The sequence below is a fragment of the Ovis canadensis genome, chromosome 5 (assembly GCF_042477335.2).
Source record: "Ovis canadensis isolate MfBH-ARS-UI-01 breed Bighorn chromosome 5, ARS-UI_OviCan_v2, whole genome shotgun sequence".
NCBI lineage: Eukaryota > Metazoa > Chordata > Mammalia > Artiodactyla > Bovidae > Ovis > Ovis canadensis.
This window is the reverse complement of record NC_091249.1, coordinates 43836350-43908438: the sequence shown is the minus strand read 5'-3', so window position 1 is coordinate 43908438 and position 72089 is coordinate 43836350.

The following is a 72089-nucleotide window of genomic DNA, read 5'->3' as shown; positions in this document are numbered from 1 at the left end:
ATCCTACTCTTTGTGACCCTATAGGCCACAGCCTCCCGGGCTCCTCTGTCCACAGGATTCTCCAGGCAGGAATACTAGAGTAGGTTGCCATTCCCTTCTTCAGGGGATCTTCCCAGCCCAGGGAACCAACCCATGTCTCTTTTGTGTCCTGCACTGGCAAGTGGGCTTTTTACCACTAGAGCCACCTGGGAAGTCTAGGCACTGTACTAGGAGTATAAAATCAAATAAAACAGGTACTGCTCTCAGGAAGAAAGATGCAAGCTACACCTGGATGCCAAAGAGGGTGATGCAAGCTAGATCTAGATGCTCACCAAGGTACATGGATGGCTCTCACAGTTATACGGATGCTCCCCCACACAAAACACTCACAAAGTATCCTATTTCTGCTTAATAATATCTCATACTACCATAATTTTTACGGAGACCTCACATTTGAACCCCTTCAGCTAAACTCAGCTCTTTTGAGTAATATAATAGTTCGGTATGCTATAGGGTGTGCCTTGGAATAGGGTAGGAGGAAGAGAAGGAGAAAGGAGCCTTTTTTAGATCTATCATCTTCCTTCATTAAAGTAGGTTTCTAGCACTTGTGCAACATAGCACAGGAAAGCATAAGAATGGGAGAGAGTCTGAGAGGCCCTCAGAGTCTATAGAATTATCTGTTACTGAGGTATAAGCTAAGGGTGCTCAGTAAAAGATTTCTACCTCTTTCAGAGCAACAATTGTTGGGGAGAAGGTGATGGGAGACTAATGTTTCCTTCTTTCTTTTACTATTGTACTCTCCATTGCATCATGTCTTGTCTACTAGGCCTGGTTTCTAACAACAGCAAAGCTGTTATAGAACCACACAATGGTTCTAAGCTGATGGCTAAGCTAGAAAACAAAGAGGTTTGGGGAGTTTGGTCCGTCCAGTGAACCCAATGCTTTGACATCAAAGATTCAAACAAGGAGTGGGTATATCACTACATGTCTGGCTTCATGTCAATTCACCCACTAAGAGCATAACTCCAGTCCATTGTTTTAACCCATGGACACGGAAACTGGGAGCAGCTGGGATGGAGAGTATGGGCTGTGTAGGAAAGCTGGCCCTTGTGAGTTTTACTGTTGAGTGACTCCTGAGGCCCTCCTGGGCAGCTGGAAGCCAGGCTCTTGGAGCCACTGCACCCCACCTCAAGATGGCAAAGGAAAAACCAGCAAAGCTACCTGTGCGTGACTATTCAGAGTTCTGTCCCTGGTTAAAATCTCATTCCAAGAAGCCGTTCCTTGCAAAATTCTACAATTTCTAAGCACAATTCTCAAGGGCTCACAATGCTGTGATTAGGATGTTTGCCTAGTGACCCAGTCATGTAGCTTCTAGCTCGGGTTTCCTGCCATCCTGATGTTCAGCCTACAGCCTGCAGCAACAGTTGTGGCATGACTTGGCTGTGGGCCAGACCACGAGACCGGATGGCAGACAGAGAGAAACCCCAGGCCTGTTCTGGAAGCTTCACCAAGAGGGTCAACTCGGAGGTCTTTCAGTTTGTTTTTATCTTGACTCAGTAACTGGGTAAAAAGTACTTAACATCACAGTCCAGTACACACAAACATACATAGAGTCATGAAACGGAAACAAAAATTTCACACACACACACAAATTATACCTACAACATGCACTGTATACCACTTTTAATTTTTATTTTATTCTTTGTAACTTTTTATTTTGTATTGGAGTATAGCTGATTAACAATGTTGTGATAGTTTAAGGTGAACAGCAAAGGGCCTCAGCTATACATATACATGTATCCATTTTCCCCCAAACCCTCTCCCATCCAGGCGGCTGCATAACACTGAACAGAGTTCTATGTGCTATACAGTAGAGCCGTGTTGGTTATCCATTTTAAACACAGCAGTGTATACATGTCCATCCCAAACGCCAACCTCCTCCCCTCTGGCAACCATAAGTTTGTCCTCTAAGTCTGTGAGTCTCTTAGGCCATGGAAGCAACCTAAATGTCCATTGACAGGGGAATGGACAAAGAAGATGTGGTACATATATGCAGTGAAAGATTACTCAGCCATTAAGAGCAATGAAATAATACCACTTGCAGTAACATGGATGGACCTAGAGAGTGTCATACTGAGTGAAGTAAGTCAGACAGAGAAGGAGAAATATTGCATGACATCCCTTATACATGGAATCTAAAAAGAAATGATGCAAATGAACTTACTTTATATTTTATTTTTTAGCTATTGGTTTTGACTCTCTAAGTTGATTTTAAGACTCCATGGTAGTAAAAAAAAAAAAAAAACTTCATGGTTTACCACTTGTGGTTTAAAAGTAATCCTGATCTAATTACCCATCCACTGCCTCCTAACACATACACCTTGCTTGTTCAGCAGTTTTGAGACTGTTAGTTGTAGTAGTGTTAGTAAGTCAGTCATGTGACTGACTCTTTGTGACTTCGTGGCCCACCAGGTTCTTCTGTCCATGGGATTCTCCAGGTAAGAATACTGGAGTGGGTGGCCATTCCCTTCTCCAGGGGATTTTCCCATCCCGAGGATTGAACCTGGGTCTCCTGTTGATGGATACTAAATCCATGGAATAAGTAAAAATGTGCGGTATGAACAATAAAATGCCTATTGTGAGAGACTTTATATGCATGCTTAGCAGTAGACCAGGACACTGAATAGGGTTTAAGACCCTTCTAATGGGAGCTCCCTACAGTCATGTAAAGGGAAGAGGCTATCACTCTCTAGCCCTACCATCTACCCAAAATTTGAAAGGAAGAGAACAAATCTGAAATACTTATTCTTTGTCTAGCTCTGGTTTTGCCCCACTCTTTTCAAATAGTGTGCGCCTGTATGTATATACATGTGACTTAACCATATTTCCCCTTTACCAAAAAGCTCACATCCAAAGTCAAACCTTCTTCCATCACGTGTGGTACCACTATTTAATGGCCCTGTTGAGGTGTGTGTTGCATTAAACTTCAACACTACCAATACTTACAGAGTCTGGCACTGAGTAGGCCTGCTTACTCTGAGCTCCCATAATAACTAATGTGTTCCTTTTACACTGCCTTCATCATACTGGTGGTGGTTGTAGCAAAACTAGGTACTCAAGAGTAGGAATCATGTGTCATTCCTCTCCTGACTGTAACTGAGAGACGGAGCTGTAACAGTTTCTCATTAATTACTTATTGAGTAAATAGAAGAACGGATCAAAGAGTGAATGGATGGATGCATGGATAATGTGCAAAAGCTTTCTCAATGTTCCTTACCTCAACCAAGCCAAGGATCTTATGACAGCTTCTCACTGGGAACACATCTACCCTTTAGAGAAACTGTTTTGTTTAATTTTAATTTTCTTGGACTGTTTTACAACTACTCCCTACTTGGAGAGGAGCACAGGCCAGACTACAGATGTAGATTCATTTGTTCAACAAATACAACTGTATCCCCACCATATTCTTAGTCCTGTAATAGTAAAAAAATCTGCCCTGAGCCCTCTATATCTGCTTGAAATGAATCAAAGAATGAGTCATGTGTGATCCATATGTGAGAGCCACATCCGAGTGCATTTACAACTCACTGCTTAATGCACCCTGCATCTTGTTCATCACCCAAATTCACCACAAAAGTTTTCTCACGGATCCTCTCTGTAAGCAAGGCAGTGTTTGTTTGAAGAAATCACTGTCGATGGGAATCAAGGTTAAGGACAGATCTTCCCCCTCATCTCCCACAACCCTTTCGACATGTCCCAACCTCAGACAATTATAACGTTTAAACTGTAAGTAAGGATTTATAGTTTATAAAAGACAGGCACGTAGATAATCTCAGGTAATCCTCCTAACAGTTCTATGAGGTTACAGGGATCCGGCAGATTTAGAGTGACACTGTCCTGCTTTTCTCTTCCTGGTCCTTCATTTTGGTGAAGTGTAGTTTTGCTCCCTGAACTGTGCCAGGGTTGGTTGGTATTAGCAGATTGCTGGGGAGCCTCAACATTGACCAGCATCTGACATCAGCCAGAACTTATTCCTGACAGTATTCTATAAAAGCACGAGAGTTCATTTATATTCCCTTACCATCCATATGGCCCTGATCCTATTTTTGTCTCTAGCCAACTGATATTGATCATCTCTTCTGTGAAATGCTAAAATAGGATCCTTAGTGAATAAATAATATTTATAACAATGATACAATCCTTGCGGGGTTTTTATTCTTCTAGGAAAACATTAAAGAAAAGGAATATTCACACATATTTTATTGCATATTTATTTCATAAGAGAGAGCAAGAGATTAAGTGAGATGGGTGTAAAAAAGGCCCCTAAGAAAACGCCAAGGGGCAGGAAGTATGAGCGAGAGAACTAAAAACACAGAACTGTCAAATTCCACAGAGCCATCAAGGGAACCAGTTAAATGCTGGTGAATAGAACTCTTTCTTCCTATACGAAATGTCCTGGTACTGACCCCATCCTGGCTGAAGTTTAATATACTCTGTATCTGCCAGTTCTGAAGGCTATTTCTACCACTTTTGAACTATGAGTCAACTCTAGCTATAAACTTTAGACATAGCAAGTTTGAATTGATTAAGACAGTGTCTGAGAATGTCGGGCCTTATACAGACTTGTCATCACCCACTGGGAGACTAACGCCCTTGTGTGATGCTGGATTTTGGAGAGTCCTTGTGTGGAGATTTCATGGCCTTAGGAGTAATTTATAGATAGGATGTCAACCTGTAATGATCAGGTTTAACAATCTGCTTCAAACTCAGTTCACAGCCTTGCCCCTGTGAACCCCTAAAAGGAGGCATTGCCCTTTCAGATTGGAGAGGCTGGTTAGCACACTCTAGGACATGCTTGCACACAAAAGGATGATGGCATAGAAAGGGTCAAGTGTGCTCTCAGAACAATTTGTTTCTTTGACTTCACAGACAAACTGCAAAACTGCGTTTTACACAGACAGTATGGAAAGGAGTAGAAGTCTAGTCATCTATTCTTGCTTGGCCAGCTCTCTGTGCTACACTTAGTCACTCAGTTGTGTCCGACTCTTCGTGATTCTGTGGACTGTAGCCTGCCAGGCTCCTCTGTCCATGGGGATTCCACAGGCAAGAATATTGGAGTGGGTTGCCACGCCCTCCAGGGGATCTTCCCAACCCAGGGATCAATCCCAGGTCTCCCGCATTGTGGGCAGATTCTTTACCAGCTGAGCCACCAGGGAAGCCCAAGAATAGTGGAGTGGGTAGCCTATCCCTTCTCCAAGGGAACTTCCTGATCCAGGATTCGAATCAGGGTCTTCTGCTTTGCAGGCAGATTCTTTGCCAGCTGAGCTACCAGGGAAGCCTAGCTACTCTCTGTTTCCCTCCAATTTGACTCCACAGCCTTTAGATGTTACTCCTGTAGAGAAGTCTTACTGGCTCCCTGACACCCTAGGAATCGCAGACAGACATGCCCTGAAGAGCTATCCTTGCTGATTCTCCTCGATTGCAGATCAACCCTGATGTAGAAGCCATCTCGCGAAGAGTATAGCTAAAGAAATTAACAGGGAGGATAGGTATTTCTCACATTTTCGCGTGAGATCCCAAAAGATATGGTGATGGTTGCTCAGTCATGTCCAACTCTTTGCAACCCTGAGGACTGTATCCTGCCAGGCTCCTCCATTCATGGGATTTCCCTGGCAAGAATACTGGAGTGGGTTGCCATTCCCTTCTCCTGAGGATCCTCCCAACACAGTGATCGAACCCAAGTCTCTTGCGTTGAAAGCAGATTCTTTACCATCTGAGCCACCAGGGAAGCCCAAAAGATATACTTCTTCCATTAGCACCCTTTCCTTTGCCAATATCCTGGTAAGCACAAGATGAATACTCAAATTGGCTGCTAAGACTCTGTGGGCTTTAAGAAAGCTGACCTTTGGAGGAATGTCTTCAATGTCATTTAATGTACCTTCTTTTCTTTTAGTTGTGAAGTGCCCAAGTGTCAGGAAGCATTTAACGGGAGGCTTTCTGTGTGCTGTTTTGGATCTGTCAGGAATTCTCTGTTCCTTATTAATTCCTGAATATCCAGGCATTAAGAGGAGAGGCAAGCCTCTCCCGAGGCTGAGGAATCCAGGCATTTCCTTCATTAGTCTTTCTATACGGTGATAAGTACCCTCTTCCTTTTTATGAACCATACGGTAAAAGTGATTATTTACAACTCTCTCTCTCTTTAATATGGCTCGCCTATGTTTTTTAAGTCTGGAATTTTAATCTTTATCTTTGCTGAGAATAACTACAGTATATATGCCCATACCATGTTGATTAAAACACCTTTGCTCCATCAGAGCTCTGGTCCCCTTGTCTTTCTCTCTCTCTCAGGCTATTTCTTTGGAGTGCAGAGGCCCTCTGAGTTCACTTTCCTGTCCAGGCTTCTAAGACCCCATCGAGAGGGCATCTGAGGCCTCCGTGAACAGAGCAAGCCCCGTGCCAGGGGCTTTATTGGCTTTCTGCGTAAACCAAGGAGTATCAGCCTCTTTCTCTCCCCCTTACTTCCTTATAGGTCGACTCCGGACCACCAGGTTCTGGTCCATTAAAGGACCTCAGCACCCGAGTACCCAGTCTTCATTTCTCTTGGCTTTGTTTTTGTTTCTTAAGAGAAAATCAGTGATCACTAGTAGCCTATTTGACAACAGTCTAATCAGATTTTTTAAAAAACAATGTGGCTGTAAGTTTTTATCTCCCTTCAGATACATAAAATAGGCAAGTAGTGCTCCGATTTCCAAAGAAGAGGTGTTTGCTCTTAAAAGTCTATGAAATCCAAGGAGACGGTTCAAATCATTTTAAAGACCCCCTTGTGTGAAATTTGCAATCCACTTCTGAAATATGCCGCTGTCACAGCTGCCCTCTGATGAAGCTTGGGTTCCAATCTGCGCCTCTGCAGCAGTCTGCGCGCCCACTGCTGCCAGGTGGCATCGGCTCGCTCACAGCGTCCTCCTCCTGTCTGCCATGAGGGAATCAAGCCGCATCTCCCTGGGAAGCTTCCATCGGTGGCTTGGAAGAAATCTGTCTGCAGACAAGAGATGGCAGGCGTACTTGGAAATTTGAATTATTGCTGTCATCAGCACGTTGCTTTCCTTTCCTATTGAACCTTTGACATTGAAACATTTTTGCCTATGTGTAGTTACAGTAGTTCTCATTTGCCTTGGGCTTGCCAGAATGTAGAGATTCAGGGTTGTGGCTTTGTAGGAAGCAGAACATTGTTCTTTGTAAACTTAATGAAAAGAAAATTAGCAAACTGATGCTCAACTAAGTCGCCTCAAAATGTTTGCAATTATCAGTTTATTTTTTTATTTTTAGAAAGTACCATCAGAGAGAATTACTCTAACAGGCTGAAATGTGAATATCTATATCTATCTATCTATCTATATATATATATATATTTTATATATATATATATATAAAATCTCAAACATATATATAAATATATACAAATATACAAATATATATACATATACAAATATACAAATATATATATTATATATAATATATATATATATATATATATATATATATATATATATAAAATCTCAAACATCTTTGCTGCTCCAGAGAAAAGTAGGCAATCCTTGGATTAAGACAAAGCATATCCCCCAAGAAAAAAAAGAATGACAAAGGAAAGAAAAATGCTGAGACCATCTGTGAACTTGGGTCTGCATCTTTGTGCTTCAGGAACAGTTGTGGCAATTGTGCTGATGAAAGGGAATTTGTGGATGTAAATCATTTGTGCCGATGTAGCTCTAGTGTATAGCTGTTGGTGCAGTTGGTAAATGCAAAATCAGCCATTTGCAAGGAAACAGTTTTTCACCTTCCAAAGATCCTCAAAGGTTTCCATTATGAAATAATCCATATCTGACTTATTCCTTCTTAGACTAGTGGGAACATGCTTGATCTTGAGGAGATCCTTAATCAATTTATACCCCAACATTGCAATATCTTAAGGGAAAATTTTTCAATCACTTCAAAAATTAGTTCTTAAGCAACTGACTTGCTTATACTGTTATGGTGAGAACTGATAAAGTAGGTTAAATAAGTAAGTGAAAAAAGTGTGATGGGAAACCACCGTGTTCTCTAACCACAATATGTGACCATTAGGAAAATGTTAGCAAAATAGTTATTTGGAAGAAAGTTTAAGTAGCCATGTTAGGCAGATGTTTTCCTATCATTGGTTCTACATCACTGCTCCCAAAGAGCGTTATTGTGTTTTTCTTATTAATTTAATTTATGTAACCTGAGCCTTTATTACATGATGGAGAGGGAAATTTAACATAAGTGCTGGGTAATAGAGAATAATTAACAACTGTTTTCAAGGCGATGCTTTGTTTGAACTGTAACTGTTCAGTCACTCAATCATGTTCAACTCCTTGTGATACCATGAACTGAAGCACGCCAGGCTTCCCTGTCCATCACCAACTCCTGAAGCTTGCTCAAACTCATGTCCATCTAGTTGGTGATGCTATCCAACCATCTCATCTCTGTCATCCCCTTCTCCTCCTGCCTTCAATCTTTCTCAGCATCAGGATCTTGTCCAATGAGTCAGTTCTTCGCATCAGGTGGCCAAAGTATTGGAGTTTCAGCTTCAGCATCAGTCCTTCTGATGAATATTCAGGACTGATCTCCTTTAGGATGGACTGGTTGAATCTTCTTGCAGTCCCTTGAGAGTCCAAAGGACTCTCAAGAGTCTTCTCCAACACCACAGTTCAAAAGCATCAATTCTTCAGCACTCAGCTTTCTTTATGGTCCAACTCTCACATCCAACATGACTATTGGAAGAACCATAGCTTTGACTAGATGGACATTTGTTGGCAAAGTAATGTCTCTGCCTTTTAATATGCTCTCTAGGTTGGTCATAGCTTTTCTTCCAAGGAGAGAGCATCTTTTAATTTCATGGCTGCAGTCACCATCTGCAGTGATTTCGGATGAACTCGTGGGACCAGATGCCATGATCTTAGTTTTTTGAATGTTGAGCTTTAAGCCAACTTTTCACTCTCCTCTTTCACTTTCATCAAGAGGCTCCTTAGTTCTCCTTCACTTTCTGCCATAAGGGTGGTGTCATCTGCATATCTGAGATTACTGATATTTCTCCCAGCAATCTTGATTCCAGTTTATGCTTCATCCAGCCTGGCATTTTGCATGATGTACTCTACATATAAGTTAAATAAACAGGGTGATCATATATATCCTTGATGTACTCCTTTCCCAGTTTGGAACCAGTCCATTGTTCCATGTCTGGTTCTAACTGTTGCTTCTTGACCTGCATATAGGTTTCTCAGGAGGCAGGTCAGGTGGTCTGGTATTCCCATCTCTTTCAGAATTTTCCACACTTTTTTTGATCCACACAGTCAAAGGCTTTGACATAGTCAATAAAGCAGAAGTAGATGTTTTTCTGGAACTCTCTTGCTTTTTCGATGATCTAACAGATGTTGGCCATTTGATCCCTGGTTCCTCTGCCTTTTCTGAATCCAGCTTGAACATCTGGAAGTTCTCAGTTCACGTACTGTTGAAGCCTGGCTTGGAGAATTTTGAGCATTACTTTGCTAGTGTGTGAGATGAGTGCAATCATACTTTGTTTTAGTTTTTGACATATTATTAATTTTCAACATACACAGTACATTTAACTACTACAACTGATCTTTCCAGGGTGAGTACTGAGATGCAAAACTTAAGGAGACAGGCTCTCTCAGAGTCAAGTGAATGCGCTTAACTTTGCCCCCTGGGTGCCTTATTCGCCTCACATTAGCCCAGGCCCTACTGGTCCTAGTCTGGTGGTATAAAAGCGAGTCTGCTAAATTCACATTCAAATAGCTGTTATTTTGTCCAGTCACAAGTGTCTGGTCATATTTGCTTCCTAACGCTCCATCTAAGTGAAAGATAATGATAACTAGCTTCAAAGTGTAATTGCCAGCTAACAATTATATGATTAATTTCTATTTTATATGATAAGAAAACTCATACCATTTTGCTCAGAAAACTTTTTTCTTCATTTTATGGTGAAAATATCTTCTTGTTTAGTCACTAAGCCGTATCCAACTCTTTTGTGACCCTATGAACTGTAGCCTGCCAGGTTCCTCTGTCCTTGGAATATATTCTTGGGTGCAAATTATTGCATGATCCTGTTTTCCTAGTGACTTAGGGAAATATATGATTTGTGTCAAAAACTGAAACTGATCACAGGATTAATGATTGGTTTTTTCCATCACTGATTGTGATTGAAGCAAATTACAACGCCATGTCTTCTTACATATTTTTTCATTGATCCACATTCATTCCTTGCTTTTAATGTTGAAACATACTTTTTAGATTTATCTCCAGCATTGAATTACCTCAGGCAAGTCACAGTTCTTCTGTGCTTTATTTGAGTTATCGAATAATGATGAATCTATGAAAATCTAGTAAAGTAACGCTTAAAATTCTCCAAGCCAGACTTCAGCAATACATGAACCATGAACTTCCAGATGTTCAAACCAGTTTTAGAAAAGGCAGAGGAACCAGAGATCAAATGGCCAACATCCACTGGATCATCGAAAAAGCAAGAGAGTTCCAAAAAAACATCTATTCCTGCTCTATTGACTATGCCAAAGCCTTTGACTGTGTGGATCACAATAAACTGTGGGAAATTCTGAGAGAGATGGGAATACCAGACCCCCTAACCTGCCTCTTGAGAAACCTGTATGCAGGTCAGGGAGCAACAGTTAGAACTGGACATGGAACAACAGACTGGATCCAAATAGGAAAAGGAGTACGTCAAGGCTGTATATTGTCATCCTGCTTATTTAACTCATATGCAGAGTACATCATGAGAAACACTGGGCTGGAAGAAGCACAAGCTGGAATCAAGATTGCCAGGAGAAATATCAATAACCTCAGATATGCAGATGATACCACCCTTATGGCAGAAAGCTAAGAAGAACTAAAGAGCCTCTTGATGAAAGTGAAAGAACAGAGTGAAAAAGTTGACTGAAAGCTCAACATTCAGAAAACGAAGATCATGGCATCCGGTCTCATCACTTCATGCCAAATAGATGGGAAAACATTGGACACAGTGTCAGACTTTATTTTTCTGGGCTCCAAAATCACTGCAGATGGTGATTGCAGCCATGAAATTAAAAGACGCTTATTCCTTGGAAGAAAAGTTATGACCAACCTAGATAGCATATTAAAAAGCAGAGACATTACTTTGTCAACAAAGGTCTGTGTAGTCAAAGCTATGGTTTTTCCAGTGGTCATGTATGGATGTGAGAGTTGGACTATAAAGAAGGCTGAGTGCCAAAGAATTGATGCTTTTGAACTGCGGTGTTGGAGAAGACTCTTGTGAGTCACTTGGACTGCAAGGAGATCCAACCAGTCCATTCTAAAAGACATCAGTCCTGGGTGTTCATTGGAGGGACTGATGTTGAAGCTGAAACCCCAATACTTCGGCCACCTGATGCAAAGAGCCGACTCATTTGAAAAGACCCTGATGCTGGGAAAGATTGAAGGCGGGAGGAGAAAGGGACGACAGAAGATGAGATGATTGGATGGAATCACCGACTCAGTGGATATGGGTTTTGGTGGACTCGGGAGTTGGTGATGGACAGGGAGGCCTGGCGTGCTGTGGTTCATGGGGTCGCAAAGAGTCAGACACGACTGAGTGACTGAACTGAACTGAACTGAACTGATGAAAATCTAAGCCCTTTTACTGTAACGAGATGAAAGGTAATGAGAGCATTTAGAAAATATGACTTAATCCTAAAATATTGTGTTTGATTTAAAAAATAAAGATTTTGGTGACATCATTGCAAAGTCCTAGATGGGACCTCGGGCAATTGCTTATATGGTAAGTCATTGATTTCCAATCAACGCATGAGGCCCAGTCAGTATCTTTATTAGTAAAGGATGTTGTGGAGAGAAATGTTTGGAAGTCTGTTTCTGAAGCATTTCAAAAAGACTTCCCTAAACACGGAAGCAGTGGCTCTTTTCCCGTGGGAAGAATTTAGAATTGCACTTCAAAGAATGGGCGTGACAGCAGGAAGCAAGGGTTTGTCCATATCTGGGCTTGAGAATATAACAAGTTGCAATCACTTGTCCTTATCCACAGAATCCTGGCTAACTCATCTTTTCATTGCGCTATAGTCTTCCTTATCATGTTGGGTGAACACTGCTAAGGCTGTAGCACGTAGCGTTCCTTGTACACCGTGTTTACGAGTGCATGTGTGCGTGCTCAGTGTGTTGGACTGTTGGCCACCCCATGGATTGCAGCCCACCAGGCTGCTCTGTCTGTGGGATTTTCAAGGCAAGAATACTGCAATGGGTTGCCATTTCCTCCTCTAGGGGATCTTCCCATCCCAGAGATCAAACCCAAGTCTCCTGCATCCCCTGCATTGGTAGGTGGATTCTTTACCACTTGAGCCTCTTGGGAAGCCTGCATTATGTTTATATAGGCTTAAAGAAACTGTCAGTTCCAGTTAAGCTCCCAGGCTAGAGGGTGGGAGAAAAAGGGCTTCCCCATGCTTCCCACACTCAGGGGTTGTCTTAATGCTCCTCACACCTCCAAGCCAACTGAAGCACCATCTCCATTTTTGACACTTAGCCCTTAAGGGTTAGGTAGAAGCTTCTAGAAATTCTCCCAGAAGAAGCCTAGGCTTTCTGGAGACTGTGATGGAGACCTAAGCTGTGGACAGTGCTATCAGTCAGAGACAGGAACAATTCCTGAGAGCAAATCCACTGGAAACTTCACCATTTTTTTTCCTCTAAAGACCTTTTCAAACCCTTCTCTAGTCAGAGAGTAGAAAGCAGTAAATTAGAGTAGCAAGCTCAGAATTTGGAAGGCTCTGGCAAGTGGGGAAGCCTGAGTGATTGTTTTCTGTAACCCTCCCCGCTGCCCAGGAGTCATACATAATGGAGAAGGAAGTAAATAAGAATTAAATATCTGCAGTCTCTTTTTTCTTCTGTCCTTTGATTACACCACTATTTTATTTATGATTCCCCAAAGAGAAGGAAACTCCCCTTATGTGCCATTGCTTTTGTAAATTGTTAAAGAATCACAAAAATGAAATACTTCACAGCAGGTTTTTCTCTATTGCCTCTTTCTGGCTGTACCGACCTCTTTAAAGTGATGGTCTATGTTCTACCTGTGTGTGCGCCCCTCCTCCACAGCCACCCTATCCCCACATCCTCTGTATAAAACCTCCTTAATTTCACTGTGTCTTATTTACTAAAGGAGATCAAATACATCTCAAGTCCACATTGAGCTTGGTGCCGTGCTCACTGACCCTGGCCAGCTTTTTCATCATATGATACTGTTCCGCATCTGAGGGGTAGTGTTTCAGGTAGACAGTCTACATTCTTTGTTTTGTATTTGTAAAAGAACTGAGTGAGCAACTGTACTCAATTCTGCGAACAGTAAATAGAGGAAATGCAAACAGTTCAGGTTTGGTTTGGTTTCGAATACTGTTATTCATTGCTTGAGTTGGGGGAGGCATATAAGAAAATGTTTATCTGAATTATCTGCACAGTCTCTCAAAGTTTCACATTTCTTTGCCCAAATAGATAGAATTTGTTATATGGGAGCTCTAATTCTGAACCTGTTTGGGAGTTTCTAGCATTTGGCTCTTTTCTTTAAATAGTATTTTGGGACTTTTTTTGTACTCCCACCACCAGGAAATTTAAGAAGTTGGGGATACAGATTCTTCTTTTGGGCTATCTTCCAGCTACAGGGAATTCCTTTTAATAGCAAGGATTTGGACTGTGAATAACAGGTCAGACAATGTCAAGGCACAGCCCAACATGACACCATAGTGATGAAGCCTTCATGTAATAATTCTTAGTGTATTTTAAGGGCCAGGAGGCAGAGGGATGGAATGCAATGGGAAATAAAGCCTGCTACACATCACTGCAGATGGTGACTGCAGCCATGAAATTAAAAGACGCTTACTCCTGGGAAGAAAAGTTATGACCAACCTAGATAGCATATTCAAAAGCAGAGACATTACTTTGCCAACAAAGGTCCATCTAGTCAAGGCTATGGTTTTTCCAGTGGTCATGTATGGATGTGAGAGTTGGACTGTGAAGAAAGCTGAATGCCAAAGAATTGATGCTTTTAACTGGTGTTGGAGAAGACTCTTGAGAGTCCCTTGGACTGCAAGGAGATCCAACCAGTCCATTCTGAAGGAGATCAGCCCTGGGATTTCTTTGGAAGGAATGATGCTAAAGCTGAAACTTCAGTACTTTGGCCACCTCATGCTAAGAGTTGATTCATTGGAAAAGACTCTGATGCTGGGAGGGATTGGGGGCAGGAGGAGAAGGGGATGACCCAGGATGAGATGGCTGGATGGCATTACTGACTCGATGGACGTGAGTCTGAGTGAACTCCAGGAGTTGGTGATGGACAGGGAGGCCTGGTGTGTTGTGGTTCATGGGGTCGCAAAGAGTCAGACACGACTGAGCGACTGAACTGAACTGAACTGAACTGAATGGGAAAAATAAAGAATAACATTAACTTATGAATTGGTATCAAGCTAGAGGGAGCTTTTTGTCATGTCCTTTACTACTCTGCACTGAGTTTCATCTTGTCCAATATTTATCTTTAACATCTTACATGAAAAGTGCTGAGCAACTATACCTTGTTTGTGAATTACAAAAAGCTAGACAGGAGAGAAAATTCAGATAATTAGTATAACCACCCCCCTCCTAAAACATTGAATTTGAAAAGAGCAAAGATTATGACTTCATTTAATTTGGACAAATGTAAAGCTGGTCACTAAGTGATAATCTTAACTTTATATGCACAGAATTAGGCATATCTGTCATGAACACAGATCTTCTGGAAAAAAAAAAATGGACTTCTTGTTGGTTGAAAAGTGTATTGTGAGCCAATCACATGATAGTTTGCCAGGAAAACAACTGCAGTCTTTGGTTACATTTTCAGTACCCAAGAAAGTGAGAGGTTATTGTCCCACGAACTCCATAGTTGTTGACCACATGTGGAGTATTGTATTGACTTCATGGGAACACGTCTTAAATCTAATCCATCTTAAACATGACAGCCCATCAAATATTTGAAGACAGCTTTTAAGCTGCCGCCGCTAAGCTAAATATCCCTCTTCTTAATAGCACAAGCTGTTGTGTCACCAGGACGATTCCCTGTTAGTAACACTGCCCTCTGCACATTTGTCAGCAGTTCTTTGTAAATGTGTCACACAGGATTGGATGTGATACTAGACGTAGAATGGCTAGCCTAGAAGAGTGTAGGAGCTTCACCTACCCTGTGAATATTATTTTTGTGTTTATCAAGTCTAAGGTTACAGTGAAGCTACATCACATATCCAGGTAATGTATGGTAATACTACTATACCTTTCAGCAAAAATAAATAAACAGGAATACTGCCCACCCAGTAAACAGATGCCTCTGAGTAAGCATGAGATGAGAAATGTGAATCTGGACACTTGTGAGTCATAAATTCAATGCTTCTTGTAGTCGGGGCTAAATATGACTTAAGAGTTTTAAAGTGAGTATTTTTCCTCACCCCTAAATACATTGCCATTGTTTATGGGAAATTTTAGATTTTCAGAGTACTTTTAATTAAGTGAAAATCTTGTCTTTTTAACTTTTGATAACTATGGAAGATGCAACTCTTCTGTATATCTTTTTTTTCTTGGCTGTAACCTCACATTTTTTTTACTTTTAGATACTTCTTTAACATCACCAAATGCTTGTTACAATAATTTTACTCTATATTATATTTTAAAAAATTTTTGCTCTATTTTGTTTGAACCTAAGTATAGAACTTTATGTTTATTCCTAGTATATTTCTTCTTCTTATATTTGATTCATCATTACAGACTATTGCTTTGGGGTATCAAATTGCTATTATACTCAGCCTTCTGTCATCCAGTTTCCATGATAAACCAAGGCCTGACCTTTCCTTTTTGGTTGCCATTGGAGATTCATTAAAGCTGAGCGCCAAAGAATTGATGCCTTTGAACTGTGGTGTTGGAGAAGACTCTTGAGAGTCCCTTGGACTGCAAGGAGATCCAACCAGTCCATTCTAAAGGAGATCAGTCCTGGGTGTTCTTTGGAAGGAATGATGCTGAAGCTGAAACTCCAGTACTTTGGCCACCTCATACGAAGAGTTGATTCATTGGAAAGACTCTGATACTGGGAGGGATTGTGGGCAGGAGGAGAAGGAGGCGACAGAGGATGAGATGGCTGGAATGGCATCACTGACTCGATGGATGTGAGCCTGAGTGAACTCTGGGAGTTGGTGATAGACAGGGAGGCCTGGCGTGCTGCGATTCATGGGGTTGCAAAGAGTCAGACACAACTGAGCGACTGAACTGAACTGAACTGAAGACCCTTGTGTGACCTTATTTCACTGATTCTAAAAACGTACATTTTCCCACACCTTTACATCATTAAAATTATGCCTTAAAATCAGTGAGATTGTCAAGAGACTAAAAAGACAAGCCATAGACTAAAATAAAATATTTGCAAAAGACATCTGATAAAGGACTATTGTCAAAAATATGCAAAGAACTCTTGAAACTCAACAATAAGAAGATGAATAATCCAATTAAAATGTGGGCCAAAACCTTAATAGATATCTCAACAAAGATTCAGATCACACGTAAGTATAAAAAATATGTTCAACATTATATGTAATCAGGAAATTGAAAATTAAGACAACAATGGAATACCACTACAGAACTATTAGAATGGCCAAAATCCAGAACGCTGACAATTTCAAATGCTGGAGAGGCTGTAGAGTACTGGGAACTCTTATTTATTGCTGATTGAATGCAAAATTATAAGCTACTTTTGGAAGATATTTTTGTGGTTTCTTACATAACTAAACATACTGTTACTGTATGATTTAGTAATCAAACTCTTTGAATTGAAAACATATATCCACACAAAAAGCTGTACACACACGTACAGTAACTTTATTCATAATTGCCAAAATGTAGAAACTGCCAAAAACCCTTCAGTAGGCAAGTTGATAAACTGTGGTACATTCAATCAATGAAATATTATTCAGCATTTGAAGGAAATGAGCTATCAAGCCATGAAAAGCATAGAGGTATCTTAAATAAATGTTACTAAGAAAAAGAAAGTGAAGTGAAAAATCGCTCAGTCACATCCGACTCTTTGCAACTGTGTAGTCCATGGAATTCTCCAGGCCAGAATACTGGAGTGGAGTGGGTAGCCTTTCCCTTCTCCAGGGGATCTTCCCAACCCAGGGACTGAACCCAGATCTCCTGCATTGCAGGCAGCTTCTTTACCAGCCGAGCCACCAGGAAAGCCCAGGAATACGGGAGTGGGTAGCCTATCCCTTCTCCAGCAGATCTTCCTGACCCAGGAAGCGAATCAGGCTCTCCTGCATTGCAGGCGGATTCTTTACCAACTGAAATATCAGAGAAGCCCTACCAGTCATTCTGAAAAGACTATGGAATAGATGATTCAGACCCTTGAATCTGGAAAAGGAAAAACTTTAGACGCAGTAAAAAAGATTAGTAGTTGCCAAGGCTGAGGATAAGAAAGGATGGAAATGTGGAGGACAGATTTTTTTTTTAATCTGAAATGACTCTGTAAGGTACTACAGTCATGGATACACGGCATCATACATTTGTCCAAACCCATAGAATGTACAGCACCATGCATGAACCAACTTTGGGTGATAATGATGTTTATCTGTTTTAACAAATGTACCACTCTGATGTAGGAGGTTAATAGTTGGGGAGGCTATGCATATGGGAGGACTAGGGGTATATGAGACTGTCCACTCAATTTTGCTATTAACCTAAACAGTTTCTAAAATATTCAGTCACTCAGTCATGTCCAACACTTTGCAACCCTATAGACTGCAGCACACTAGGCTCCCCTGTCCTTCACCATCTCCCAGAGCTTGCTCAAACTCATGTCCATCGAGTCAGTGATGCCATCAAACCATCTCATCTCTGTCATCCCCTTCTCCTGCCTTCGATCTTTACCAGCATCAAGGTCTTTTCTAATGAGTCAGTTCTTCGCATCTGGTGGCCAAAGTATTGGAGTTTCAGCTTCAGCATCAATCTTTCAATGAATATTCAGGACTGATTTCCTTTAGGATTGACTGGTTTGATCTCCTTGCAGCCCAAGGGACTCTCAAGAGTCTTCTCCAACATCACAGTTTGAAAGCATCAATTCTTCAGAGCTCAGCTTTCTTTATGGTCCAACTCTCACATCCAACATGACTACTGGAAGAACCATAGCTTTGACTAGATGGACTTTTGTTGGCAAAGTAATGTGTCTGCTTTTTAATATGCTCTCTAGGTTGGTCATAGCTTTGCTTCCAAGGAGCAAGCGTCTTTCAATTTCATAGTTAAATTTCATTCTAAATATAGGTTTATTAATTTAAAAAATGAAAAATCAATAGGATCTTAAAGTCCCTGTTGGTCAGGTGACAACAGTTGACATAGTGATTGTTACTGGGGCATGCACACAGTTGGTGCTGCTCGTATTATCAGCACTTCAAATGAGTTATGTGCAGTGTTGGGATTTTTCTTAATTAACTTTAAAACACCTTCAAAAAGATTATACTATGATTCAAATTGGCAACAAAAAAAGTTACTATAGATGTGAATAGCTCAGAAACAGACTGGTGGGGAGGGCAGAAGGGGGCTGTATATTGTGTAGCAAAGGATTGCTGTTGGAGCAGATGACCAAAACTAAATTTTTTTTTGAGAATACAGGACCTAGGTAAGGATAGTCACCACACATCAAGAAGTCATGCTATATTTTATTTTTGAGATAGGCATGAAAAGACTAGCATATGGCGCCAATGTATTTAAGAGGAATTTTTTTAATCCCTAAAACTAGAGCAAAAAAATGTTAAGCAGTGAGAAAAAGCTGGTGTGACAATGTCATGTAACTTAAGTGATAAAAATATAACACCAAGTCAAGTCAAATAGGAAATGCTGACAAAGAGTGAAGCTTCTTTAATGTGCCTCAGGATTAAACTGTCAGTGCTAGAGGAACTGCTAAAGGAACCTAGGAGCATAAATAAGTCTAAAAGCCCTTTCAATAAGTGTAAAATAAAAAATTCTAAGTGACTAAAAAGCAGCATAATAGTTTAAAAGGCAGCCCTTTTTCCTTAGTAGTATACAAAATAATGGCAAATCTTATAATCAGTAGCACCTCAAGTCAAAGAAATACGCACCAGCTTACAGACTTAATCCATACATTCACAGATGATAAAACTCCCATCTTCCTTTAGAACAATTGACAAGCGAACTGGCTAGTAGGCATTTTCCCTTGATACATGTGATGGTCAGTGTAAAACAGTGCACATGTGAGGTCCACACCGGACAATAAAAAAAGACTTGTACATGGTTGTTAAAGGGCGAATACAATCAACAGAGCCAAATTAATTAAATTAAGTAAATCAATGACAGAAACTTGATGTACTTGGGTCAAAGAAGAACCGGCATAACTCCTCTTAAACATATTGTTTTGGTGAAATTTGTGTACCTGTGTCTGCACACTTTGAAACATTTGATCAGTTAAAAGCATAAAATACCCTGATCTGGGAGGCATGAATATTTTCAAAAAACAAGTTGACAGTGACAAGACTCCCTAGTCTAAAGTTGAAAGTAACTAACCTAAGCACCTTCACTAGTAGAATTGCCTCTTAGTTATTGTATCTATACCCTCTTTTTCTCCCATCAATGTATTCTCCATGGTATTTTAACTGCAAATGCACAAATACTAACCTGTTTTAACATCTGAGTCATTTCCTATTATTCTTAAGAAAAATTCAAAATGCCTTCCCCTGGCTTGAACCAGATTACCTTTCTAGCCACATCACACTACATGATTGTGTTCTTGGCTCTAGATATTTTTTAAAAAATTTTCAGTACTGTATTTGAGCTGTGTTCCCACTCATCAGTGATTTCTCTGCTTGGTGTTCACTGGCCATTTTCCCTCGTGCAGTAAGTGCCTCTTCATCTTTCAGGGGCTGTTCCATTGTCACTTTCTGAGAGAAGCCTTTCCCAGTCTCTCTGACTAGAGCGAGTTCACCCATCTCACACACTTGAAGTACCATGTCTCTCTAAGTCTCATTGTAGCTAACGTAGTTATAATTTTTCACTTATTTGTGCAGTTTTTGGATCAATGCTTTATCTGCTCCCTCCCCCAGATAAACTACAAGCTCCATTAAAATAGGGACCATCTTCCTACTCAGCAGTGTCATCTCTAGTACTATTCCTGAATTACATAAATGCTCAATAAATATTGAGTAAATTAATGATTACAAGACAATAATTTGAAATACAAGAATTAATTTTTTCAAAAATAAACATTTATAAACCCAAGCAGTATATAAAATAATAATAACACAAGCAGAGTTAAGGTACTAGAAAATAATAGGTTTAAGTTATACAGTAATCAAATTTAAAATTGTCTGGGAGTTTTGTATGTTTCAAGAGAGGTTGAAATATTATTTAATTTCAAACTCTTAAGCCAAACATGCTTGACACTATTTCAAGACTAGAAACTGAAAGAATGAAGTAGAATTGGAATGTATAAGTCCCAAAGAAGGAGAGAGAAAAATATAAAACAAAATAAAACTCTACAAAAAATTTAAATGGATTAAACTCAATAGTTAAAAGACAGATTATGAAATGACATGTTTTTAAATCCAAATATATCCTCCTGAGAAGAAAACATGTAAGTATAAGACCACAGGAAAGTTTAAAGTAAAAGGATAGAGATCTATATCCCAGGTAACTACTAACAAAAAGGAAGCTGGAACAGCTATTTTAATAATAGATAAAATAAGTTTAAGATAAAACATCTTGATAATTTCAGTTCACCAGAAATACACTACATTCAAAATGTATATGTACCTTTGAGACTATAACAAAACAGTCTCAAAAAAAAAAAAATGATATGACTGGAAGTTGACAAATCCACAACCTTTCTCAATTACTGATAATTCTAGCAGGAAAAAATCAACAATGAATATGAGCATGAATTAATAAAAATATTAAGACCTTTACATGCAGCAGTCAAAAATACACAGTCTTCTTAAGTAGACAGAATATTTATGACATTTATCTCTAAACCAGGTCATAAAACCAGATTTAAAAAACAAATAACATTGTTTGACCACAGTGTAATTAAGGTCCAAGTTAATTACAAAAACAAAATGTTTTATAACATTCGTCTGTTTGAAAAGTATTTTGGCAGTACCTCAAAGGGTAGCTTAGAGTTACCACATGGACCTCACAATTTCCATTCCTAGGTATATAACAAAAGAATTAAAAACATATGTCCTCATAAAAATGTATACACTGATGTTTATGACAGCATTATTTATAATAGCCAAAAAGTAAAATCAACCCAACTGTCCATCAATTGCTGAACAGATAGACAATATGAGCTATATCTACTCAACCGAATATTATTAAGCAGTGAAAAGGAATGAAATATTGGCACATACTTTACCGTTTCCACTTTGAAATTATGCTGTGGGAATGAAGCCAGCTATAAAACACCATATATTATATGATACTGTTTATATGAAATGTCCAGAATAGGGAAATCTAGGGAGACAATATATATCAGTGATTGCCAAGAGATGGAAGCAGAAAGAAAAGAGTGACTGCTAATAGAAATGAAGTTTGTTTTTGGAGTGGTGAAAACGTTCTGTAATTAGTAGTGATGTTTGTGCAATTTTTATGAACCTGATAAAATCACTATATTGTATATTTTATAGCACTGACAGTGATATAAGTAGAACAACTCCTGTTTCTACCCTTGGTTCCCAGATTCATGAAATCAAGGAAGAGTACCATTTAAAAGATCTTTGATTCGAAGTATGGACTTCCCTGGTGGCTCAGACAGTAAAGCATCTGTCTACAATGTGAGAGACCTGGGTTCGATCCCTGGGTTGGGAAGATTCCCTGGAGAAAGAAATGGCAACCCACTCCAGTACTCTTGCCTTGAAAATCCTATGGACAGAGGAGCTTGGTGCAGGCTACTATCCATGGGGTCGCAAAGTACACAGTGTTCTTTGTTCTGAGAGATGGCACTTAATCCTTCTCAAGTGTTGCCTCTAAGCTGGCTCTTCAGTTCTCTCTTGTTACCAGGTCTTTTTAACTCTCTATCAGGCCAGCAATTGCTAGGTAGCATAAAATATGATGGGGGCTTCTCTGGTGACTCAGATGGTAAAGAATCTGCCTACAATACAGGACACCTAGGTTTGATCCCTAGGTCAGAAAGATCCCCTGGAGGAGGAAATGGCTCCCCACTCCACTATTCTTGCCTGGAGAATCCTGTGGACAGAGGGGCCTGGCTGGCTACAGTCCATGGGGTCACAAAGAGTCGGACATGACTGAGCAACTGACACTTTCACTTTCACTTCATAGAATATGATAGATCCAGTGAAGCCCATGGTCATGGGCCTACTTCCTATCTTTTTATTCTGTAAAGTGGGTCCCTGTTCTGGTGGAATATTATGTGGAATTCAGTGCTAGTTGATCAAACACAATGAGCCTCCAGAGAATAGTATTAGAGGAAAAAGAAACTCATACCTAGGTGTAAGTTTGTTCCTGTCAATATGAATTACTAGTCCTTCCAGTGTGGAAAGGTTCCAGTGTAAGCCCTGCAAACATTTTCTCCCATCTCACTGCCTATGACTGGGTTATGCACCCATACTTAACTAATCATTGTGGCTCAGATGATGGAATTGGCTGACTAAACTAAGTCGGTTATATTCTACTCAAATCACAGTGGTAAGGATGGAGAGGGAATCTCACCCCCCAAAATTTATATGTTATTAGGAAAAAGAAAATGAAAGGTAGGCAGTCAAAAATGACAAAAAGATGGGATAGGGAAAGATAGATAAATAAATGGATAAATAGATAAACAGACAAACTAGATTAACTGGTTCCTCCTCTCACTCTTCAAAAAGAAGTTTTCTTTTTTGGATGGAATAATGTAGAGCTGGAATTCTACTGATGAAGAACAAATCTTTACTAATGCACTTGTTACCAAAAAACAGCTGCCTAAATTTAAAAATCATACCCATAGAGGAAAACATTTCCTAAGTTTGGCAAATCTGTTTATCTGAGATTCAAGGCCACAGAGAAGGCAAGCATAATGTATGAACCACACACTATTGGGGAATATAAACACGAGTAAATTACAATCCTGCTCACACACACACACACACACACACACACACACACACAAGACCTTAAAATTCAATGGAGATCATTTGAATTTCAGACAAGAATTGCCCATACTCTCTGGAAACCAGCAAAAGTCTGCCCTACTGTCTTAAAATTGTACATATTTTCTAAAGATCCTAGGTGTGTTCTTCTCTTGTTGTTCACTAAATTGAATGTTAGGCAGATCCTGGCTAATGTTACATGTTAGCTTATTGATGATAATTGCAACCCACTCCAGTGTTCTTGCCTGGAGAATCCCAGGGATGGCGGAGCCTGGTGGGCTGCCGTCTACGGGGTCACACAGAGTCGGACACGACTGAAGTGACTTAGCAGCAGCAGCAGCAGCAGCAGCAGCCCTTTAAACAGTAGCAGACATACTTAGCAAAATTTAAAAAAACACATTTGGGGGAAAAAAATTCCTTCGGAGCAGGGAGTCACTCGGAGAAGGCAATGGCACCCCACTCTACTACTCTTGCCTGGAAAATCCCATGGATAGAGGAGCCTGGTGGGCTATAGTCCATGGGGTCGCGAAGGGTCAGACAAGACTGAGCGACTTCACTTTCAAGTTTCACTTTCATGCATTGGAGAAGGAAGTGGCAACCCACTCCAGTGTTCTTGCCTGGAGAATCCCAGGGATGGGGGAGCCTGGTGGGCTGCCGTCTATGGATTCTCACAGAGTCGGACATGACTGAGGTGACTTAGCAGCAGCAGGGAGTCACTACAATTTTTTTAAATTGAAGAGAAAAATACTATAATCTAGTTTCCAAGATGAATAATGACTTGAAGTAGGTGAAGTCCAAAACGTTGACCAACTAAATGCTAGCAGATCTTCCTGGCCCTTCTCTGAGCCCTCCTACTCCTGGAATCTCCATTTCTAACTTTCACACTACATATAGGAGGTCAAGTGATAATTAATATCACACTCTAACTGGCTTCCTGTAGTTTTAAAATTATCTACTTAAAAACAATGCATTGTGGATTTCTAATCAATTTGACAAAATGAGTGAGATAAGATATAGCAAGACACCTTCTATTATCCAATTTAAAGACAAACAAATACCCCAGGTAATAGATCTGAAGAGGGTACTTGGAGTCAGAGATTGACAAGTTGCATGAGGTGAGTGATTTATAAAAGAATAATAATAATAATAATAAAAACCTAGAGCTCTTACTGTCTGGAACCCAGAGCTTTAAAGCTCACACCAGTCAGAGAATCCATGCTTGTGGTCTATGCACATGAAAAGCCAGAACTGAGATATCTACCTAAAGCCAGGAGTGAAGACAAACTTCTCTGTTCTTGAAATAAGAATCAGAAGAATTCCAATCACTGTCTAGAGAAACAGTAAGGACACCTGCTATAATACTAAGAATTATGACAGAAAGAGTCGCTCTTGAGAAATTAGAATGCCAAACTCTATGAAATAAATGTGTGAGGTACCCATTCATACCACCCATGTAGTATAACTCATTTATACACCAAGAAGTTTATAATCTAGTTAAAAAACTAGTTAAAAACTAGTTTAGAATCATTAAAACTTATAAGGCTCTGACAAAGGCGAAGGCAAAGAGATGCTGAGGACTCTATCACACAAGGAAACCAACCCCAAGAGGGAGATTTAGCAGACAGAACAAGCAAAAGGATTAATACATTCTCAACTGAAAATAAAAATTTGTTCTGAAAGAGGCTTGAAAGTAAGTTAAATATCCTAAAAAGGATACAGGAATAGAAATCAAAAGACAAGAACAGGATAGTTCCGAAAAAGGAAAGATAGCAGATTTTTAAAATTGATATTCTAGAAATTAAAAGAAATGGCCTTTGATGTTACGACTTATGATGTAAACCATAGACAGAGAACTGAAGAGAGATTTAGGAAATGAACAGATGGGAGTTTGAGGAAAATTGTCATAATGCATTACAGAGAGAGAGAAATAAACGGAAAATATGAAAGAGAAGCTAAGAGACATAAAGGATAGATGAGGAACTTTGAGAAGACTTCCAAAAAGAGAAAATATAACAAATGAGGGAGGAAATTTTTTGAATAAAAAGGGCTGAGAACTTTGCAGAGTTGAAGAAAGACAGTCTGACATTGAAAAAACCTGTGAAATCCTAAGAAAAATATAAAAACAAACCTGTACTGAGAAACAAATCTAGGCTTGGACACTCATAAATAAGTTGTGAAAAATAAAAGATAAAAGTAAAAATCTTACTTAGAATGTCAATCAGATTTAAAGAAGAGGGACTACCCTGGTGGTCCAGTGGTTAAGACTCCACACACAGATTTAGAGAAGGATTCTAGTTAGAGCAATAAAAGATAATGAGGAATACCTTGTGAAATGAATGAACATATCCTTATATCAGAATTCTTTCAAGCACCAAACCAAGAATTCAAAAAATACTATCATGTGAATTGAATCGCCAGTCTATGTCTGACGCAGGATGCAGCATGCTTGGGGCTGGTGCATGGGGATGACCCAGTAAGATGTTATGGGGAGGGAGGTGGGAGGGGGGTTCATGTTTGGGAATGCATGTAAGAATTAAAGATTTTAAAATTTAAAAAATAAAAAACTAAAAATTTAAAAAAAAATCATTTTCAAAGGTTAAGAGACTATACTATTTAGAGATTACAATCATTAATTTTATGTGTCAATTTAGCTAGACCAGAGTACCCAAATATTTGGTCACACATTATTCCAGATGTTTTGATGAAGCTGTTTGGGTTTTTTTTTCCAACGACATTAACATTTAAACCAGCAGACTGTGAGTAAAGCGTATTACTTGCCATGTTGTAGGTGAAGTGGTTGAAAGTGAAAGTGTTAGTCACTCACCCCATGGACTTTGTGGACTGTAGCCTACCAGGCTCCTCTGTCCATGGAATTCTCTGGGCAAGAATACTGGAGTGGGTTGCCATTTCTTTCTTCAAGGGATCTTCCAAACCCAGGGACCAAACCCAAGTCTCTGCATTATAGGCAGATTCTTTACCACTGAGCCACCAGGAATGTCGGTGAGCTTCATCTAATCAGTTGAAGGTCTTAATAGAAGAAACTACCTGACCTTCAACTGATTAGATGAAGCTCACCGACATCCCTGGTGGCTCAGATGGTAAAGAATCTGCCTACAATGTAGTGACTTGGGTTCGGTCAGAGAAAGAGTTCTGTCAGCAGATGGTCTTCCAACTCACACTGCAGTTCTTCCCTGGGTTTCCTCCACAATCTCATGGTTTCATGAGCCACTTCCATCTTTTTCTCCTCAGCTCTATTTTCTCATTTCCTCCCCTCCTCTTCTCTCCCCTTCTCCACCCATCACCTTTCTCTTCTGTTTCCATGGAGAACCCTAATACATAGACCTACACTAAAAAGCCATGTATTAAAAGCTATAGTTCAATAAGGAAAACAAAAAAAAAACCACTCAGAAGTAAGGAATTATGATATGACAAGGATAATAAAGAGAAAAAATAAAAGTAAAAAAACAGTAACATGCCAACAAATATAAATAAATATCAACTGTTTAAAAAAGAAGGAACAATAAAATATTAAGACATCAGTACATGGGAAATAAGCGGGAGGAACTCAGAGTAAAAATGGTCTAAGTTTCTTATATCAACAACCTTGGCCTCATCAAGTATACATTTAAAATTTTAGGGGTAGCCACTTTACAAAGTAGGTTTTAGATTACTTTCTGAAAGGGCAGATTAAAGAAAATTCACTTAAACCAGGACAGAAAAAGAAAAGTAAAGCAAAGAAAAAAAATGAAAGAAAATTTGAAAGCATGGCAATAATAATAAATATCAATAATCTCAATAAATGTCAATAGATTAAATTTGTTTATTAAGACACAGAGTTTCTCAGATTAAATAAAATACAACATCCACATGGATAGATTTTATATAATGTGGATTAAAAAGAGGAAGTTATAGAAAGAGAATTAATGTAAATTTTGAAAAACTCCCAAAGCAATTGTTTATATATATAACACATATATATTCAAATATACTAGTTTATAATAGTATAAACTATTACATACCTATAATATAATATAAAACAAATATATAATATATTCAAATATACTAAAAGTACAAGAATGCAAGGACACATCTATTAATATTTCAGGTTGGTGCTTGTCTCTGGGGAGTGTGGAAAAGGGCTTTGTTCTAGGAAAGGTACAAAAGAGAAAAACACTCTGTTTTGCAGTTTCAGTGCTTTCTTGGTTATCACCTGCCATGTCAGGTGAGTACCATCTGGATGCCCACCTGTCCTATGCCAAGGCTGAAAACGAATTCTACAGAGTTACCTGGAATGAGTTAAGAAATGGTCTTTGCGGAGCAAAGAGAAAACGTGTAGAGACCACAATCTGCCAGTGCCGAGTCTCCATCACGCCACCATCCTACAGAGACCTGTGAGTCTATGGGCTGGTGGAGACACACTGCCCTCGTGTTTTTTTCTTTTGTTTAGAGGGTAAGGCAAGAAAGCTGATTTATTAGTAGAGGAATACACTTGTTGCTTCGTTGCCAGGAGGTCAGGATTTTGGATGTCACCTATTTACAGAGTTGTCTGGGAAGATCAACTGGTTTTCACATGAAGGTCCTGGGGCCCATAGAAATATGCTGAACCCCTGCCCAGGCTGAGACCAATGAGTGCCAAGGGAAGCTGAACTTGGGTGTAGACTCTCCAGCAAGGAGATGTGGGTGCTTCTGGTCTCAGCTGCACTGTTGCCCAAGCAACCTAGCATGGGCCCTAAGATCATTTTCAGAAAACATGTATCAATGTACTTTTGGTATCTGTAATGTTTTATTTCTTAAAAAAAAAAAAAAAAGCCAGGGGGTCAGGGAGGGGCAGAAGTGGAGAGGAAAAAGGAGTCTAAAACAAAGACCACAAAATACTAACAGTTGTTCAGCATCAGTGATGTGTGGATGAATGCTTGTTTCACTCCCTTCTGCATTGTGCTTGAAAGACAGTCTAAAAAGTGGTATTTCAAAGCCCCCTTCTTCATCCTCCAATCCCACTGCTTCCCTAAAATGTAATAATCACTACTAAGATTTTGGTTTTTCCCAGATCATATTTTTTCTATTGGCTAAAATATGAAAATATACAAATATAGAGATTGTGTGTCTGGTGGAAGAGAGTTGTTCTTGCTGTCATTTTGCGTTTTGATGTTTCCACTTGAACTTCTGTAGCTTCTGGATTGTTACATATTGTGTTGGCTTTGTGCCCCTTTGTGACTATGATGGATTGGGGATTAGTCTCTGATAACATAAATGTAACAGAATAAAAAGCCAAAGTCTAATTCACGCACTGTAAAAAGATGGCTAAGAAATTTGATCTGAAGGGTTGCTGGATAAGTTGTCTTTCATTGTCATTATCATCCATTAGAAGTCAAACAGATCCTGAAAACATTCTGCTTTGTTCTCCACACAGAACCTAGTTTTGATCGAACAGAGGTCTTGCGACCAACTTGCTTCCTGTGATTTCACTTTTACTTTAATCTCGACAAAAGGAAGGGAGCATGTTTTGAGCATGTGCAGAGGCACACGTACTTGCTCTGTCACTTTTTCTCCTGATGCTAATATCTTTTCATCTTCTGCTTCCTTCCCTGAGAACAAGAAAAACATTCCTCCTTGGTTGAAGCCCTAATTCCCATTCTTCTTATTTATCACTTTTTAGCCTATTCTAGAATGTCTTTCTATCCATTGAAGAGGGCTAAACTAAAATGCCTCATTTTACACTTCTTAAAAGTAATTTTTTATTTATACCACAACCCTGGAAGTTTCACTTTTTTTACCTGAAGGAATCTCCCCCTGGCCACCCACTTCCTTCACAAGGCCACTGTTTGATCTAGTTACATTTTGACACAGAAAACAGTTCTAGCGGTTATGGTGAAAATTTTGCTGATTTTTACAAAGAATAAAACCAGAAATGGCTGATGCGTTTGGCAAGAACCCTTAGACCTAAGGAGTTAGCCACTGATATATTCCTGCTCCACAAGTCATTTGTTTTGCTTTATGAACTTGGCCAAGCAACTCTTTCTCTTTCATGGCAAAATAGTTGGTAAAGGGGGAAAGACCAGCACACCGGGAGGGAGCACATATTCTGTTCTTTAACCAACTTTTAAAAATATGTTTTATGTCAGTATCTAAATTACATGGCTCAGGCTTGTATTTTTTATTTTTATTATTCAGACTCTTCTGAAAGTGGGTGTGAACTAATCTTTTTGTTTTTATTTCTGCATTGACGTTGATGAGTTAGATATTATGTATGACTGGTTCAGATGTCACATATTGATGTGGGGCATAAGTGTCAGCATTTAGATGGAGAATAATTGGATTCATATCTGTGTTATGTTTTCAAATTGCTGGGTCAGTTCTGGGTCTCCTGCTGTAAATTTTTCACTGCAGGTCTAAGTAAAAGGAATGTGACAGATTTAATACCTAGAATAAGTTATTAACTGTAAAGATGCATAAACCAGTGGCACTGCCGAGCAGAGAACATTGCACTGCTCATAATTCTATAAATGAAAACTAAAGTGTTTTTTATATCAGTGAAATATTTTTCTTCATTAACTCTCTTGCATTACTCAAAAAAATATCTTTATGTCTGATGTCAAGTGGAACAATCACTTTTATTTGGCCATTTAGCTCATGAATGTTTAAACTCTAACATCCAAGTGTGAGAGGATGAATCTGCTAAGGGAAGGGAACTGTTTGTAATGTTTCACTCCCTGAAGGTCAAGTGGCTACTGTTGACTGCAACCATGATCTTTCCAGAGAACCATAGCTAGGCCGAATCCCGTTAGGAAGACTGAAAAATATTGTCATTTGGTGATCACAGTGTACTTGCCTTTCTATCATGGACAAAAAGGGAGAATTGAAGTCTAGCCCCACCAATTTAGAAAATCATTAGACAGGAAGACAGGAAGGGACAAAGAAGAAGAAAACAAAGAAGCCAAGAATCCAGGAGGGAAAGAGATGGGTGTTTTTCACACCTCCTGCAAGCACCAGCATTTTGAGTAGCAGGTGGTACCAGTGGATAGGCTGGGTTTTTATGTGGCAGAATGTCAGCAGTGACTATTTTGCGCCTGCGTGTCTGCGCCACCCCCACCCTGAGAAAATTCTCCACTTCTGCAGCCCCTTTTATCACACAAGCTCAGGGTAAACAGGGAAATTCAATGCTACAACTGAATTCACTCTGCCATTCATTTTATTAGTTAAACATTGACTGAATACCCCCTGTAGAAGAAGCCAGTCCCAGTTAATAAAGAGTGTAGTATACGTTACACAGGAGTTTCTCAAACTTCAGTCATTCAATGCCACTTTCTCTATTTATTTAGCATACTTTCATAGAGGTACCATTTTAAGCACTTTATGAATATTAGCCCACTTAATCTGCTTTAACAGTCCAGTGCCCCTCTTTATTACAGATGATGAAACTGAGACTCAAAGAAATTAAGTAACTTGCCCCAGGTCACACCTTCACAAATTTTGCCGTATCCATATCTCATTCATGTGTTATTTATCTTTTTATTTTTAAACTATTCAGTTTTTCCTACTTAAATGAAAGGGTATTTAAGAAATCTTATCAATGCCATAAATGAAAAGCAAACAGTCTCTGTGTCTTAATACGATAATTGTATTTTCAAATATATTTGAAGATAAATATATATGACATTTCATGTAACTCATTAGTGTGGCTATATTTTTTTTTCATGAAAAATAACAACTGTTGGTGAGGAAATGGAGAAATTGGAACTCTCATATACTGCTATTAGGAATGTAAAATGGTGTAGCCGCTGTGAAAAACAGTTTGGAGACTCCTCAAAAAATTAAGCCTAGAGTTTCCGTAAGACCAGCAATTCCACTGTTAGATATATTACCCAAAAGACTTTCAAACAGGAACTCAAACAAATACTTACAGATGGATATCCATAGCAGCATGATTCATAAAAGCCAAATAGTAGAAACAACCCAAATGGCCATCAACTGATGGATGGATAAACAAAATGTACATCCACACAATGCTATCTTATTTGGCCATAAAAAAGAATCAAGTTTTGACTATGACGAAATGGTTGGATGGTATCACCGACTCAGTGGACATGAGTTTGGATGGTGAAGGACAGGGAAGCCTGGTGTGCTGAAGCCTGGTGTGCTGCAGCCCATGGGATCTGAAAGAGTCAGGCACAACTGAGTGGAGAACAAAAACAGCAATTGGCCGTGATACAAAATAGATGAACACGGAAAGCATTATGCAAACTGAGTGAAGCCAAACACAAAAGGCCGTGTATTGTATAACTCCATCCGTAAGAAATATCAAAAACAGGTAAATCCATAGAGACAAATATTAAATTTGTGATTTTCAGGGGCTGGGCAAAGGGGAGAATAAGTGACTAAATGGACTTTCTTTTGGGGATAATACACATGTTCTAGAATAGACAGTAGTGATCAATATACTTTGTAAATATACTAAAAATCACTGAATTTCATGTTTTAAAAGGGTGAACCTGTTGATATATTAATTATATTTCAATAAAGCTATTTTTAAAAGAAAATAATTAATTTAAAGGTGCTTCAAGGATACTGCAAATATTTTATTAGTAAGGAAGTTGCTTTTCTTTACAAAATAAGAATTGCTCTGATGCTTTTCCACTGAAGCAAACCAGGAAAAAAATGGAAGATAAGGCCAGTAAAAATGAATGTATAGATAGATATAGATATACATACATACAATTACATTTAAAGGATATGTTTGTGTTCCACCTAGAATAATTTTATATATGCTTTTGTTGTTGTTTAGTCACTAAGTCGTGTCCAACTCTTTGTGACCCCATGGACTATAGCTCACCAGGCCCCTGTCCATGATATTTCCCAGGCAAGGATACTGGAGTGGTTTGGCATTTCCTTCTCCAGGGGATCTTCCCAACCCAGGGATCCAACTGGCATCTTCTGCACTGGCAGGCAGATTCTTTATCATGAGACACCTGGGAAGCCCTCACATAGACTACCAGAAATAGAAGTACCAAAGTTCGGGGAACACTGCTGAATATCACAGAGGTTAAGTTCGAGTCTCAACAAGCTTGGGTTTGAATCCCAGATCTATAATTCACTATGTGAATTAGGAAAATTCCCTAATGTCTCTAAACCTCAGTTTCTTCATCTGTATATGAGAATAATAATCCCTGGTTTTGCCAGTATCAGCGAAGCCTGGGTTATTAACTTGAGAGTAACATTTCTTGAGCCTCTGTTCTATGTTAGTAAGGCAATATGCTAGAAATGCTATGTGTAATTTCATTAAATCCACACAGAAACCTCATGAGATCCAATTTTAATATAGAACCAAGAAGCTAGCCCTCACATGCTCAATTCCCCTAAGTACTATTAGAAACCTAATGCCTTCTAATCTCACACCCATGCAGGAGATTATGGATGCTGAATTACCATCTTCTTCAGTTCCTTAAATTCAGAGTCTATATCTTATGGACCATACTTAGTTTTTACGATTTGAAAAACATCAATTTATTATAAACAGATTATATCATTATTCTAATCTCTCATAAAAGCTGTGACAAAGAATTATTTACATTTGATATTTTACCAGTTGCTAGTATCCTACATATACACTCAAAAAAGATTATATCTTAGATTGGTGGAAGAATATACCTAAAACTCTATAATATTTACCCAAAAGAAAAGATAAAATGCAGAAACCATTACTCAACTTTTAATTGACACTGGGGTCTTGATGTACCCTGTTGGTGTCTGAGAGACCCACTTAGGTACAATAGCATTCATTAACCAAAATAAATTTCACATGTGCAGATTCAGTGACAATAATAATAAACAAATGCCAAATTACTAAAATATATTACACCCTTGCACCAGCAATTGAAACGAGCTTGGAGTCTCTTAAAGTCCATGCAGCAATAAAAGTATGGCCCCCAACTGAATCAGACATGTGAGCATGAAAACCCTTTTTCTTATAAAGAGTCTATATAACTTGTTCTGAAAGTAATAATTCAAATACTAAACATACTATTACTTCTATCTCTTGGTCTCATGTTTGATTGAATGCTTAGGAACCTATCTCACAGAGAGATGCTATGTCGACCACTCAACTTGGCAAAACAGTCAAAGTTACTAAAACAGATTATGTTTATAAGGCAAGGTCAAAAAGAATTTAAACAACTCTTAGTGCATCTGAGTTAATCCCTAGTTTAGTTTTTCCAAAAGTTCCCCGTCTGTCCTTAATTACTTCTCTTCAACTCACCCTTTACACATACAGAGCCAAGTAAAGAGAATTGGGCCCATGGGTTTTACATTTTCATTAAAAGCCAGAAGTAACATACAACTGACTTGAATTGTGGGTGGCAGCTCACTTCATGATTTCTTTGGAGGAAATGTGACTGAACACATGGAGCTGGGCTTTGCAACAAGATCACTATTTGCTTTGCGAGTGGGTGCATGTAAAATGCTATTTGGCAAGCATTCACCAAAACTTATGTTGGCCCACAGCTGAATTATTGTCCTTTCTGCTACCTTTCAGTTACCAAAGTAAAAATGTCAGTTTCTTTATACTAAAAAATAATGCAAATTCTATTAGCAATAACTGCTTGAAACACACTTCCATTTCTATTAACCATATTAGGGTAGTGTTACTTCCTATAGTACACACATTTTGTGAGCTGGATAAATGCTCCCTGACATTTCTAAGCCATAATATATGTATATCTAAGAGTATATGTAACAGTATACAAAAGATCAAATTTTAAAAAATCTGTGTGTCTCCACAAAATTATTACTCTTCACAAGTACCTAAAATGTAAAGATAGATAGATGTGTATATATATATATATATATACTGTTCTGTACAAATTAGAAAAGTATAAAAGTAAATGTGTGTCTTATAATACACATATTACATGGGTTCTAGTTTAAACTTTACATAATGGCTCAATACTTAGAAAATATCCTCTCATAGCATTTAAGTACTGAATATATTTATTATCTGACCCACATTCGTTGCTGTCTAGTTGTTCAGTCATGTCTGACTCTTTGTGACCCTATAGATTATAGCTTGCCAGGCTTGTCTGTCCATGGGATTCTCCAGGCAAGAATACTGGAGTGGGTTGCCATTGCCTTCTCCTTGATCCCCATGAGCACTCCTATTTCATTCATGGTCTTAGATTTTTTTTTTCCTGTGAACTGAATCAGGAAAGGACAATAACAACAAAGTCTCCCTAGGAAACTGATCTCTAGTCATTTTTTTTTAATTAGAGATTTTAAAATTCTGTCTGAAAACAAAAAAAAAGAAAAACTTAAGATAAAGTGAACTAGAAAAACGTTATGATGTATGTGACAAATTAGAATAATGAATACATAAATAATTTTAAATCTATTTTGAAAGATAACTATCTTGACTATCAGGCAAGTCACAAAAGAAAGAATATAAATAGCCATAAACATGTAAAAAGACATTCAACCTTACTTATAACCAAAATAAAGCTACTTTCTTACCTAGAATAATGCCAAGTATTTAGAAACTGGTAACACCAAGGACTGGTGATTGTCTCAATGAAGGCACTCTAATTTTGTGCTGCTGCTGCTGCTGCTGCTAAGTTGCATCAGTCGTGCGACTATCTGTGCGACCCCATAGACGGCAGCCCACCAGGCTCCGCCACCCCTAGGATTCTCCAGGCAAGAGTACTGGAGTGGGTTGCCGTTGCCTAATTTTGTGGGCCAGGTGATAAACTGGCTCTGCTGGTTTTGGAGAGCAATCTGGCACTTTTGTATCAAGATGCAAAGGTGCTTACCTTCAGAAGCCACAAGGAAATTCTTAAGGAAATAAGCAAATGAAAGAGCAAAAAAGTATACATATATGTATCATATAAATATATGCATGTGCATACATAGATACATATTCATATATGTGTGTATGTATGTTTTTATGCATACAGTGGTATTGATTATAGCATCTCAGTAATGTAGGAATAACCCAAATCTGCAAAAAGACAAGATTAAGTAATTCGTTATGACCCTTTCTTACAATGAAATAAACAGCTATTTAAAAAATGATAATGTAGTTATATTTATTAACAGGAAAACTCCAAGTTCTATTAAATGAGAAACCAGTTTTTAAAACAGATTTGGCCCTGTTTTTCTGTTTTTGTAAGAAATAGCAAAAAATCTGAAGTATGCTAAAATAACACTTTCATCTATAAGCAGTAAAAAATTTTGTATCTTTTTTTCTTTCTATATAGTTTAAATTTTTTGCAATGTATATGTCATGCTTACAGTTAGAAAAATAGCTAACTTTTATTTACACCTTAAGGGATAACTTGAGGAATAACAAACAACATGACTGTACAAGTCAAGCTGTCTAATACTGAGCCTCTCAATTAGCACTTGTCACTTTAACCATTTCCTCCCCTCTATTCAGAAACATCAAATTTCTAAATGATAGTTTTGAACTGTCCCTTGATCTATGGAACACCAGGAATCACTTGGAGTGATAGAGTTATTTCTTTTCCCAGCACTTCTAGTACAGTTCTGGCACAAATACATACATTATTTACTCAATAAATACTGCTTCAGTTATAGTTTCTCAAGGACCCTGGAAAATTTCCAGTGCTGTACATGGTGATCTGATACCCATTTAAGGACTATTGGATTATCTGGGAGAATGAAACTATATTTCCCTGCAATTTCTTCTAGATGAAACTAATTAAACTAGAAATATAACATGTAAGAGGAAGAGATAATTCTCGTTTGAAAATGGTAAAACACGAGTCATCAAACTGATAAGAGTTTTTCACATTACTAAACAAGTATGAAGCATGACAATGTGGAATTAGGATGTATTTTATAAGAACGTCTTAGCAGAGCACCCCACTCCAGCACTCTTGCCTGGAAAATCCCATGGATGGAGGGGCCTGGTAGGCTGCAGTCCGTGGGGTCGCTGAGTCGGGCATGACTGAGCGACTTCACTTTTCGCTTTTCACTTTCATGCATTGGAGAAGGAAATGGCAACCCACTCCAGTGTTCTTGCCTGGAGAATCCCAGGGATGGGGGAGCCTAGTAGGCTGCGGGGTCGCACAGAATCAGACACGACTGAAGCGACTCAGCAGCAGCAGCAGCAGCAGCAGCAGCAACAGAGTTGGTATATGACTGGGAGGCGGAGTTCAGAGAACCCTTAAAGACCTTTTTCTTGTCATCCATTGAGAAGCTGTCACAGATGAGTAGGCAGGAGCCTACTAAGAGGGTGAGATGGATGCAGTGTTTTCAGTTTGCAGCAGCAGAGCAGAGCATGGGCACATTCATCTTGTAGAGTTGTGTCCTAAGACCTTTTAACATAATAAATACAAAAAATTATATCATCCTTTCATCACTAGCCAAGTTTTAAAGAATGATTCAGGTCCTTATAGACATTGGATCATATTGTAATTCTTTGCCACTGACTCATCTTTAACTAGAAAACTCACTACTACATTGCTCAGTTTTTATATCCTTATCTGTAGTGTTAAGATAATATGTAATCTTTTAAAGAGTTTGCTTTAGACAGCTAGACTGAACTCTAAACAGTATGCTGCCATCCAGGGATCTGTTGTATTTATTACTGTGTTCTTTGGGAGGAGAAGCAGTTCTTCATTCAGAACTTTTTTTTCTAATTTGAAAGTAATACACACTGATTGGGAGAAGGAAATGGCAACCCATTCCTGTATTCTTGCCTGGAGAATCCCATGGACAGAGAAGCCTGGTGGGCTACAGTCCATGGGGTCACAAGAGTCAGAAGCGACTGAGCAACTAAAGCTACACACTGATTGAAGGAGAAATTTTGACAGTCCATGAAGGAACAAAAATGAAAATAGCTCAACTAACAGCATTACTATTTTGGTACATTTCATATAGCCAAGAAGTTAAGAATGTGAGCTGTGGAACCAGACTGCCTAGGTTCAAAATCCAGATCTCCCATTTACTAGCTTTGTGACCTTGAGCAAATGACTTAGCATCTCTGTGCTTCAGTTTCTGAAAGCAGGGGGAAGGCATAACAGAAGGCACTTTAATAGGGTGATTATGAGAATTAAACAGGTTAATGTGTACAAAGTGCTCAGAACAATGCCTGGCACATCATCTGTCACAGCTATTTAGCTATTATTTCCTTTTTCAATTTACACATTAAATACATAGAATCTAAACCTGTGGATTCATACTGTTTGGTGTTTTGCTTTTTCACTTAATCATGTACCTTGAACATGTTTTCCTTTTCCTTTTATATAATGAATATCTTTCCATGTCGATTAATACAGAGCTATATTATCACTTTTAATCACTACATAGCATTCAGTTGTATGGAATAATCAAATTATTTAACCAGTCAAAGGAAACAATTCTAAAGAATCTATTCTACCATAATATTCTCTAAGGATAGAAGTCCCAATTAGGGTAGTAAGTCAAAAAAGTAAAATGATACCTGCTAACAAATCTTTATTTTTTTTTTTAATGGCTTTCAAAACTATTGTAAGAAAAACAATGGAGAGGGGAGATGGCAGCACATAATCACAAAAAAAAAATAAAAATTTTTTAAAAACACACTAATATGCAATCCTTACTATGTTCTTTATTGCTTATCCTTGGAAAATAATCTTAAAGGCTGTTAAAAATCTTTTGGGTTAATCCTGGATAGTTTAACCACCTATAAAATCTTTCTTTAGATTGTTTCAGAAGGTAAACTATAAGTTAACTCTATCAACAGTATATGAAAAGTAACTAAGAAACTAAGAAACAGCAATTATTTATAAACTAAATTTTACTGAGAAGGGGGTCAAATCAGGAATGATCTCAAACATTTGTGTTATAAAATATAGAGACACTTTCAACACATATTTCTATACAGAACTTTTTTGGTTATGGGACAGTATAAAGTTTATAGTCTTATAGAAATTTGTATTGCTGTTTATAATGTTTACAGTGCTGATGTCAAAAAAATCATCTGCTTAGTCTTAATACCCAAGGTTCGATTTTAAGTCAGATCTGAATTTAAGTTTTAAAGCCACCTTCCTGCAGTCTGGGGAGGATATATTGGGTTGGCCAGCAGTATCATTTCAACAGTCTTAAAGGCCAATCCAAAACACTCCCTATTCCATAAATATCTGACATCTCTTTTTCATTAGTTCTTTATGGGTTTATCAGTCATCATATTAAATAGCATGGTGCATCTTTAATCCACAGTGCAAGGGGGATGGTCCACTTTAAATAAATAAATAATAACTATTATGTTCTCTTGGCCCAGTCCAGATTTTTTTATTTTTAATTTTAATTTTTACTTTATTTTACTTTACAATAGTGTATTGGTTTTGCCATACATTGACATGAATCCACCACGGGTGTACATGCGTTCCCAAACATGAACCCCCCTCCCACCTCCCTCCCCATAACATCTCTCTGGGTCATCCCCGTGCACCAGCCCCAAGCATGCTGTATCCTGCGTCGGACATAGACTGGCGATTCGATTCTTACATGATAGTATACATGTTACAATGCCATTCTCCCAAATCATCCCACCCTCTCCCTCTCCCTCTGAGTCCAATAGTCCATTATACACATCTGTGTCTTTTTTGCTGTCTTGCATACAGGGTCATCATTGCCATCTTTCTAAATTCCATATATATGTGTTAGTATACTGTGTTGGTGTTTTTCTTTCTGGCTTACTTCACTCTGTATAATCGGCTCCAGTTTCATCCATCTCATCAGAACTGATTCGAATATATTCTTTTTAACAGCTGAGTAATACTCCATTGTGTATATGTACCACAGCTTTCTTATCCATTCATTTGCTGATGGACATCTAGGTGCAAGGTGAAAAGACAGCCTTCTGAATGGGAAAAAAATAATAGCAAATGAAGCAACTGACAAACAACTAATCTCAAAAATATACAAGCAACTTATGCAGCTCAATTCCAGAAAAACAAACGACCCAATCAAAAAATGGGCCAAAGAACTAAATAGACATTTCTCCAAAGAAGACATATGGATGGCTAACAGACACATGAAAAGATGCTCAACATCACTCATTATTAGAGAAATGCAAATCAAAACCACAATGAGGTACCACTTCACACCAGTCAGAATGTCTGCAATCCAAAAATCTGCAAGCAATAAATGCTGGAGAGGGTGTGGAGAAAAGGGAACCCTCCTACACTGTTGGTGGGAATGCAAACTAGTACAGCCACTTTGGAGAACAGTGTGGAGATTCCTTAAAAAATTGCAAATAGAACTGCCTTATGACTGAGCAATCCCACTGCTGGGCATACACACCAAGGAAACCAGAATTGAAAGAGACACATGTACCCCAATGTTCATCGCAGCACTGTTTGTAATAGCCAGTCCAGATTTTTGAAACCCTGAGTTTGTGCTAAATTTGAAATTTTTCAGTATGTGACTTGACTTACCTTCAACCTTAGTACTTTGGACTTGGCCAGGTTCATTCATACATATACGGCATATGTATATTTTCAAAGCTGGGACTTAGCTTGTGACCACAGAACATACCGACTTAGTTAAGAGACACTGAATGCTCAATTGGGGGCCTCATTTTTCTTTCATATACTTACCGGAAGATCCTAAACTAGCCATGACTGAGAATCACTTCAGAAATTTTTTTTTAATTTATTTTTTTTACTGAAGGATAATTGCTTACACAATTTTGTTCTTTTCTGTCAAACCTCAACATGAATCAGCCATAGGTATACGCATATCCCCTCCCTCTTGAACTTCCCTCCCATCTCTCTCCCCATCCCACCCCTCTAGGTTGATACAGAGCCCCTGGCTGAGATACCTGATTTAATGCAGATTCTTAGAACCAACCTCAGACCTATTGAATTAGAAACTTTTTAGGAACAGAGCCTAGGGAATTTGCATTTATAACATTTCCCCCAAGAAATAGTAATGCAGACAGCAGATACCTGTCTCTGGACTGGAATTTAGGAGCATCTTCTCTGCCTGGGTTTGACAATATATTTCATTTAACCATATATTTCTAAAATCTTATTGTAGATATTTCTGTGGGTAATACCCACAGAAATAGTATATACAATCCCTGTCCTCAAGTGTACTGCGCCAGAATTTCCCAAATACATTTCATGAAATGTGTAGAGGTACTGCACAGAAACAGTGATTCATGATCAAATAAATGTGGTGAACTCTAGATTAAACAGATTTAACATATCTCTTCACTTCAGGATATCTCAGGGCCTTTAATATGATTTTCCAAGAGGGAATTAACACTTTTTCATACATGGAATTGTTTTTTCACAGGGTATAGCTTAAAGCTAGTGATTCGAAGAAAGAATACAATTTTGGAAAGGCTGAACTAAATTATCCATCTTATAGACGATAACCATGACTTTATAGATTTTTAACCCTTCATACTAGGGGCTTCTGTGGTGGCTCAGAGGTTAAAGTGTCTGCCTCCAATGCGGGAGACGTGGGTTCAATCCCTGGGTCGGGAAGATCCCCTGGAGAAGGAAATGGCAACCCACTCCAGTATTCTTGCCTGGAGAATCCCATGGACTGAGGAGCCTAGTGGGCTACAGTCCACAGGGTCACAAAGAGTCGGACATGACTGAGTGTGCATAAAAAGTCTTAATAACACATGCAAAATTAGTCACTTTAATAAATTCTCAAAATCTAAAGGATAGCTTTATTATCCAAGGTGACAAAAATTGCAAGTGTCAACAGAGTAAGTCTGCCATTGATTGCATTAATTATTTGTATTTCGTGTCCTTTTGGAGTGTTGGCTCATATTGGTGCCACCAGTAAAACAGTAGTTCACTTCTGAATGACTAATCCATTTGTCTCCTACAAGTATTCAAAGATTAGGCTTGTTACATGCTAAAAATTGATGCAAAGGAAGAAGGTGGTGTTGCGGAATAATATTGGAACTATAACAGCACAAACGCCATAGAAAACAAGGAACTTAGCATGTTTGAAGGTGAGAATGTACATACATGCACCAACCTTTCTAACCAAAGCACATCAGAACTTATACAGCAACATAAGATCACCAAGAAAAAATAGCTTACTGGTCCTGTGGCTAATTCTAGCATTAATACTTTGCTGGGCATTATCCAACAGACAGCAGTACATGAAACTGTTACACAGCATGGAAAAGTGAACTTGGCAGAAAAGGGATAAAGGGAATATCAAAATAACAATTCTTCTCATCAGTTCTCCTTTTGCAGGGCTGAAGCACGATTGTTTACTATTTTAGTTTGCTTCATTTTAAATGACATGAAAATGTTTCCATTTTACTGGGGGAGAGCCAGCTGGCATAAAAATCCAATGACTGTGAACTGAGGTTTCATACTTTATCTTTCAATATAGAGAAGAAAAGAAAAATGACCATATGTTAGGGTGGTTTGAAACCAAATTGTTTTTCATAGCCTGCATCATGCTTTGATGAAAGGGGGTGGTTTTCATGATGTCATCCACGTGTTTAAATAAACAGTGTACTAAGATTAATAAGCTGCAATCATAACAGAACTAGTAGGGGATTATAGTTGAGCTAATTTGATCAATTACTTTTGGTTCTAGAGGTCTGTAGATGAGACAGAAGCCAGTATACACATTTTGGCAGTTGAAAAATCAGTTTGGTCAACACATACCTGTCTGGTAATGAACATTCTTTCAAGCTTCATTTTTCATCCTCAAGGGAGGAGAATCCCACTAATGCCAGTCACTGCTACTCAAAAGCAGCCAAAAAGATAACTGTAAATATTTTTAGGGTCTGGAAACTTGCATTCCATCTGGTAGACTGAGACTAGTCTATTGGTTCTTCTTTTGTGCCTTTAAAGGTGGAAGTTTTACTCATTATTTTCTCCTGTTAAAAATTAACTGGAGCTAGAAATAACTATCTAAAGTTTTTAGTCACCATATACTGTGTCCTCTTTAAAAGTTGATGTTTTCTAATTATAAATATTAATCACATGAAACTTATACAGTTTCATATACATGGAATATGCGAGTGAGCTGAGTGATGAGCTGTAGATACATGAGTTGGGTTTAGCAGTTTTCTAACAGGTTAAATGCAAGAAAATGGATTTTTAGAGGGGTGTATATAAATAGAAGAAATGGATGATAAAAGGGAGGCTTTTAAACACCACAGCTGCTCACTTTGCACAAGACACTAGCTTGATGAACAAGCGACAGATTTGTGTAAGTTATGGACTCTGACCTCATTATCTACTAGAGATGATGACATGTACATCAAACTATAACGCTAGTAGATAAACCACAGAAGAGGCATGAAGAGATATCTAGAAGAGTCCAAAATGGCAAGAGTGGCAGGAGCTTCACACAGTGGCAGGAGTCAACAGAAGATTCCTGAAAGAGTTTTCATTTGAGATGTTCAGGTCAAGATGCAGGCATTTGAACATAAGGAATAAATCATAGGTAGCGTGGAGAGGGAAACAAGTTACGAACAGGAAATTCTGAGGAGTTTCTTTTGGCTTGCCCAGAGAAATCGTGTAACATAGAAGGAAATAATAAGGGTAGTAAGGTAAACGGCGATTCTATTTTGAACCACTTTGAATTACATGAAACTTAAAGTTGTACAGAATAGTGTAAGGAGTTATTGAAAGCTTTTTCACAAGAATATATCAGAATCAAACAATTAATCTAGAAATAGTGTCTAGGCACTATTGGAGTCGGGAGAGCTTAGCAGGAGGGAGTCAGGAGTGTTTATTAAGATAAGTCTGGTTGAAAGGTAATGAGACTCTGAACTGGATGGCAGTGGGAATTGAAATGAAAACACAGAGGTATTTTGCAAGCAGAATCAATATGACCTGGGAACTCCCTGGTGGTCCAGTGGTTAAGACTCTGTGCATTTACTGCTGAAAGCCCAAATTCAATCCCTGGTCAGGGAGCTAAGATCTCACAAGCCATGTGGCATGGCCAAAAAAAAAAAAAAAAAAAAGAATCTGTAGGACTTGACCATTGCTTGTACTTATTAAAGAGACTGGAGAATTGAAAAGACGGGTTTCAACTGAAATGGATTTAAAAATGTTAGCGCCAGGGAGTTCTACTCAATACTTTGTAATGACCTATATGGGAAATGAATGTAAAAATATAGTGGCTATATGTATAACTGACTCACTTTGCTGTACATCAAAAACTAACACAACATTATAAATCAACTATTATCTAATAAAGCTTTAAAAAATGGTGGTGTAAATATTAGTGATGCCAAAAAATGAGAAAGTGGGGTTGGTTTGATGGCTTTAGTTAGGTCCATCTAGAATTTGGGCATTCCTACTCCAGATAATCATGATGGTGTGATCACTCACCTAGAGCCAGACATCCTGGGATGTGAAGTCAAGTGGGCCTTAGGAAGCACCACTATGAACAAAGCTAGTGGAGGTGATGGAATTCCAGTTGAGCTGTTTCAAATCCTGAAAGATGTTGCTGTGAAAGTGCTGCACTCAGTGTGTCAGCAAATTTTGAAAACTCAGCAGCGGCCACAGGACTGGAAAAGGTCAGTTTTCATTCCAATCCCAAAGAATGGCAATGCCAAAGAATGCTCAAACTACTGCACAATTGCACTCATCTCACACGCTAGTAAAGGAATGCTCAAAATTCTCCAAGCCAGACTTCAGCAATACCTGAACTGTGAACTTCCAGATGTTCAAGCTGGTCTTAGAAAAGGCAGAGGAACTAGAGATCAAATTGCCAACATCTGCTGGATCACCAAAAAAGCAAGAGAGTTCCAGAAAAACATCTACTTCTGCTTTATTGACTATGCTAAAGCCTTTGACTGTGTGGATCACAATAAACTGTGGAAAATTCTGAAAGAGATGGGAATACCAGACCTCCTGACCTGCCTCTTGAGAAACCTGTATGCAGCTCAGGAAGCAACCGTTAGAACTGGACATGGAACAACAGACTGGTTCTAAACAGGAAAAGGAGTGCATCAAGGCTGTATATTGTCACACTGCTTATTTAACTTATATGCAGAGTATCATAAGAACGCTGGGCTGGATGAAGCACAAGCTGGAATCAAGATTGCTGGGAGAAATATCAATAACCTCAGATATGCCAATGACACCACCCTTATGGCAGAAAGTGAAGAACCAAAGAGCCTCTTGATAAAAGTGAAAGAGGAGAGTGAAAAAGTTGGCTTAAAGCTCAACATTCAGAAAATGAAGATCATGGCATCTGGTCCCATCACTTCATGGCAAAAAGCTGGGGAAACAGTGGAAACAGTTGCTGACTTTATTTTGGGGAGCTCTAAAATCACTGCAGATGGTGACTGCAGCCATGACCAACCTAGACAGCATATTCAAAAGCAGAGACATTACTTTGCCAACAAAGGTCCGTCTAGTCAAGGCTATGATTTTTCCAGTAGTCACGTACGGATGTGAGAGTTGGACTATAAAGAAGGCTGAGCACCGAAGAATTGATGCTTTTGAACTGCGGTGTTGGAGAAGACTCTTGAGAGTCCCTTGGACTGCAAGGAGATCCAACCAGTCCATCCTGTAGGAGATCAGTCCTGGGTATTCATTGGAAGGTCTGATGTTGAAGCTGAAACTCCAATATTTTGGCCACCTGATGTGAAGAGCTGACTCATTTGAAAAGACCCTGATGCTGGGAAAGATTGAAGGCAGGAGGAGAAGGGGACGACAGAGGATGAGATGGTTGGATGGCATCACTGATTCAATGGACATGAGTTTGGGTAAACTCCGAGAGTTGGTGATGGACTGGGAGGCCTGGCGTGCTGCAATTCATGAGGTCGCAAAGAGTTGGACACAACTGAGCGACTGAACTGAACTGAACTCCAAACTTAAAAAATGTAGTAGGGGTAGATATATTCAGAGTTTGGGAAACAGCTGATGTAGAATGGAGTACCAGTCATCTTCAGCAAGAATTCAGGGTTCTCATTCAACAAATATTTAATAAGCTCTTAATATGCACCAGGCATTGTGCTAGGCATGGTTAGGAAAACTTAGAAATATAAAACAGAGGCCTTAGGGGGTTTAGAATTAAGTAGTTTCCCACTCTGGTTTTTACCACTTATTTGCTGTATAACCTGAAGCAATTAACATTTCTGGGGTACTTCACTTATTTATATCTTGGGAATATTGCAAGGTACATATTTAACACTTAAGTGGTGATGGGAGATTTTTAGGAGTAAAGTTTTTTGGGATCATGGGGGAGTTAATTGGAAACGCTGTTATGAACAGTCATGAGAGCTAGCGGAGGCAAGAAATGAGGTGAACGCCAAAATCACAGCCAGAGTAGGGGAGCACAACACAGAGGAGACGTTCTAGTGAAGTCTCTGAGGTTAGAACCTAAGCCAAAGCTTTCCACTGGTGCGTCACTTTCCAGCAGCGCGAGCCAGCAGTGGTTCTGAAGCACTCCCACGCCAAGTTTAAGCACTGGATCCAGAAGCCAGAGGAATGATACATAAAATTCTGAAAAGAGACTCTGTACAGTGGGTAACAGTAGAGAAACGTGAAGACTGTAGGAGTCTTCTTACAGTGATGGTGTCTAGTCATTCAGTTGATACTTATTGAGCGCCTACTGTGTGCTTGGTGCTACTTGCTGAGTGAACAAAATAGACATGGCCTCTGAACCTCAGATATGCAGATGACACCATGGCAGAAAGTGGAGAGGAGCTAAAAAGCCTCTTGATGAAAGTGAAAGAGGAGAGTGAAAAAGTTGGCTTAAAGCTCAACATTCAGAAAACGAAGATCATGGCATCTGGTCCCATCACTTCATGGGAAATAGATGGGGAAACTGTAGAAACAATGTCAGACTTTATTTTTGGGGGCTCCAAAATCACTGCAGATGGTGATTGCAGCCATGAAATTAAAAGACACTTACTCCTTAGAAGAAAAGTTATGACCAACCTAGATAGCATATTCAAAAGCAGAGACATTACTTTGCCGACTAAGGTCTGTCTAGTCAAGGCTATGGTTTTTCCTGTGGTCATGTATGGATGTGAGAGTTGGACTGTGAAGAAGGCTGAGTGCCGAAGAATTGATGCGTTTGAACTGTGGTGTTGGAGAAGACTCTTGAGAGTCCCTTGGACTGCAAGGAGATCCAACCAGTCCATTCTGAAGGAGATCAGCCCTGGGATTTCTTTGGAGGGAATGATGCTAAAGCTGAAGCTCCAGTACTTTGGCCACCTCATGCAAAGTGTTGACTCATTGAAAAAGACTTTGATGCTGGGAGGGATTGGGGGCAGGAAGAGAAAGGGACGACAGAGGATGAGATGGCTGGATGGCATCATGGACTCGATGGACATGGGTCTGAGTGAACTCCGGGAGATGGTGATGGACAGGGAGGCCTGGCATGCTGCGATTCATGGGGTTGCAAAGAGTCGGACACGACTGAAGGACTGAACTGAACTGAACTGAACTGAACTGACATCATGGGTTTTGAAGACTAGAAAGTGAAGTAGCTCAGTCGTGTCCGACTCTTTGCGACCCCATAGACTGTAGCCCACCAGGCTCCTCCGTCCACGGGATTCTCCAGGCAAGAATACTGGAGTGGGTTGCCATTTCCTTCTCCAGGGGATCTTCCTGACCCAGGGACTGAACCCAGGTCTCCCACATTGCAGGCAGACACTTTAACCTCTGACCCACCCGGGAAGCCCAGATGCAGACTAGGGAAAGAGTCAAATGTTAATCAGATCTCCTCAGGGTTGTGATAGGCACCATAAAAAAGAAGTACACAACTCAGTGAGAGCCTTTAACGAGAGGCCTTTCATTTAGATCAGGGGATCAAGATGGCTGCTCCAAGGGAATGGCATATGAAGAAACCAGGGATAAAGCCAGCCTCGAGTAAAATCCTTTGTTGGGGTGGGAGGTGGACCAGCTGCTCAGACCTATTCCTATTCTTGACTAGGAGAACATCCAGTTGCAGAATCCTGAAACAATAAAATAGCAAAAGGTTAAAAACACTGAAGTTGAACCCCATGATGGCAGTAAAGAGAGAAGATATACAAGGTTTAGCCGTGCTTATCACGGAGGCACTACTTAGTAAAACCAGAGTCTGCTGTCAAACTTCATGTGACATGAGGCAGAGGATTGAGTCTGTGTAAGCCTCGGTTCCCTCCTCTGTAAGATGGAAATCGTAAGAGTACATATCCCTGTGGTTGTTACCAGAATTAAATAAAAGAATCCAGAAAAGTCATAGTACAGCGTCTAGCACCACCTTTTAATAAATGTCAGCTATTATCATCATCTTGGAAAAGAATTTTTATTGAGATATAATTCACATACTATAAAATTCACCCTTTTAAAGTGTGCAATTTAAGGTTTTAGTATAGACATATAGTTGTGCAGCCATCACCACGATCTAATTTCAGAACACTTTTCTCATTCCCCAAAGAAATCTCATCCCTATTAGGAATCCTCCTCCATTCTTCCCTTCCACAGTCCATGGCAAACACTGATGTACTTTTCTGTCTCTATGGATTGGCCTATTCTGGACATTTGACGTAAGCAGAATCAGATACTATGTGGCCTTCTGTGTCTAACTTCTCTCGCTTAATGGTTTTCAAATTTCATACATATTATAGCATGTATGTTTCCAGTTCTCTTGAGTTTAACCTAGGAGTAGAATTGCTGGAAAAGATGTGAATTTTATATTTAGCTTTTTGGGGAACTGCCAGGCTGTTTCCTAAAGCCATTGCCCCATTACATTCCCACCAACAGGGCATGGGGATTCCAATTTCCCCACACCCTCTCCAACACTAGTTATTATTTCTCTTTTTTAGTTTAGCCATCCTAGTGAGTATGTGGAGAAGGCAATGGCACCCTACTCCAGTACTCTTACCTGGAATAGCCCATGGAGGAGCCTGGTGGGCTGCTGTCCATGGGATTGCTAAGAGTCGGACATGACTGAGTGACTTCACTTTCACTTTTCACTTTCATGCATTGGAGAAGGAAATGGCAACCCACTCCAGTGTTCTTGCCTGGAGAATCCCAGGGACGAGGGAGCCTGGTGGGCTGCCGTCTATGGGGTCGCACAGAGTCAAACACGACTGAAGTGACTTAGCAGCAGCAGCAGCAGCAGTGAGTATGAAGTGGTATCTCACTGTGGTTTTAATTTGTATTTCTGTAATGATAATAATGTTGAGCATCTCCTCACATCTTTGGCCATTTGTGTACTTTCTTAGGAAAAGTGTCTAATATTATCGTCTGTTGTTTAATTGGGTTATTCATCCTTTTAGTTGTTGAGTTAGATAAATATTTTAATATAAGATTTTATTCACTCCCACTGATACGGGAAAACAATCAGCTGTCTACAATAGAACAGGTTATTATTACTTGCTAGTTGCTTGGAGGCTCTCTCATGGCCAGGCAAAAAAAAAAAAAAAAAACAGAGAAGACTTGTTCTCCATACTCTTACCTCCCCTTCTGTAAATCCTGGCCCTCCTCCCTCTCCATGTTGAAACTCTGTCTTGCCCTCTCTTTCCTACTCCTGAGCACTCCCATTTCTGTCTAATGTGCCATCTTGAACCATGTCTATAGACAAGATATAGTCCAAAGAGGCAGGAAATCAGAAGGTTGTCTGTCTCATGACCCTTCCAAGCACAGGACCTGGAAGACGGTGAGAGTAAGGTCAAATACCTTTCCTTTTCAGACCTCTTGTACTTAACTCTGAAGCTTGTCATTGACAAAGCTGGCAGAGGCAACATGGGGGTGGAGGTTGGGGCAAGAGGGAACCCAAGAACTAGTGACAGAAAGCGAGTTCTTCCTCCTTAGGAACTCTGTGTCCTAAGGCAAGTTACCTACTTTCTCCAAAGCTTGATTTTCCTTACCTGCAAAGTAAGGTGATATTTTGCAGATAATAAGTTTGGATTTCCTCTACCTGTCTTGCAAGAATTTTGTGATGATAAAATGAATTAATAATGTAAAAATGCCTCATAAAATGTAATATAAATGAAAACTTTATTGCCTAAGAGTAAGAACTCAGCTTCTGTATAGAGTCACAATTGTAAATAAGTCAGCTTTAGAAAAATAAATATTGTAATACAGCACTTCTGAGTAACTTCTCACAATATATAGTTTATATATGGAGTACAGTTTTTCATTTGAGAGTATTGTTTTATTTTGTAATTCCTAGTTGTTTGCAAAAGTTTTATATAAAAATGAACTAACAAGTTAAAATTCCCTACATTCAACTTATTCACAGAAGCATGTTAAATAAGAACTTTTATCTCTCTGCATAGATATTTTACCTTCAAACTAAAATATATATTCAATATTATATACTTTAAGTCAAAATCTGAACTAGGATTTTTATCAGGTTTATTTTGAGCACTTCATAGAGTCCTAGTAGTATGATAAGTATTATGTCACTTAATGTTCACATCGGAAAAAAAAGATTATTCTCCCCATTTTTCTCCCCATCTTTCAGATAAGAAAACCGATACTTAACTAAGTCATGGTCAACCGATAGTAAGAGACTAACCTGGGACTTGAAGTTCAGTCTGTTTTGCCCTAATCCCACCCTTAGAACCCCTATGTTTGTGATACACCAAAGAGAAAAAGAATGCTGAAGAACTGGAGGGTGATTCTTTTGCATTCATTTGCATTATTTTCACATTTCATTAAAAGGATTACATTAGAAAGACTACAGGAAAGAAATCAAAAGAACTGGAAAAGATAATTGATTCATGGACAAGGGCTAATTGCTTCCTACTTGGTCTTTAGTTAAGAAATGAAGGAAACTTTACTGAGAGTCAGAATTGTTAAAGATATGAATTACTAAAGGGAGTTGCAATATCTACTTTTCCGAAGGACTCTACGCAGATTAAATCTCATCTTCTGTAGACTCTGTGAAATTCAGTTAGGAAACTAGAATCAAAGGAGTGACTAAACCTAGTTCAATGAGAGCCGCCACATGAATATGATAGCTTATGAACGTTTATAAAGGAAAAATTCAATGTAAAATTTTTCTTTAAGAAAAAAATGACTAAGAACACCTTCGAAGCCAATAATGTTACTTACTAAAAGGATAAAAAAGAACTTAAAAAAGTATAAGTTAAACATAAATAAACACATAAACATACAGTCATATGCCCACTTTTAATTATACATATGAACTATATAGTTATATATAATTTTAAATAGTTCTTAGCAGCAAGGATAGAAATTTTGGTGTAGAAATAATAAGATCAACCCAAGCTAAGTTTTATAAATGTACTTGCATGTTACACTCACATCATTCTAACTCCTACCTCTTACATCTTTTAAAATCTTAATTTCCTTCTTTTTAATTTATGTCTCATCTTGCCAATTACAAACTTGCTGTTTTTAAATTATTCACTTGGTTAAGCCTTTAAAAGAAAAGACATGAACTCTTCTTCTGCAAACTATAAAATTAAAAACATTTATTGCTTTTAAATCACCAGTTTAAAATAAAGCCCAGCTGTGAGGATTTTTAAATTAAAAGCTTCATTCTGTTTCCTCTTACTTTTTTCACATACAATGCTGGACAGAAGATAGATTTTAACATGAACAATGGAGTGAAATATGAGTTTAGACTTGAGCCTCTAATGAGCTATCTAATTCTTTTTCCAGAAGGTTAGACTACCAGTTTGCCCAGCAAGCTGTAAAGAGGATTTTTCAGAAATCCTGCCAACTCAAAACTTCCTTTTTATCAATATAGTTTCTTATTTTCATTCCAGTTGGAGAATTAAGTTTGAAATACTGTCTGGAGTATTCTGCCTCAAAGTGTAAGTCTACTTTGTTTGATGGATGTCAGGAGCCTATTAAATATAATCACAGAAAAATGTATTTACTATGGAAGCAGTTAAATTATTCCAGGAATTTCAACAAACCAAATGTTCCCGTGAATAAAAGCCAAGTTCAATCTGTGCTTCAAACAGGCTTAGACTAACTTAGGATGTAAAAATGCAGGTAACTCAGGACTAATCATCAGTGGAGATCGGTTCAAAGAGTAGCCAGCATCTTCACAGATGGTTTTCACGGAACTAAAACGTGCGGTTTGGGACACACACACACACACACACACACACATACAGAAGCCTGAATCAGGGATAAATCCATTCTGAAATAGCCCATCTTAATGACCCTTCCAGATATTTAGCTGTGGAAAGTTGGCTGATGCCAATTTTACATGGCCATATCATTCCTCAAATACATTTTTGTAAAATAAAATTTTTGCTAGTAAAAGCATGGATTTAAATCTAGTACTTGGAGATAGTTATTAAAACGTAAGCCTTAAATTATTTTAAGAAAATATCCAAGTTACCTATGTGTTCTCAATAATTTAGTTTACTCTTCTTTTGAGTGGGGGTTGGGAGGAGAGTATGTTACATCTAAAGTATTTGTTAAATGCATGTTCACATGAGTTCCTTGAGTAAGGAGAATCTAAATGCTGTCTGGTGGGAAAATATTATTCTCATTGCTCTTTTCCCTCCCTTCTCCAAGACATGACTCATAGGTATTATAGTTCTTGGTTTCCAATGTGCTCATTTGAAATAAATTATGCTAGAATTCAGAGAATCATTTAAAGCCATTCAAAACATTTATTAAAAGGGTTTACAGTTAACAAACCACAATTTGTCATCCCAAATTTTAATCAGAATAGATGAAATAATAAATGCCTTTGAAGAGACAGGAAGACACAGAGACCTGAAAAGCTCTGCTTTGTTGCCTGATCATTTGGCCCTCTGCCTTCTGAGGGGGTGGAAAGAGAACTAGGCTGTTAGAGGACCCGGGGTTCTGATCCTGGCTTCACTGTCTCTTAACTCAGCAGACTTCAGGCAGCCAGTCATCCTTCCTAAACCCTTATTTCTTTATTTATTCAAAAGAAAAGCAAAGAAAAACAATTGTACCCATTTTCTTTTCTTCTGTATGAATGGTATGGATTCCTTACCAATCAGCTTCCCTGGCAGCTCAGCTGGTAAAGAATCCATAACCAGCAAGCAGCCTCAAATCCGGAATCTCCTCCCAGTGCCCCTTCGTCACAGGTCTTAAAGCCTGGGTTTCCAACGAGAACACTTCTCTCAGTCTAGGGCTTCTCCAATCTTATATTTTTAAAATTTCCCCAAGGCCTATGGTTTTGGCTTTTTCATCCTCTACTTATCTTTGCTGTTTGCATCAGTGTTTTTTGTTCTCTTACCATCATTCTCCCTTGATCATCAAAGCCCTGGCCCTAGGTCACTATCTTGCTTTCCAACTCAAGTTTTTCTATTCCCCCGGTGACTTTAGTTGTATAGTCAAGAGCCCAATGGGGGTGGAGGGAGGGATACATTATGGGTTTGGGATGAACATATATACACTATATATGAAATAGGTAACTAACAAAAGGACCTACTACAGAGCACAGGGGAAAATGCGCTATATTTTGTAATAACCTATAAAGGAAAAGAGTCTTAAAAAGTTATCTTCATCTATATAGCTAAATCACTTTGCTATATACCTAAACCTAAACAACACTAAATCAACTACACTCCACTTTAAAAAAAAAAAAGGGAGGGAGGGGAAGAATCCATTTAACATACTGTTGCCTTGGTTCCTTAATTTCCTCATCTACAGTCCCTTTCTTTCTTACTCATAGGATCACTTGGTCATTACCCCTAGCTGCACCATCTCTGTAGTCTTTAATTCATATATCCCACATTAGAGATATAAATTTCCATTCTTCCAGAATGTTTGTTCAACACCTCCCACTAAACCTGCCTTCTGACCTCACTGGAGGCTTCAGGCCACTGATGCCTCTACTCTCTCCCAACCCACTAGTCCTCTCCTCTCTTCACTTTCCATACATCCAGCTTGGTTGCATTCTTTATCATTTCAATAATTCTTGTAAAAATCCTTTTGCCAAGTACCTTGTACTCCCTTATTTTCATATTACACATTGCAACATGCTAACCTTAGATGGAACCATTTAAATGGATGCATTTCTCTGGTAATTAGCAATGTTGAGCATCTTTTCATGTGCCTTTTGGCCTTTTTTTTTTTTTTAAATACTGGGCTCTGTGTGCATGAGTACTCAGTTGTGTTCAACTCTTTGAGACCCCATTGGCTATAGCCCACCAGGCTTCTCTGTCCATGGGATCTTCCAGGCAATACTACTGAAGTGGGCTGCCATTTCCTCCTTCAGAAGATCTTCCCAACCCAGGGGTCAAACTCACGTTTCCTGTATCTCCTTCATTGTCAGGCAGATTCTTTACCACTGAGCCATCTGGGAAGCCTGTAATATTGAGCTGTGCTTGCATGTCTGTGTGCTAAGTCACTTCAGTTATGTCCAACTCTTTATGATGCTATGGACTATAGCCCAACAGGCTCCTCTATTCAGGGAATTCTCCAGGCAAGAATATTGGAGTGGGTTGCCATGCGCTCCTCCAGGGGATCTTCCCGATCCAGGGATCCAAACCCACGTCTCTGTAAGTCTCCTTCATTGGCAGGTGGGTTCTTTACCACTAGCACAAACTGGGAAGCCCAATATTGAGTTGTGTAAGCTGTTAAATGTTTTGAATAAACCCAAATCATCCTATAGACTTAGGTAAGACCTGTATGTTTATTCCAAAAAAGAGACAGTTACTATAAGGTAGACTCGTTTCTGCATATGGATCCCAGTCTTGAGGAAAGGCCAGTCTCACAAGGAGAAGGGGTTGTCACTGGTTAAGTACAAGAAAGTAGGGGAGAAAAACACGAATAGCACCACACAGCAACTCTGATATCCCACACTAATCCTGCTGAGCTGCTGTCCAAAGAGAAGAGCTGCATTTATGTCAGGCCTTAAAGCTTGGTTGCCACTGTCTGTGTACTGCTTCAGGGCTGCTCTCTTTGGGTCATGCATATCAAGTGTTTCCACTGTGAAAAGATTACAGCATCACGCTTGCATCTTCTCCTCTCACCCTAGAAATGCTTTTATATATTTTATACAGCAGAGAGTTCACAAGGCATATGAGAAAACACAGAATGTGGGGGGCAGGGGTGGGGCAGAATTGCTTAAGCTTAGAAAGGCAAATCATCCAATTTTGCCAATTACTTATTTCTGCAATGCTCCAGTGTATGAACCACAATTTATACACCACTACCATTAAAAACTGCAGTATCTGTATGCAGTTATAAAAATAATTAAACTATGGATTTAGACAGAAACTAGTGGTGAGACAAGACCACTAAACTTAAGAAAAATTTATCTAGTGTACATAAACAATAAGTCAGAAATCTTTCTAACACCGTCAGGTAATCAGTATGTCACAGCTTTCCCCCATGAGGGGAAACAAAATCTAATGATCATTGACTCCATCTGAAAACAGCCACAATCACATCAACAGATGGGTGACTGTCAATTAGCCATTTGTTAACCAGTGTGGATGTCTTGGCAGCTCTCACGCAACCTCAACAAAATGAAGGAAGGCATGAACAAGGATGAAGGGGTGAATTCTCCTTGATCATCTTTTTAATTTTTCACAGCAGCTTGTATTCTTGATAGAAAAATAATTTGATGGGAAAATGATAAGAAGAGTAAAAGAGACTCTTATCCACCATAAATGGGGGCCCTTTCTCCAAGACTTTTATGGATTGCCAGGTTTCTCAGAAAAGTTACCTTTTGAACTTAAAATGTGATAATATCAGAAACATCAAAGGAAGAGATTATAGCCTTAAGCAGTTGTCTGTAATTATTTAACTTATAAACATATTAATGTATAGTAACATTTATTCAGCTTTTTCTTCTAATAGTATTGGTTTTCATGCCAATTTCCTCATTAGAAGCTGACAAATATTAATGTTCAGGGGCAAATCTGAAGGTTTAAATTAGAGAAAACTATCTCTAAAAAGCTACCACCTTTAGACCACAATATATTAGAATCACCAAGGTGCATGTAAAAATGCAGATTCCAAGACAGGTCTCTGTAAATTTTAATTTAATAGAACTGACATATGGTCAAGGAATGTGAATTTACGTAAGTACTCCAGAGGATTTATCTGAAGAGCACACCTTAAGAAAAGCTGTCATGGAAAAAGAAATTTGGATTACTCTTATTCTTTAAATGTATTAGTTTAAGAAAATTAAAACCTTGTTAGCTCCTAAAAATGTAGTACAAAAGCAAGGCACAATATTTTAATATCCTCAGTTTTTTGTGTGATTTATTACCAAAACATGCCAGTAGATTCTAGATCCCAGTTTCTAATTTTAAGGTTGATAATTATCCACTGAAGATCTTGAAAATTGTTGATTATGACTCTTTGGGTCTATTGCAGGGCCTGTGGTTCTGTGCTTCTAATAAGCACCCAGGTAATGTTGATACTGCTAGACTGCAGGTCATATATTGAGTAGCAAGGTTCTAGATAGTGGTACTCAAATTTCAGCATGCATTAGAACCAGCTAGTCAAAACACAAATGACTATCTCCACCGAAGTCAATGGGGCAGAGGCAGAGACTGGACTGCTGGATGAGGTTGCAAGTCAAAGACTTCTGGCCATCACCAAAAGCTCCAAAAGGCACACATACAAAATATAATCTCCCCTAGATCCTCCCCAGGAATCCAGCCCTACCGACACCTTGAGTCTGGAGTCATGCTGGAGAATTCACATTTTTAACAAATTCGTCAGTGGTAATAATGCTGCTGATCTGAGGACCACACTTCATAAATGACTGTTCTAGGCCATATGCTCAGTTGAGTACGACTATTAGTGAGCCCATGGACTGTAGCCACCAGGCTGCTCCTTCCACGGGATTTCCCAGTCAAGAATACTGGAGTGGATAGCCATTCTCTCCTCCAGGGGATCTTCCCAACTCAAGGATCGAACCTGCATCTCTTGCATCTCCTACATTGGCAATTGGCTTCTTTACCTCTAGTGCCGTTCCCCATAGTCTTGGGGAGGTACCATCACTGAGAAATACCTTTCAGAACTTAGACTTTCCTCTTTTCTCAAACTCTTTAAAGAGTTCTGGCAAATAACAAAAGCAAAGTATCTCCACAGATCCTAGAGAACATCACCATCCCTGTCTCCTGTTATTTCCCTTTTCTGGTCTTTTGGGAAACAGAAAGGACGTGAGCAGTAAAGAAAAGTACATGTGCTCAATTTAAAACAGATGAATAAAGACTCATTTTAGGCAGAGATAAGAAGGGTTTGTGTGCTTGGATTTTATAATTTTAACCTTAATACAAAGCTTTGAAACGAGGTTACTTTTAAAATGTATAACCTAGGGACCATCAGACAAAAAAACGTCATTTTTGTGATGGAACATGCCAGCATTTGTATGGGGCTTGAGCTAGTCACCACCATAATCTGGCTCAGGCTTCCCTGGAGAGACTGCAATGTCTGCATTTTTGTTGATGTTCCTATGAGTTGAAGAATTGAGGGTCTTATTGAAATGTGTTTTACCTTGTAGGGCTAACCTGTAAGCATCATTAAGCTCCACCTTGGCTTCAGTGCATTTATGTGCAAGAGCTTTGAGCCTCTACCGTGCGCTACACACAGGTCTCGGCACTGGAGATACTGTCATCAACAAGAGTGACAAGATCTCAGCTCACATGGAGCTCACAGTGAAGGTGGGGAGGGAGCTAGTAAATAAATAAGATAACAAGGCCATTTCTGAGAGAGTCGTGAATGATGTGGAGAAAACAGTGTGTGATGATTTCTTTTTAAAGGACTGCCTCCTTACTTTGGATGGTCAGGGAAAGTTTCTGTGAAAAGGTAATTAGCAAGCTAATTACCTTTCTTGCCATGAATGACAAGAAAAAGCCAGCTGTGGTGGTCATCAAATTACCTAGCCACAGTCACTTTTACTATTTTAGTGTATTTAAGGGCATAGGAGACCCTTTCTGATGAGGGAGGAACAAAGAGAAATCAGAAAAGTCTAAAGAATTGGGGGCTGCTTTAGTAATGGGACTGGTGGGTTTGTGGGCTGCCATGGAGGCCTTGGGTTGCCAGGAACTACATGAGGGCATGAGTTTTTTTGGATGGATTATATTCTGGACCACACCTCTCAACCATTTTTGAAATTCATGCATTAAAAATAGTCCGACTCCAATCTGGCGAGGTTCTAACCCCAACTGAGTCATTGCAATGGTGAAATACTTAATTATTTTCAGGTTTGAGCAGCTGTGAGGCCCAGCCCCACAGGCACACACTTCAAAGACTTGGCAGTTGTTCTCAATTTTTCCATTTCTGAAGCAACAAAGAGCAGACTGAACTTCTGCCAGGCTGGACAATATGGTCAATCAAAGTTTACTAAGGACCCCGACTAGGCAGATCCACGTCTGAGGTTCTTTTGGTGAATTCAAAAGAACAGTACACAGTATCCCAATGCCCCAGCTCAAAGTGCACCCAGCATCCCATTCTCTCTCCCTCCCCTGCAGTGGCCCCCCAGGCCAGTTTCTTCCCATCATTCATTTGCATAGATTCAACTTTAAAGGCAAGTAGAATTTTCCAGTCATTCAAGAATAATAATTGACTCACATCTTGCTGATTGGTTTGTCATGCTTCAATTTTGCTGTCCAAAGGTATGGCCCTCCATGTTCTGAAGGGTTTCCATTCATAGGTAGAGAAGACAGGAAGGGTTTGGGTGGCAATTGTCAGTACCAGCATTGGCCTTGGCTAAATATGTGAAGAAAGGACATTTTCTATGAAGTCCTCTTCTATCTGCTTTCCTCTCTTATTCTTCATCCTCTCCCACAAGGTCGCAGAGCTTGCTCCTGGGGAACTTGCTTTCATATTTGACCTCCATTAACAAATTCTGAAAATATTTTCATTCTCCTTTCTCCATCACTGTCTGTATCTTTCCCATTTCTTCACATCCTCGTTAGGTAACTGGTTAATCTGAAAAGTTAGTTCTAGAACAGTGCCACTCAAAGTGTGAAGCTCCTACCAGCAGCGTCAGCATAACATGGGAATTTATTAAAATGTAAAATATCTGCCCTACCCCAACCTAATGAATTCTGGGAGAGAGAAGTAGTAATCGGTGTTTTTGGTGTGGTTTATATGATCTTTATACAAACTTGTAACTGAGAGACACTGTTGCAGGGTATAAATAAGAGATCATGGATCATCGTCACTTCCAGATGTCATGTATTCTGCTTTTTAAAGAGGCCTTGGAAATCTTATTCTAAAAGCATGGCTATGTGAAAACTGGGCAGAAGACATTCTACTGTGTACCGCTAACCATCCTACATAGTAGCCCTGGGTTCCCAAGGCCGTGAGAACCATACTGATGACAGAGAGGCTAGTTTCAAATAGGGACTTCAGAATGTACACTCAGATCAGAACATCTTGCTTGAAGTTCCTGACAGGTAGATTAGAATATTGTGGCACTCAGCCACAGCCCCAGTGTTCGGAAGAGAGAGAAAAAGAGCTCCTGATACAGCCTCCCTCGTGATGCTAATGGCCCACCTCTAATGACACATCATTTATTGAATTGAAAGGAGGTCTGATATGGGCAAGGTGTGATGACCTGGCAATTTATTTTACTTCTCCGTGTCACAGACCTGTTTCTGTGAGCCCAGCAGGGTCAAAGAGCTTAAAACATTATCTAGGATAAGACAAACATGTTATTTTCCTCTTGCTTTATTCTTCTATTTTTTTTTCCCTTAATGATTAATTAAGAGACATTCCTCTTCTTGAGAAATTTGAGATGAGGCTGTACCAACCATTATGGTCATTCATAACAGCTAATGTCTACAAAATTAAGCTTGCTTGGGAATCCATGGGCCAGAATTTCTAGCTAAAGAATTTTTACTAAGCCTCTGTACCGCCACCCCCCTCCCATATCTTTTCTGTACGGTATCATCCTCTCAGGCATAAATTTTCCACCAGAGAAGGATTTAGCCTTCTCTGTAAAGTCTTTTAGGATGATGTGTCTTCTGGCTGGCAGTGTTTGAAAGTCAAGCAAACAAGCCTTCCAGGGCTCACATTGAGTTCAGAAAACATTTTCTGCATGACATTTAGGGCCAAATTAGGGACCAAAGTCCTCATTCTTTTACTCAAGACTAGGTTTATGTCTCCACAGGCAATGTGAAATGGAGTGTGGAGAAATGATCTCATGAAATAAATTAATTTAGACAGGATGCCTATTTTGTTCATACCCCACAGAGAGAGAGTGTGCGTGTGTGCGTGCCTGTGGGCTTAACAGCAGGTTAGGGAAACAGTAACAACGAAGAGATGAAGGGAAAGAGCTCTAAATAGTGGTAAGATCAGGCTTTTCCTCTAGGCATTACCACTTACCAATCATATGACCTGGGGCAAGACTTCTTGAGCCTCTGTTTTCTTGACTATTAGATGATTTTACAAAACCCATTTGACTACTTCCCAGGGTTGTAAGGAACAGGATAATTAACAAGGCTATTCCATATAGATACATCGAAGTTGTTACTGTCATTAACTATCCCTTCTAATATTTGCCCCCAGTTCTGTAGAGACACATTTTCTGGGGGATGTGTTCACACACCGAGACTTTGAACTTTTATTCTCTCCCACCCAGACATTGGAGCCACACACTTACCAACACTAGATGAACTTGCTGTCCGAGTAATGATCCTAATCATAGCTGCCCCCAGAACAAGATATCAGAATAGGAAATTGAATCTGAGCTTCTCACATGGAAGGCCAAGGCATTAGTCATGGTGAGCACACTGGGGGTTTTTCATCTGAGTTTGACTGGTTGGGTTCATGAAATCACTTTCATTTTTCATCAGGAGATTCCAAGTTTTATATATTTATTATCCCTCTCATTATTTCACAGCCAGCAGCATATTTAACTTGTAGCAGTGCCTAACTTGGAATAATTTTGGAAACCACAGTGCTTATGAGGCATGGCTTACTGGGGCACCAGCAAGCAAATCTTGCTCTTTATTAACATACTGGGTTAAATATTGCTTACATTTGCACCCTGATGTGCCCTGTCATTTCAGCCTTTTTTCTCCTTAACAACAACTAGAGAACCTGGGGATAATTCAACCTGGGCCTCCCCATCCCCCTATCTCTACCTTGTCACAGTTCCAAGTAAGCTTGTGCAAATATAATGTATGTAACCCCCTGTATTCATACTGAAAAGTACTGACCATTGAGTGGCAATGGCAATAACAGTTATTTTCATGGCAAATGTGCTTCAGTGAAACCTAGTACAGGGTTGCCTCTGCCTCCTTCAAGCCACAGTCTACTCTTAAAAAATTAGTGTCCATGGGTGGTTGTCAATATAGATCAACCTAAGGGGAAAAATATGTTCACTGAGAAGTTCTTTGGCCTGAGACTACAATACACAAGGAACATGGTGATTACAGATGGATTTTTGCCTCTTTATATGTTTTTATTCTTTTTCTACACTGCCCCCTCTGTGAGTTCATTTGGCTCATATTTTACTAGTGTAGCCATAAAGGAGTGAGTTAAGGTCACCCCGTTTATTTAATAAAACACAATTTAAGTCTCTGCCTTCAGAAATAAAATGTCTATATGTTTCACTTAGCGTTATTTTTATAAATTTAATGAGATTATTGAATTAGCACATTTTTCTCTAGTAGGAAAGATTTGGGTCATTCCTCTGATTTCCCATTCAGGCAGTAATATGAGATGGAAGGAGGAGGGGGAGAGAGGTAGTATTAGAATAAGAGAAAGAGAAAGAGGAGAAGGCTAAGAAGGAAGGTAACATTTGTGCTAATTCACTTCAGAATCAGGAGGGTAATAGAGTCTTAAACAGGAAGTATCTGGAATGTGGCTCTTATGTATCCAAAGAACCCTAAGAAATCAGTCACACTGTTCTCTTTCTTCAGCTCATCTTGGAAATTCATGACAACACCACTGTTTAAAAACCTCAGAAAAAGACAATCCTGTAACTTTCTGAGTTTAAACTGGGCTAAAAATGGAGTTGTTGAATTGCTTTATTCCAGCATGTAGCACAATGCCCAGAACACTCAAAAAAAAAAATTTTTTTTTAATAGTGCATGAGTGAACAGAGAATGTTTCCCTTGGATCTGTCCTATCTAGCTCAGGGCAGTATGGTAAAATGATTATGAATTGAGACCTTGAAGCCAGATTTGGCTTCACATCCCAGTTCTGCTATTTCTTTGACCTTTAGCTTTTTTGCACCTCAGTTTCCTTACCTATGAAGTGGGGATATTAGGGTGTACTTCATAGGATCGTGGTGAAGATTGAGGAGACTCTTCTTAGAGTCATGTATGACACAACTGAAGTGTTTTCAGGGCCACCGTGCTGTATAACTCTGTGGAACACTTTCCACTTCACAATCTACATGGGTAGCACTCCCCTCCAGAGTTGTGCAAGGTCCCTCAGTGACCCTGACCCTTTGCTATTGTTATTATATTATTTTATTATTATTATCATATTCTGCTTTGGCCTGTTTTTCCTTAGTCTTTTTATTAATATCTAAAGGCTATGCAGAGAAATATTAGCATGCATTATGTGAAGGAGAAGGGAGAAGGAAATGGCAACCCACTCCAGTGTTCTTGCCTGGAGAATCCCAGGGACAGAGGAGCCTGGTGGGCTGCTGTCTATGGGGTTGCACAGAGTTGGACATGACTGCAGCAACTTAGCAGCAGCAGCAGCATGTGAAGTGCAAAATAAGGAATACCTTTTGTACATATAGAAGAAAATAAAAGCATTTTCTAAAAACAGAATGTCCAGATCACATCTCTAGAAATTAGGAACCACTAATCAACTAACAGAACAAAACAGAAACCACCACAATGCCAGTCCCTCTGACTGACCATAATAAAGTTTTGTCTCATCAGAAACACACAATAGCCAGGACATGGAAACAACCTAGATGTCCATCAGCAGATGAATGGATAAGAAAGCTGTGGTACATATACACAATGGACTACTACTCAGCCATTAAAAAGAATACATTTGAATCCGTTCTAATGAGGTGGATGAAACTGGAGCCTATTATACAGAGTGAAGTAAGCCAGAAAGAAAAACACCAATACAGTATAATAATGCATATATATGGAATTTAGAAAGATGGTAATGATAACCCTGTATGCAAGACAGCAAAAGAGACACAGATGTATAGAACAGTCTTATGGACTCTGTGGGAGAGGGCGAGGGTGGGATGGTTTGGGAGAATGGCATTGAAACATGTATATTATCATATGTGAAATGATTCAAAAGTCCAGGTTCGATGCATGATACAGGATGCTGGGGGCTGGTGCAGTGGGATGACCCAGAGAGATGGGATGGGGAGGGAGGTGGGAGGGGGTTCGAGATGGGGAACCCATGTACACCCATGGTGGATTTGTGTCGATGTATGGCAAAACCGATACAATATTGTAAAGTAATTAGCCTCCAATTAAAATAAATAAATGTATATCAAAAAAAAGTGAAAAAAAAAGTTTTAAATGGGGGAAAAAAAAAAGAAAGAAACAGAGACAACTGCCTAAAGAGCAAGGAGAAACTAGTTCCCACCCTCTTGAGTTCTAGCCACTCCTTCCCTCTCAGTCTTCACCTCAGTAGCCTGTCATGGCTTACAAGGACAGCTTCACAAACAGAAAGATTTTTCTTTTTAAACTATATAAAGGACCCAAATTAACTTTAGAAACTCAAATTCTTTTCAGATGGAGAATTCATTACCTCCAAGAAATGTGCATTTAAAACTTGTTAACAAAAGTCTTCTCAGAAGCTCAAGTTTGTCTTTTACTATTTTCCACAAGGAAATTAAATAGCCACTCACAAAAGTCCAATGAGGAAAGGAAGATGCATAACCAAGAGGAAAGATTTTATTTTTTAATTGCCACTATTAGATCTTAAAAGCAAAAAAAAAAAAATTTGTTCATCCCCCCAAGTTATTATGTAAAAATGGCTGGATAAATGAGGATTGTAATCCCTAGAATTGCAGAGAAAGAAAAAGAGAATGGGAGTGATTTCTTTCAAGCAATCTGTTTTTCCTATCACACCACGCCACTGAAATATGTGATAGAAGGAAACGCTAAATTCTGGATTGATCTCCAGTTGCCATTGTCTGCAGTCAAAAAATAAGAAAGAAAGAAATGAAGAGACAAGGAGGAGAGAAGGGAAAGAAGGAAAGTAAGAAGGAAGGAAAGGAATGAAATTGGAGGTAAGACATTCTGTATATTTGCTTTCTGAAGCAAATAATAGAAAATGCATAAGAGATTAGCCACCCCCTCCCCCCAGGGTTGATGTATCAAGGTCCAGAAGAAAGTTTCCACCTTCCCACTCTTCTTGGCATGTAGACTTTTATCCTCGAGGTAATGTGGTGACCAAGCACCTGTAGAAATCACATTCACATTTGAGACAAAAATAAGGCAAATAGCCCCAAAGCCTTCTTGAGGGGCTTTATCTTTTTATTTGTAAAAGGAAACCAATCTTAGAATATTTCCCATTATATCTCATTTGCAGAACGGTACCTGGTGACCACCACTGGGTGAGACAGATCTAGGGAATTGCAGATTTCCATTTCTGAGTTAGAGAAAAGCAAGGAAATTGATTGAGAATGGGTGTAGATTCAGCCAACCCAAGTCAGCAAAATGAACTACAACAAATGCATTTGAAATGAAAGTAATTGAATTCAATTAGAAACCTTCCAGAATGCACTTAACTGTCTTAGAGCAGCATCTGTGGTTGTAGTGAGAGCCCAGAGATTAAATGCCAAGTCAGACCACGCAGCCATTCCTTCCTTTTGCAGGAGAGATGCTATGGTTCTGGGAAATCTGGAGAAAAGGAATATTTACAATTCATCGAACCCAGTTGATTGGGTTCTATTCTAACCTTTGTTATACTGTATGACATAGGGGTTAAGTACATGGACTTTGGAGCCAAACAAGCTTAGGTCAAATTCTGACTCTCACTTACAAGCTGTATGACCTTGGATAAGTAATGGGCTAGTTTCTATCAGATCCTATTTGTTCAGAGCAGCTCAGCGTAAGTCAGACAATTACATAAAACATAGCCAAGTCTGCCAGCTCAGCGTCACTTCTTTCACATGGTAAAACTGTACTTAGAAAATCGCTGCCCAGGCATTGACTACACTTCCCAGAACTTTCTGCAGCCAGGTGCGGCCAGGTGACTAAGCCCCAGCCAACAGAATTTAAGCAAAACGACACTTTTCAGTCCAAAACCGCTGCACAACACAATCCTCTACGCTAAATTTCCACTTCCTGCTTACTGTAATGGCCCCAGAGAGACCCCTGGAGACCACACAGACTACCGTGAATCTGAGTCCCTGAATGACTGAACAACTAACCCAGACTCTTACCTAAGAGAGAAATAAATTTCAACATTCCTCAAGCCACTAACTTATTGTCTAGTCTCATTACAGTAACTTCACCTACCTAAACGTTGATCCTGGCACCCAGTAAGCCCCCAATAAATTGTAACTACCCTCCAATAATCAGGAAGAAGGAAATGTCAGTGTAGTTTTTTTTCCTCTGTGATGAAATCATAGTATTAACCCAAATGAGCAACTGAATCTTCTTCCCGGTTCTAAAATTCATGAAGTTATTGTTTTACAGAGACTATTGCATGTTTATTAAATTAACCTTTTTAAAAACCATTGAGCACCTACAGCTAACTTCTAATAGTTTCGTGAAAAATAATATAATGGTGAGTGTTGACACAATTACCACATTACTCTTACAAAGGAATTCTCAAGCAAAGACTGTTTTTATTGAAGAAATAATCAGAATACACTAAGCAAAATCAAGGAATAAAACCCTTAGGGGAGTTCTTGCTAATCATATAGTTTCAAATAAAACTCTAGCGACTCAATCAGAGCCATATTGACTTTAAGAAAATAGTTACTTAAGTAATCATAACTGAATTCCATTCAAGTAAAAATATTTAACATTCTCAAGGTTCAAATATTTTAAATCATAAAAATAAATTACCCAACTACACATTGATAGGAGAATTTGGGCAGGGCGGGGGGGGGGGGTTGGGTGGGGTAGGGTTTGTACATCTTTTACTTGTTAGTTTTTTAAACCCCTGAAGACTTTCCTTTCAGTAAAAGAATTTATGTAAAATATGCTTCCTCTCTTTGACCTCTCCTTTCACAAGGTAGGAGAGCGCTTTATAGAATAGAAAGTGAGTCATTTATATATACATACATATCCCTTTTTTCCCTCACAATTTATAAATCTAAATTAGCTCTTCTTGCTCTGGGAAGCATTTTAGAGCAGTCCTGAAAGAATTAACTAACTTGAAGCAGAGAGTATCATGGATTCTTTTGAAGTATGATAATTAGACAGGGACATTTGATTTTTTTAAAAGTCAGTGTAGATATTCACTTTCTTACAGAAATCAATATATGAGTATAATATGAAGGATGCAATCTAATAAACAACTTGCTCTCTCAAGTCCAATATGAACATACTTTTCTTTACAAAAAGCTGAAGGTATTCACAGATTCCTTATTTTAAAGAAGTATGGTAGTTCCCTAAGAAATTATCACCTAAAGGTTTTTTTCCCTTTGATCCCTAGAGATCTATATTTTCTGCATTAAATATTTAGGATTAATACCAAGATTCATAAATATGTTCTTTTAGTGTGACAAATTGCCTTAAGCTTTGACTTTTTCATTTTATCCATATTTTTAAGATGAATTTATAAATGAATTTAAATTTTGGCTATATTTCAATACTTTCAATATCTAACTGAATATTAGATAATTATATACTCAAATACTTCTTTAGCACCTACTAAGTGTACAACACTGTGGAAACTACTCCTAGCTCCCCTTGAAAAGACAGAACTACAAAGTAGAGCTCCAAAATCACTGCAGCCATGAAGTTAAAAGATGCTTGCTCCTTGGAAGAAAAGCTATGACCAACCTAGAGAGCATATTAGAAAGCAGAGACATTACTTCCCCAACAAAGGTGCATCTAGTCGAAGCTATGATTTTTCCAGTAGCCATGTATGGATGTGGGAGTTGAACTATAAAGAAATCTGAGCAACGAAAAATTGATGCTTTTGAGCTGTGGTGTTGGAGAAGACTCTTGAGAGTCCCTTGGACTGCAAGGAGATCAAACCAGTCCACCCTAAAGGAAATCAGTCCTGAATATTCATTGGAAGGACTGATGCTGAAACTGAAATTCCAATACTTTGGCCACCTGATGTGAAGAACTGACTCATTTGAAAAGACCCTGATGCTGGGAAAGATTGAAGGCAGGAGAAGAAGGGGATGACAGAGGATGAGATGGTTGGACGGCATCACCAACTCGATGGACATGAGTTTGAGCAAGCTCCAGGAGTTGGTGATGGACAGGGAAGCCTGGCATGCTGCAGTCCATGGGCTTGCAAAGAGTCGGACTTGACTGAATGACTGAACTGAACTGAACAAAGCAGAACACTGGGCAGGACTTTTGAAATCTCCGGGCTGACCACCCTCTATTTCTGAAGAGGGAAAAAAAGTAAGAAGCAATTCTTCCCATATCCAGGATCACAAACCCAAGTCACAAAAGCCTAGTTCTTCTCATTCCTAGTTCAATGCTCTTAGTGTCCCATATATATCATTTATTCATTCAACAAAAATGTCTTATCAAATACCAGCTATCTCCGGTGCTAAGTACTGAGGATGTAAAATGAGGTGAGAAGTTTTGAAAAACTTTGTAACAACTGTTCTCAGAGAGAGAATGGTCTTGGTTTGCGAAAATGCCTTGATAGAGGTTGAGAGTAAAAAATAATCTTTATGAGACTTAAAACTGGCTGTGCCAAAGCTTCTGGAAAAAAAAAAAAAACAAGCCTGTTGATGATACTGTTGGGACTTGGCAGTTGTATGGAGGCACGCAGTGCATTGCAGCTTTCTTCATCCTTGTAAACAAAATGGAAACAACCAAACTACCTATTAAAATTAGAATAGAAATGACTTTTTAAGAGCTACTCCATAAAGTGCTAAGGAACAGCTTAAAATAATAAAGTCAATTATATGTACTAACAGGGAAAACTCTTTAAGACATATTAGCAAGTGAAAAAGCTAGCTATGGAAAAATGCAAACATTTCATACCAGTTGTATTAAACATACTCCAGAATACTCTATACTTTGCGAAGGAAATATATACACAAAAAGCGGTTAGCTGAAAGGGTGCTCTCTAAGCAGACAGCAGTGCTCACATCATCTCAGTAAGAGATCTAGATTCCAGATGCTAGTCGGAAAAACCTGACCCATATCTTTAGTGTTTTCATTTTCACCAGGAGTCTATATTCTTTTGTTGCTTATGTAATCAAACTTTAAATATTTTAAATATAATTTTAAATGAACTAAAACAACATATTTATGAATTTATGAATTCTTATTTATGGATTCTAAATTTAAATGTTTCTAAATAAACCTAACTTGAAATGTTTTAACAGCTTTAAAGAAAAATATAAAGGATGCTAACATAGTAGTTGAATTTTTACATCCATAATAAGTAAAAATATTTACTAAATCAGAATGATTATTAAAAGAGATATTTCATATTCTTAAATTTTCTTAAAATACTCTTTCATAAAATTACTCTCATAGGTCTCACTTTCATATTATATTGATTTATTAATATTTCCTAAAAGAATATTTATGACCTAAAATGGTTTGGATTGTGAAAAGGATTAGCTGTTTAGTGGATTAAATATTTATAGTGCCTTAAAATAAGTAAGACATTATAAAATCTAGCCCATTTTTAGCTTTAAGAAAGAGCAGTAAACAAGGAAGGTAACAAAATATACAACCCAGTGTTGGATCAAGAAATTTCACTTATTTTACATGTCTAGGAGAAAATATATTAAAATATAAGTTTAATGAGAATTTTTGAAGTTGTTTGATTTCCTTGCTTTTGATAAGACTACCAGTACACATCTCTTCTTCCTGTACAACAAAAGTATTCTGATCCTGTGAGTTTCTCCCCACTTTAGCACCACTTCTCAAATTATGAGTTTTACTTATAATCTTATGAGATCATCTTGAGTCAGTCTTAAGAAAGTTGTATTTAAAATTCTGAGACAGTAATTTCTATGAATTACCTGTCACTGCAAGGAACATGGGGATAGAGAACTAGATCAAGCCTGTTGAGACTTTTTTTAACTTGTTTTTCCAGAAATATCAGATCTGAATTTAACAATTATCCATCTAAGTAGAAGGGAACAGCCAAAAGTCATTTTTGTTTTAATGTGGAAGGCATTAAATAAATTCTGAAGTAAATTTGCCTCCTTAATTATGTTTGTTTACACGGACACTAAAATGAGTGTGGTTTGCATTCCTGAGCATGTATGGATTGATTTTCAGAGAAGGTGCTCAGAAGTAAGTCAGGAATACACATGGTTTTAATAATGACTGTGGATACTCTAAAAAGTACGTAATCCACACAAGGATAATAAAAGACCTTTTAGTTCACTTAATTATCGGGTTAGGTAAATATAGACTAGTCAGGCTCCCCTTGTCCACTTAGCACACTTCTGGGGGGCCTCCTTCTAGGTTCATGGGTATAGGCTCCAGGAATGCATACTCATTGCAATTCCAGGTAAAATATTTTTTACAATTGGTGAATCATTAAACCCAGTGAAGGTCACTCACCCTGTTAATATTTTCCTCAAGATGCTCTTACACAAGACCCAGAAATAGGCAGGCAAGAATTCAGTCTATATGAGTTAAGGTGACCTCACTCGAAGAGTTGACTCATTGGAAAAGATTCTGATGCTGGGAGGGATTGGGGGCAGGAGGAGAAGGGGACAACAGAGGATGAGATGGCTGGATGGCATCACCGACTCGATGGACGTGAGTTTGAGTGAACTCCAGGAGTTGGTGATGGACAGGGGAGCCTGGTGTGCTGCAGTTTATTGGGCTGCAAAGAGTCGGACATGACTGAGTGACTGAACTGAACTGAATGAATCCTCAGAACCAAAGTTCCTGCCATCCTGTCCTCCCAGCCTTCATTCTTACCCTCTCTTCCTCCTTCTTTCATCCAGGCCAGATGCCAGTTCTCCTAGGACATGATATGTTGGTTTCTCAAGGGAAATGCCTTCTCCTGAAGTTTTTAAAACCCAACCCCACACACACACAAAAATAAAATAAAATAAAAAGAGAGAGAGAGAACACAAAACTAAAGACACAGAGAGACCACCTTTCTCCTCCAGACTTTAATTCAACTTTATTCACAAAGTCTCAAATAGAATTATATATAGTTAAACATATATATATATATGAGAGGGAAGGTGTCAGTTGTCTAATTCAGGACAGTAGTTTGCAAATGGGAAATGGACTCCCACAGAGAATGAGTGATTTGCCTAAGTGCACATTGTGAGTTGATGGCCAAGTGGGACTAGAATTCTGATCAGCTGGAACCAAGACCTTAAGACTTTCGTGGGAATCTTGACCAAAAAAAGTAAAATTAAGAATGATATTATTTTGTAATAAACTATAATAAAAGGAATATAAAAAGTATATATATAAAGTTTATATATGTATATGTGTGTGTGTATATATATATCACTTTGCTGTACACCAGCATCTAACACAGCACTGTAAATTAACTATATTTCAATTTAAACAAGTTAAATCTCCTTCAGAAAATATTGGGCTTCCCTGGCGGCTCAGATGATAAGGAATCTGCCTGCAATACAGGAGACCCAGGTTTGATCCCTGGGTCGAGAAGATCCCCTGAAGAAGGGAATGGCAACCCACTCCAGTATTCTTACCTGGAGAATTCCATGGACAGAGGAGCCTGGCAGGTTGCAGTCTGTGGGATCACATGTGCATGGGCATGCAAAGAGTTGGGCATGACTGAATGAATCTCTGTCAGAAAATGTTACATATTTCAATATAAACCCTAAGATAGGTAGGTTCAGAACTATGTCTAATTTGGGTTTGTCTATAGTTAAGTGAAGGAATGCATTTTTAATAGTATTCTTGTCAGAATATTCTCTCAGCATAATGAGTAGCACCTTTATCTGATTCACTCAACTCTAGGCTCATTTCCTCAGCAAGCATGATTGATCTCAGTTAGATACTAAGAACTTACAAACTCTGGAAAGGTAGATTTCAACTCAGTGGGAAGTTGATTATAAAGGTAATGATGGTGAGGCTCTCTAGAGAAAGGAAAACTTTGATCCCTATACATACCAGATTTTAGATTTTTTAAAGATAAACATGACAGAGAAAAACATAGGTGAAAATATAGCTGATATTAGTGTGAGGAGGAGATTTTTAAGTATTCTGGCAAAGGTAGACACTATATGGGAATATGGTGATAGATTTGACAATCCCAGAAATTTTATAATGTGTAATGCAACAACCTTAACAACAACAATAAGCAACATTTATTGAGGACGGGTCATGGTGGAGAGTTCTGATGAAACGTGCTCCACTGGAGAAGGGAATGGCACACCACTTCAGTATTCTTGCCTTGAGAACCCCATGAACAGTGTGAAAAGGCAAAATGATAGGACGCTGAAAGATGAACTCCCCAGGTAGGTAGGTGCCCAATATGCTACTGGAGATCAGTGGAGAAATAACTCCAGAAAGAATGAAGAGACAGAGCCAAAGCAGAAACAATACCCGCTGTGGATATGACTGGTGATGGAAGTAAAGTCCGATGCTGTAAAGAGCAATACTGCATAGGAACCTGGAATGCTAGGTCCATGAATCAAGGCAAATTGGAAGGGGCAAAACAGGAGATAGCAAGAGTGAACATGGACATTTTAATAATCAGTGAACTAAAATGGACTGGAATGGGTGAATTTAACTCAGATAACCATTATATCTACTATTGTGGACACGAATCCCTTAGAAGAAATGGAGTAGCCATTATAGTCAACAAAAGAGTCTGAAATGCAGTACTTGGATGCAGTCTCAAAAACAATAGAATGATCTCTGTTCATTTCCAGTGCAAACCATTCAATATCACAGTAATCCAGGTTTATGCCCCGAGAAGTAATGCTGAAGAAGCTGAAGTTGAATGGTTCTGTGGTTCTATAAGACCTTCTAGAACACCCAAAAAAGATGTCCTTTTTATTATAGGGGACTGGAATGCAAAAGTAGGAAATCAAGAGATACCTGGAGTAACAGGCAAATTTGGCCTTGGAATATGGAATGAAGTGGGGAAAAGGCTAATAGAGTTTTGCCAAGGAACTCACTGATCATAGCAAACACCCTCTTCCAACAACACAAGAGAAGACTCTACACATGGACATCACTAGATGGTCAACACCGAAATCAGATTGATTATATTCTTTTCAAGCAAAGATGGAGAAGCTCTATACAGTCAGCAAAAACAAGACTGGGAGCTGACTGGCTCAGATCATGAACCCCTTATTGCCAAATTCAGACTTAAATTGAAGAAAATAGGGAAAACCACTAGACCATTCAGGTATGACCTAAATCAAATCCCTTATGATTATACAGTGGAAGTGAGAAATAGATTCAAGGGATTAGATCTGATGGACAGAGTGCGTGAAGAACTATGGATGGAGATTCATGTCATTGTACAGGAGGCAGTAATCAAGACCATCGTCAAGAAAAAGAAATGCAAAAAAGCAAAATAGCTGTCTGGGGAGGCCTTACAAATAGCTGTGAAAAGAAGAGAAGCCAAAAGCAAAGGAGAAAAGGAAAGATATACCCATCTGAACGCAGAGTTCCAAAGAATAGCAAGAAGAGATAAGAAAGCCTTCCTCGAATAGGACGGGAAGACCACTTTCTCCCTCACAAATTCCTCAAAAGAACATTTCAACGCCAAGCAAACTCCACAAAACAACTTCTGTAGGCTGGCAGAGGACATCAGGCAACCAGAAAAGCAGACCATTGTCTTCAAAAACAGGTAGGAAAAAATATAAAAGACGAGAAAGGAGACAAAGGAGGTGGGGAGGGAGCTCCGTCCCGGGAAGGGAAGCCCGTCCCTGGAAGGGAATTTGAAGAAGAGAGGTTTCCAAACACCAGGAAACACTCTCCCTGCCGAGTCTGTGGCGAGCCTTGGAAACACA